Source organism: Ceratotherium simum, chromosome 2, assembly GCF_057802395.1.
Source record: "Ceratotherium simum simum isolate JZ-2026a chromosome 2, ASM5780239v1, whole genome shotgun sequence".
Taxonomy (NCBI): Eukaryota; Metazoa; Chordata; class Mammalia; order Perissodactyla; family Rhinocerotidae; genus Ceratotherium; species Ceratotherium simum.
The window spans coordinates 33397527-33451781 of record NC_141901.1 but is presented as its reverse complement, the minus strand read 5'-3'; the positions used below and the strand labels follow the sequence as shown (position 1 = coordinate 33451781).

The 54255-nt window shown below is 38.2% G+C and overlaps 1 protein-coding gene and 2 long non-coding RNA genes across 3 annotated transcripts; all 3 read left to right on the top strand.

Moving 5' to 3' along the window:
- The first annotated feature begins 3625 nt into the window (after nucleotides 1-3625).
- On the top strand, nucleotides 3626-8275 carry LOC147917808 (uncharacterized). The gene is made up of 3 exons (XR_015554581.1): nucleotides 3626-3787; nucleotides 7209-7294; nucleotides 7867-8275. It is a non-coding gene; the product is annotated as an uncharacterized LOC147917808 (long non-coding RNA).
- A 1017-nt stretch (nucleotides 8276-9292) lies between these two features.
- On the top strand, nucleotides 9293-10056 carry LOC147917807 (uncharacterized). The gene is made up of 2 exons (XR_015554582.1): nucleotides 9293-9385; nucleotides 9542-10056. It is a non-coding gene; the product is annotated as an uncharacterized LOC147917807 (long non-coding RNA).
- A 16774-nt stretch (nucleotides 10057-26830) lies between these two features.
- UHMK1 (U2AF homology motif kinase 1) lies at nucleotides 26831-52445 on the top strand. The gene is made up of 8 exons (XM_004424829.3): nucleotides 26831-27251; nucleotides 28587-28879; nucleotides 29469-29660; nucleotides 32246-32340; nucleotides 37022-37098; nucleotides 37248-37346; nucleotides 40497-40585; nucleotides 45374-52445. Exons 1-8 carry the CDS (start codon nucleotides 26984-26986, stop codon nucleotides 45518-45520), a joined length of 1260 nt encoding a protein of 419 aa, XP_004424886.1. The 5' UTR covers nucleotides 26831-26983; the 3' UTR covers nucleotides 45521-52445.
- Nucleotides 52446-54255: the final 1810 nt, after the last annotated feature.

Genomic DNA, 54255 nt, shown 5'->3' with positions numbered 1-54255 from the left:
AGGGGGATGTTACATATAGTAACCTAGCGGGAGTCAGACAGCACATTGCCTAAACAGCACAGTTAACAATGGGTAAGTTTATCATGCAGATTTAAGTCCTAGCCTTGCATTCTGATAAGTTTCTAGGTAAGGCCATCCCCCTCTTCTTCCTGGTACAGAGAAGAAGATACCTTTACAAATGGAGATTTCTTTTACAAATGTAAATGTCTCTTATAAAGCGTAACCAGAACTAAGACTGGGCTTAGCAAGGACCCTCCCAGATACCTGGATATGTCTATGGTAATGGCTTGTTCTCTGGGCAAGCCTCCCATGCCAAACTCCTTTGGTTAGTTAGTGGGGGTGGGGGCCAAAGTGTCTTTCAGGCAGAGACATATTTTGAGGTGGCCAATTCCAATCCCCCATAGTTACTAGCTGCTTAATCATCAATGGCTGTTTGCCGGTTTCAATATGATTGGACAATAAAGTCCAAGGAATCTACTGATAACTTATTAAAATCAATAAATGAATTTGAAAAGGCACAGGATAGAAAGTCTGTAAAAATTAATTGTATTTGCATATAACAATAACAGAAAATTAAACTTGACAAAATTCATGCTGCCGTTTATGATATGAAAGCATTTCAAACACCTGGGAATACATCTAGGAAAAGATGTGCAAGATGTCCAGAATCAAACTATGAAGCATTATTTGGAGAAATGAAAGAAGACCCAAATGAATGAGTGGATATTCACACAATTTGGAAGAATCAATATTGTAAAGATGTAAATAGCTCCAGATTAGTATAAAAGACAGTGCCAAACAAAATCACGGCAGCTTTTTTTTTAGTGTGGAAAATGACAAACTGAGTCTAAAATGTATATGAAAATGAAAAGAATCACTCCTAGCCAAGACACTCTTGAAGAAGGGGAAAAGGGGAAGAAGTAATGCTACCAGATACAAAAATCTATTAGAAAGCTACTCCAATTAAGACAGCATGACAAAAGCAAAAGAAAGGTCAAATAGACCAATGGAACAGAATAAAAGTTCCAGAAAGACACCCAGTTGTATATAGACACTTCTATATGACAAAGAAGGAATTGCAGAGCTGTGGAGAAATGACAATTTTTCAACAAATGGTGCGAGATCAATTTGCTGTCCCTGTGGGGAAAAAATGAATCTTGCATCCTACCTCACACTACACGCAAAAAATTCCAAGTGTACTGTAGACCCTCATGTGAAATGTAGAACAAAAATCTAAAAGATATTGTATTTACAGAAGAATATCTGTATTCTGTATGACTTTGTGGTAGGGAAAAAACTTTTAAACAGACCCTAAGAGAAATGGTACTAAATTGTACTAAATTAAAATTTAGAAATTCCACTCATAAAAACACCATTAAGAGAGTAGAGACACAAAGCACAGAATAGAAGAGAGTATTTGCAAAACACAGAACAAAAGGCTCTGATCCATAATATATAAAGAATTCATACAAATCAAAAGGAAATGACCGGCAATTCAAGGGAGAAATGAGCAAAAGACTTGAAAAATATCTAACAAATTAACTAATAAACATTTGTAGTCATGTTCAATTTTATTAGTAATCAGGGAAACAAAAATTAAAACTAAAATAAGATATCAATGTACACCCAGAAGGAATAGTTAAAACAAAAAGACTAATAACGCTAGGTGTTACCAGTGGAGCAATGATGTGTGGAACAACGGGGACCACGTATACTGCAGATGGAAGGGTGAATAGGTGCAGCCTCTTTCAAACACGGTCCTTCATTACCTGTTAAGCTTTAAATATAGACATACTCAATGAACCAGTAATATTCTACTCCTAGATATATACCTTAAAGAAATGAGAGCATCTGAGCGCAAACAAACAAATGATCTACTTATAGAAGTATTATTTACAATAGACTCAAGCTGAAAAACAAATGCTCATCGATTATAGAATGTGTTAATAAATTGTGGTTTATGCATACACTAGGATACTACACAGCAATGAAGTTGAAGGAAATAGAGCTGGCCTCCACAATATGGATGACTCTTACAAATTTAACGTTAACCAAAAGAAGCCAGATGGAAAAACACATACGCTATATGATCCGATTTGTATAGAGCTCAGATATAGGCAAAACCAACTTATGGTGTTAGAAGTCAGGATATCTGGTTGCCTTTGGGGAGAGATTGCATGTTGGTATTGGGAGAGGGAAAAGATGGGGCTTCAGGACTGCTGATAATTTTCAGTTTCTTGGCTTGAGTAGTGGTAATAATATTGGATTCACTTTCTGATCTCTGTATCATATGCCTACTTTTCTGTATGTTACGGAAATAAACATAATTAGAAAAATAATTCCACTAAGAAAACTTCACACCTAATGGCTTCCTTGGAGAGTTCTACTTTTTTTTAATTAAAAAAAATTTTTTATTGAGGTATAATTGATGTATAACATAATTTTGCACAAATTTTTTCTTGTAGTGAGAATTTTTCAGATTTAGTCTCTTAGCAACTTTCAAATATACAATACAGTATTATCAACTATAGTTGCTATGCTGTGCATTACATCCCCATGACTTATTTATTTTATAACTGGAAGATTGTGCCTTTTGACCACCCTCACCCATTTTGCCCACCTTCCCACTCCCCCACCTCCGGCGGCCACCAATCTGTTCTCTGTATCTATGAGCTTGATCTTTTTTTTTTAGATTCCACATATAAGTGAGATCATATGATATTTGTCTTTCTCTGTCTGACTTATTTCACTTAGCATAATGTCTTCAAGGTCCATCCATCTTGTTGCACATGGCAAGATTTCATTCTTTTTCTATGGCTGAATAATATGCCCTTTTATATCTACTACATTTTCTTTATCCATTCATCCATTGGTGTACACTTAGGTTTTTTCCATATCTTGGCTATTGAGAATAATGCTGCAATGAACATGGGAATCGTGACACAAAGTAAGTGTTCAATAAATGTTACATATTATTGTTTAATATTGTTATTTTTTAAATTAGTTATAAATTTATGTATCTTGTGCTTAATGTTAAAACTATGAATAAAACATTTAAAATTTTTGTTATAATATAAACCAAGTTGATTGATTTACATATGTGGATCTTGATGTTTTCTTGGTGGGTATTTGGCCCTATGTAGAAAAAAGATTTCCTGTATTTGCTATAGAACCTCAGTAACTAGAGGTTGTCTGGACCTCAGTGGACGACAGCTCTGGATATGACAAGAAGGATGAAACTCCACAATCCTCTCTAAGATTTGCGAGCCTATTGCAGTGCCTGCTTTATCAGTTCTCCAGTGGGAATCTGCATCCTCGTTTAAGAGGTGAGAACTCCATAGGTCTTACACAGTCCATCTGGCCATCTTTGGCTTGAGGTTTTCAATTGAGGTTTAAAGGTAAACTATGGGCCTTCAGGTCTCCACTCATCTCCGAACTGCTAAGCTTTTTCTGACAAAGTTTTGGTCTAGGAAGTGTGCAATAAGAATCTGACATTATATTTTTGATGGTTGACTACTGACAGGTTTTACGCCTCACTCTACTCTTCCCCTTCTGCCCCACACCCGGGCAAGCTGATTAAGCTGATAGGAAAGCCTAGGTACTTCCTCCTTTGTCCCTAGCAAGAAGTTCAAAACACACGAGCCCCTGGCCAGGCGCAGGAACACTCACAGCCGCCGCACTCCTACGCACCACAAAGGCCCCACGCCAGTCTCCCTTGACAGCTCTCTCCACTCATTTTCAGACCAGCTCAAGAGACTGTCCTGCTCTACCCAGAAAGTCTCATCATGTAAGTAATACACCTTTCAGACCCTCTTGGTATGTGCGTGTGGCATCATTAGTCTGACATTTGAACCAAATTTGGGGTGCAGGCCCACCCTGTTTCTACAGAGTAAGTGTAGGTGCTGTGCCTATGCCTGTGCAGGTGTCTCTGAGCCTACGCTCCATCCCTCAACAGCCGCAGATGACCAGCGTCTCAGAGGAAATTGACTCATTCTGTTTTGATGTTCATTCTTGAGTTTTTATTTTTGCTTTCAACAAACTTTAAAGATCACTTAGAGGAAATAGAATTGAATGTGTGTGATGTTATTTATGTGGCCCTCATTTTTCCATGACATGACACAAGCAGGGGAATCCAAGTGAACCTATTATACCTTAAGAATTTTCTATCTGGTAAATTGCTACATTGTTGGGGACCAGGATACTTTTGTAAATACATCACAGTTTTAAAAGTACAGGTCTTTGACCAAACAATACTATTTCTAGGAATGTAACCTAAAGAGAGAGCTGGATAAATTTTAAAAAATGTATATATGAAATATATGTATATATTTTCTCACATTGTTGAGAAAAACTTACAGTATACTTTTATGTAAATTGATATATACGCTTAGAACACTAGGCCATCATAAAAGGATTACGAATATCTGCTTTCAGGGACATAGAAAGATACTCATGGTCTATTTTTGAGTTATAAAAGGTTACAAATCAGCAAATCAGATGATTCCATCTATGCACGTGTGTGTGTGTGTGCAAGCTTGTGTGTAGACGTATATGCACAGAGAAGTCTAGAAAGAATTTTGCCAAAGCATTAACAAGAATCATTTATGAATGGTAAGATTTAAGAAGATTTCTGCTGTCTTCTGCATACCTTCGTATTTTGTTTGATTTTACTGCAATGAGCTTGCATAAAATGTTAAGTCTTCTTCTCTAGAATTCAGAGATCCCAAAGACCTCTGAAGGTCCTTTCTCATTGATTTCTTCAGTTGCTATTACCCTCCTCAATGAGGACGTGCAGCAAGTCAGGGCTCAGGTTCTTCTTAGCTGCACCTTACCACAGCTATAGACACACTCTCCTTTACGAGTCCCTGGCATCTCCTAATATCTACTTCATTTTGACTGTACTGATTCTGAAGGCCGACCCAGCTCCACCTTCTGACACAAAGTCACATTACACAGCATTTTCCACGTTGATGTTTTCTGGAAGCACTATCATGCTGTAAGATGAGAAAACATTTCCTGTCCATGGTTACCACATCTGTTGCTGGTCAGTGCTATATGCTGTTAGGCCAACTCTCTCTGTGACTTCCTTCTTTTATTTCTAACCTTGTCCACGGTATCTTCATTAGGTCTGTGAAAGCATAGAAGTTAGCCTATTGCCATTCTAACACAGCAAAGAAGAAGGGGCAGGGCGGCCCAGTGGCATCGTGGTTAAGTTCGCGTGCTCCACGTCAGTGATGTAGGGTTCACAGGTTCGGTTCCTGGGCACAGACCTACACAGCACTTATCAAGCCAAGCTGTAGCAGGTGTCCCACATATAAACTAGCAGAAGATGTGCACAGATGTTAGCCCAGGGCCAATCTTCCTCAACAAAAAGAGGGGGATTGGCAACAGATGTTAGCTCAGGGCTAATCTTCCTTACCTCCCCCCAAAAATAATAAGGGGCAGCTCATGTGCTGCCCAAGAAGGACAAGATTCCACATATCAGGATCAAATGTTAACCTTAGGTCCCCTGCTTGAGCACTTGATAACACGGTTCCAAGGCGACCACATTGAACATATTTCAGTAGAACTGAGAACATCCGTAAGAGAGGGAACGTAATAGCATATTAACAGTTTGATCTTGGACAAGTTATTTAATAAGAAGCTATAGTTTCTTTCCCCACAAAATAGGGATATGTCATCTACTGCAAATGGCTTTGCAAAGGGTAAATGAGATATTGCATGAAACTTTCCTGGATGTCTCATAGGTACTACAGAATCAATACACCCCAAACAGAACAGGGGTAGGAATGAGGCTGAAGATAATGGCAGGTCCTCATAAGACTTGCTAAGGATCTTGGATTGTGATAATGGCATTGAGATTATGTAAGAAAATGTGTATATATATATATATATATATTTTAAAAAATATATTGAAATAGGATAATGGTATGATATCTAGAATTTTCTTTAAATACTTGATCAAGAAAAAAGATAGAAAAATATGGAAGAAACAAGAGTAGCAAAAACAGTGACAATTATTGAATCTGGGTGGGGGTATCTTGGGAGTTCACGTACCATTATCTCAACTTCAGTGTTTGGTTGAAAATTTCTAAAAACAGTCTTAAGTTAGACTGATTCTCTTGTGTTATCAACCGTTGAGACTGGCTATTGATTTTACAGAAACACTCCTAATTTCTTATGTTTGGGGAAGTAGGAAGGAGGCAGGCAAATTTGCACCATGTGACCTTACTTCCTTCACTAGAGTCCCATGCCCAGGAATTTGGAATTGGGAGAAAAAGAGAAAGAAAAGAAAGACAGAGAGAAATAGAGAATGATGATGAGTCTTTAGATGTGGCTAGCCCTGTAACAGCTGTGTACTGGTGACCATATTCTACCGGTAGAGAGGGGAGACAGAGTTGATCCAGAAAAAGAATAAACCGTACACATAGAGGGCAGACCATAGAGACAGAGTCCTACTTGGTTTCTCCTTAGGTTTCATTTCCTACATCCAGTGATTTCTGAGTCCTGGCTACATTCTTACCCTTGGGCTCTTTATTCTTATAGTAACCCCCTCCCCCTTATCACAAGCTAATTTCCATTGGTTTTTGTTACATGATACCACTGATATATCATGAATACAGCCTATGTAACAAAGTCTGTTGTCAAGTCCTGAGAAGTATTCGGCCAAATGTGAATCACATAGTCAAACGGGTTAGAAGTGTAGACAGCGGACAGTGTGGGGTCAAAGCCAGAAGATGCAAGTTCATCAGTGCCAGTAGTGCTGGGGGATTTGTGTTACTGAGGACTTGTGCTGCACTTGTTTTAAAAGTGGATTGTTGGGGCAGACCAAGTAGAAACTTCCACTTAATTCCTAACACTTGTATGGAGGTAGCAGCACTTGGTGGTATTATTCTTTTCTTTTAATTTTGTAAACTATTCAGGGTATGGGGTAAGAGGAGCATTTAACTTTCAAAAAATAGCCAACCAATCATTTCAAAACCATTTGTTAAAGCATATTAGGTTCTTTAAAGTGGGATCTTCACATTTCTGAACTCTTTATGACTTCAAGGACACAATCAGAGGCAGGTGTCAGGGCCAATCAAAAGAAAACAAATGGGAAGTGATTGGCAAAAATAATGTGTATGGGAATTAACAGAGGTTCATCTTGCTGTTCTTGCTGCAGAACAGGACTTTTGCTGTCTTCCATCTTCCTCTTTTTTCCTTAGGATCTTCAGGGCTAATCCGATCAGTCTTGCCAGCATGCGACCTCCTGCTCAGCTTCTCCTCCTCCTCCTGCTTCTCCAGTATCCAGGTGAGTGGGTCAGAGGCTCCTCCCCTCTAGCTTGACCTTCTGAGTGGCAGAGTGTCCACGTCGGTACTGCCAAGCAAGGCCTTTCACCGAACTTAGGACCTCATGTGCGAGAGATTGGGGGACCAGGTAGACAGAAAAGGTTGAGTGACTCCAGAACATGAGAGAGAAAGACTGATTAGAGAGTAAAGAAGAGAAAGAAAGAGCAGAAGAGAAGGGTCAAGGGTACATAGTATTATGACATTGTGAATGTCAGAGTTACATGGAATCTGAAAATCTTTACTCTTTTTTGGCTGGGAAATATTCGCCTTGAGCTAACATGTGTTGCCAATCTTCTATTCTCTTTTTTGTCCATCCCCAAAGCCCCAGTACCTAGTTGTATATTCTAGTTGTAAGTCCTTCTAGTTCTTCTATGTGAGCAGTTGCCACAGCACAGCAACTGACAAATGGGTGGTGTGGTTCCACGACCGGGAACCGAACCTGGGCCGCCAAAGCGGAGCATACTGCAGTTTAACCAGTAGGCCATCAGGTCTAGCTATGAAAGGCTTTACATTTATCTCCATTGTTTTATAAAGGAAAAGAAGAGGCCTGGAGAAATCAACAGGTTTCCCGAAAACTGCACATCTCAATAAAGACAGGATCAGCACTGTCATCTAGGGATCCTTATTCCACACACCACTGAGACACCAGAACTGCAATGAAATTGAAACCCAAGCTCCAGAGTGGGGAAGCATTCCATAAAACAGGAAGTTATGATTAGTACTAAGGAAAAAGAGGGGTGGGCAGGGCAAGGCTGGGCTCTGACTCCCCCTGTGGTCTCCCTTCTGGTCTTCCAGGGCCAATAGCCCTCAGTAGGAACCCAGCCCTTGGGATGGAGCAGTGACCCCATAGGAAGGAGAGTTTAGGCATTGCCCACTTCCAGCTCCAGCCACCGCACCACTGCTAACACCTGTTTATGTCCAACATTCTTGTGCACCCCAACCTGCGAGAGTTATGACTTGGGAGTGAGGGAGGGTGTCAGAGCTAGTTTTTATAGCCACTTCCTTCTATGTTTATAGACAACACAGTTTCACAAACGAGCTCAACCCCATTGATGGTGGCCGGTGTTCTGGGGGAGTCAGTAACTCTTCCCCTGAAGTTTCCTGCAGGAGAGGAGATTGACTCCATCACCTGGCTTCACAGGGGAACATCTGTCATCTTCATAAATCCAAATGAAGCACTATTCCTGGTGACTGCTCCAAAACGCAAAGATAGACTGAAGGTCACCCAGTCCTACTCCTTGCAGCTCAGCAACCTGACGATGGCAGACGCAGGATCATACAGTGTCCAGATAGTCACGAATACCTCTTCAGTGCTTTTCAGTTACACTCTGAGGATCTTCAGTGAGTAAGGGCATAGAGGTCCAGTTCCCTACGGGTAAGGGTGAATAGGGCCATCCACTAAGCCTGGGGCTGGGGGCGATGACCCTCAGTAAAAGTTGTCACTTAGGTTCACTCTTGTGACCAGTCTAGAACCTCTCATAAGTACATCTTTTTTTTTCCTTTTCTTATTGTTTTTTGTCCTCTTCAGTTAACAGCAGATTCTCGCTGAAGGCTGTGGTTGTGTCTGGCTGAAAACCATCACACAACTTGCTCCTTCCTCCATTCAGCCCCTAAGAGGCTACAAATGGAAGAATTCGGGATCTTTTCTCCAAAGGGGGCTGGATTCCTTTCTATGTTCTCTGCCCTTTATTCTCTCAATCCTTTCCTCCTGGGATGGCCTAAGAAGGCTCGTCATTGCTGTTAATATCTCTTAAACTATTAAAATCATTGCTTCAAGCAGAGCGGCTGCCAAGGCCTCACATTAGCGTGGAGTCCATCACCTCTGAGAATGGGACCTGTCATGCGACCTTGAGGTGTTCTGTGGAGGAAGGAGGAGACAACGTCATATATCAGTGGACACGAGTGGGACCAGGGGCTGTTGTGTCCCAGGAAGGATCCATCCTCAATGACTCCTGAAGCCTTGATGATCTGGATCGGAACTACACCTGCACAGCTATCAACCCTGCTAGCGATAGCATCTCTAGCCACATCCTTGCTCGGGAGCTTTGTGCAGGTAATTGGCCCCTTCTGGCCTCTCCAAGACTCCTGGGAAATGCTTTGACAAGCTTTAGAAGGAGCTGGAGAGTAGACTCCAGCTCTCGGCACTTGCCAACATCCCCGTTCACTCACACACACATGCTCTGCCCTCTCTCTACTTTCTCTCTTTCAGGTTCCAAGGCAGCTGCAGGCACTTATTGCCCAGTGACATGGATTCTGCTGGGGAAGGGGCTTCTTCTCCTCATGGCCCTGGGGGTTCTATGAACTTGGCACATCCAGACACAGATGCTCAGCAAACTCCTTATGTCTAACTCAGGGCCATGAAGGCCACTAGTGCCCCAGGAGAGCCTGGATGAGGCCATTGCTTCTCTGTTGCTCAATTAAATTACAGTACAGACCTCTACGCTTTTCAAGGTGTAGTACTATGGATTGTCAAAGACCAATGGGATAAAATTTCATATCTTCCGTGTGTGAGCCCATGTGTGTGCACACTGCATGAGAATGAGGACAAAAAGAGATAAAATATTTGTATCAATACCATGTTATCTATTCTAAGAAGAAAATTCCCCCTTAATTTAAGGTTTCTGGAATCAAGATGAGTCATAATATTAATGTGTAGGGCTAAAAGGGATAGTGTATTTTTCTCCTGAAATACTGTTATTAAAATAATACTGCTTTCAAAAATCAGTGATGTTGTAGAATTCTTGAAATACCGTAGCTGTAATACAAGGCAGAGTTTCATATAGCTGCCTTAATAGAGGCACATCCACATTCGTGGACCGAAATTTGTAAAGTATGGTGCATTTTAAGTGCACTTTGAAGGATGCTGATGATTAGAGGTGGGAGAACAGGAGTAGTCAGGGCCATTCTAGTCCCTTGGAGTAAAATCATAATCATCAATAAGCTCTTACTATGGGCTAAGTGCTATAATATGTTGCCTTTTTAAATTATGACCACAACTCTATAAAACAAACTCTCTTCTACCCGTGTGACCAATGAAGAAGCTAAACCTAAGAGGGTCTAAGTAACTTGCCCCAAGTCACATCACTGTAAGTGATGAAGTCAGATAAGTTAAGTGACTGACAAAGTTGGATTAGTAAGATAGGTTAGAATACAGTAGCAAATAGACTCCCAAAGTTTCAGTGACATACACAATAGAATTAATTATGTCTTGCTCACATGAGTCCTGGATGGAAGTTCATGACAGCAGGTCAACTCGTTTCCATACGGTCTTTCAGGGACTTCTGCTGACATCGGCCCTTGGCTCAGCACACGACTCCCTATGTCACCCGGAGCATCAATATAGCAGTCGGGGGAAAATGAACATTAAGACCACACATGGGAGATTTCTAGGGCTAAGTCTAGAAGTGGCACACATTATTTTGGACCAAATTTCATCCAAGATAGCTTAGTTATATAGCCAAACCTAAGTGAAAGGGAATTTGATAAGTAGTCTAGCTGTGCTCCCAGAGGAAATAAATTTTGGTGACTACAAATGCATTAAGGCAGATGTTTCTCTCCAGAGGCTTAATGGCAACATTGGAGGGTGCCAAATTAAGCAGTATGTGCAACAGAGTACGATAAGTAGTGTGTTGGAGAAACTGCAGAGCAGTACAAGGTTGCATGATGAGGGCCCTAACCTACTGTAGGGAATTAGGGAAGGTCTTTCAGGGAAACTATCTTTTTTTAATGTCCTTAACAATCTTTTTTATTGTGGTAAAAGACATATATAACATAGAATTTACCATCTTAACCTGTCTTAAGTGTACAGTGGCGCTAAGTGCATTCACATTGTTGTATTACCATCACCTCCATCCATCCACAGAACTCTTTTTACTTTGCAAAACAGAAAGTATGTACCCATTAAACAATAACTCCATTCTCTCCTCCCCCCAGCGCTTGGCAGTTGCCATTCTACTTTCTGTCTCTATAAGTTGGACTACTCTACGTGCCTCATGTAAGTGGAATTATACAGTATTTGTTCTTTTGTGACTGGCTTATTTCATTTAGCATAAAGTCCTCAAGGTTCATCCAAGTTGTAGAATTTCCTTCTTTTTAAGGCTGAATAACGTTCCATTGTGTGTGTGTATTTATGTGCGTGTGTGTACGTATGTATGTATGTATGTATCTATCTATCACATGTTGTTTATCCATTCATCCATCAATGGACATTTGGGTTGGGTTACTTCCACCTTTTTGGCTATTGCAAATAATTCTGCTATGAACATGGGGGTGCAAACCCATGGGGGTATTCTTTTGTTTGAGATAAATGAATAAGACTTCCCCAAGGTAAGCATTGGGAAGCATGGAGGGGAGACGATTCTAGGCTGAGATCATTCTGTGGGCAAGGGACTGCAAGCCTGGACAAATAGAAATGTTGCTGCTGTCAATAAACATGAAATCCAGGAGGTTTCATTTGTTGAAACCCAAGCATTCCCACAGACATTGCATTTGGCTGTGCAGGTTGTGCCCTGCACAGTTCCAGGGAGTGCCACTCAATGTAGTGCACAACCGGCACATCCATACAATATTTTTAAACATTGACCATCCTCTCTTCTGTAAAGCCTCCCTGATGGTCCCTTCAAAAGTGGTCGCTTCTGAAATCCTGCCATTTGCAACAAGGTTGTTGGACCTGAAGGACACTATGCTAAGTGAAATAAGGCAGACACAGAAAGATACGTACTGCATGATCTCACTTATATGTGGAATCTAACATAGTCAAACGCATAGAAGCAGAGAGTAGAATGGTGGTTGCTAGGGGCTGGGGGGAGGGGTAATGAGGAGGTACTGGTCAAAGGGTATGAAGTTTCAGTTATGCAAAGTAAGTCAATTCTAGAGATCTGTATAACATAGGGCGTATGATGAACAATATTGTATTGTATACTTAAAAAGTTGCTAAGAGGGTAGAGCTCACATGCTCTTATCACAAAGGGAGGTGGGAGGAAAATTCTGGAGGTGATGGATAAGTTGATGGCATTGATGTGAAGTCTCTACAGTTTTTTGTATGTTCTTCATAACTCATTAAAGTAGTAAAAAGAGAAAAAGAAAACAGGTAACAACTTCCTCAAAATATCCTAAGTAGGGTGCACCTCACAGAAACACACATCGATTAATACTATCATTGCTGTTATTGTTTTAAAGGACAACTTGTGAAGAAATTATAAAGCACCTAAGCACATTACTTTGTATTTATTCTAGCAGTTGGTTAGTCATTCTATCATAAGCTTTATTAAAACAAATAAAAAACTCACTTCAGTTTGATACTCAAAAAAAAAGCGTTCACTTCTATTCCATGCCACTCTGTACCTATTCCATACCACAACCATTGCATTTTTCTTACTGTTTTCAAATTAATCTCCTTTTGGTCTCTTTCCCTTCCTAAACTTTGAATGCCTTAAGGCCAAATGTATCTCCATATCCCGCAATGCCCAGCTAGCATGGTCTGCACACATAGTAGGTGCTTAGTGAAGCTTGTCATCAGCAACCCCTCTATCTCCTCTCCTTTCCTGGGCTCTCTTGGTGCACCTGCCTCAGGCGGCTCCTTAACCTCCCAGCCCACCACTGTGCTACTCCTCTCCACCCCCCATCCTCGAATTCATGTCCCATAGCTCCCCTGATGAATTAAAGTACTTCAATGTGCATTAACAGCGGGGGATAGGGAACTCTCTCCCAAGTAAAATATGGCATCTCCCAAGTATAACACACTTTTTTCCTGGGTCCTCAGGGACAATTCGGCTGCCTTGTTGGCTAACCCAGGAGTAACTCCAGGTTGCAGGGAAGCCACCTCCGGCTATTGAAATTCAGATGGAATTTCGACATGGGTGTTCAAAAGGGAACAATCGTTTATTTTGAGATAAATATTTTGCCCCTAATTCCATGACCTGGAGAAGCATCCCTAAGATTTCTACAAATTCCCAAGAACTAGCTTTCTCCCGGAAAGCAGAGGAATTAAGAGCTTCTGCAGAAGCTGGCACGTGTGTATCATATGTGTAAAGCACTGCTTTTGTGGCTGCAGCAGGTATGAAGATAAAAGGGCACAGTTGACTGAGCTGTCTCGTGAATGGGATGGGGGCATGGCTGGGATGCAGAGGGTACAGATACAAAATACTACATCTAGTGGGAGATCAGAAAATGCGTCACAAGGGAGGTGACATTGAGATCCTGATCTTGAAAGATGGAAATACTTTGCTTTTTTTCTTTTGGTGAGGAAGATTGGCCCTGAGCTAATCTCTGTGTCCATCTCCCTCCATTTTGTATGTGGGATACTATCACAGCATGGCTTGATGAGTGGTGTAGGTCCGTGCCTAGGATCCAAACTGACGGACCCGGGCCACTGAAGTGGAGCACACTGCACTTAACCACTACACCTGGCTGGCCCCAAGACTTTTCTTTTTTTACAGGAAGTGACAGAGGAGGTCAGAGGAGGATTACGGATCATGAGATGACATTACTGTTATTTATTGAGCATCTCCTATGTTCTATGTCTTTTGTATGTTATCTCAATGAATATCCCCCAAAACAGCACGAGGTAGGCACAGTTACCCCCATTATTCACATTAAGAGCAAGCCATTAATATTAATTTGCCCTGATCTTATTCTCTCTCTGAATGTCACCACTATCCAACTAGTCTCCCAGAATAGAAAACTAGAGATTATTCAAAATTCCTTCTCATTTATCAATACATCAATGACTAATCATGTCCTTTCCACCACCTAAAAAGTCTTGTTTCTATAGCTTCCGACCTGTCTCCAGGGCATAGCTTAAATTACACTCTCATCATCTTTTCTGAATGATTCAATTATCTCTCGGCTAAGCCATACCTCTAGTTTTACCCCTTCCAATTCACCAGCATGATCTTTCTTTAGTTGTTGTTAATCTCTTACTGTGCCTAATTTAAAGTTTATCATAGGTATGTACCTATAGGAAAAAAACATAATATATATAGAGCTCAGTACTATCAGTGGTTTTGGGCATCCACTGGAGGTCTTGGAAGTTATCCCCCATGGATAAGGGGGGACTATTTTACAGCAAGCATCAAGAGCAAAAACAAAAATTATCTCATTTAAAAGTGAAATCCATGTATGTTTATCTCAAATTCAACTCAGAATTAAATATTTGTGAAGCAAAAAAACAAGCACAGATTTCATATAAAAGAAATTATATCATGCATTTTTAGTTTCAAAAATAACATTCATGCAAAAAAAAATTATATATATAATAATTTTGTAACTGCTGCATTTGTATTTGAGAGTGACCATGTCACTCAGTAAGAACATATTTTTTAAGTCTTCTATAAATTTGTATCTTAAACTAGATTTTTATTCATATTGTTTGGGTTAAGATTTTAATAGCTTAACTATTCAATGAGTCTTACTAAAATGTCATGTTGTGAATAACATTAATTAAAATAAATGTACAGCTTTTATTTAAATTAAATCAACCAAGCCTACCTTTAGGAAAATTAAATCTCATTTTGGCTTACATCAGTTATTTAACAAAAACTTGTCTGCCTTATGAATTTTACAAATATATGAAAACAAAAGAAAGATTGATTTCAAAACGTAAGCTAAGCTTTACTACCTATTTTTTCAAGAAAGCTTGGCTAAAATGTAATTTTTAGTTTTAAATAGGACTACTCTTTCCCATGAAATATTCCACATAGTATGCCTTATGAGCATCTTACACAGTAGGAATTTATTGTAAGATTTTTAGGCCTATTTGAATAAGGTAAAAAAGTCAAAGACATGGAAACAAAGGAAAAAAAGTTTTCTCTGTCTACCTAATGACTTGCCTCCAATTTGTGATCCTTTGTGGGGAGGGAGAGCCACACAAAAAGTACACTAATAATTGGGACAAAATAAGTAGATCTGTCACCAAACCAAAGTGAGTCCCCTCCTTGGTGAGCTAATCAAACTATACCAGACATAGGTATCACACAAAGCAGACATTTTATCTACTGCATGCAGCAAATAAAATGGAGGCCATAGCGGATAATTTCACAAAGCTATGGCTCCCCGAACAAGAAGAGCAGTTGCCTTTTATTTGGGGTAAAGAATGAATATGCAAGAAGCAAGTTTTGTCATTCCATGTAGAGGCAGGCATAGGCTGGCAGGAGCGCAGTTCAGATACATGCCTCCACATACATCTCATGTTATGTTAATAGAATGTTAGCTCCTCCCAGGGTAGTGTTTTTAACACTATAACGAAGTCAAGGTTACTTTTATACTTTTCCATTCTTCTGCGCAGGCGTCATAACCGCGGCGTGCTTCGCCCTGGTCTGAACTGGTTCAAGCTGGTGGGTAGCTGGTCCTTTTCCTGAGAAACGACTTTGAGGAACTACTGAATGTTGACTGCATTTGTTAAGGAGTTCTTTAAGCTATCAAGCAACAAGCAACTCTTTATGCCTAAGCAACTCTTTAAGCAACTGGGGGCAGGTAGCTGGTGATAGATCTACAGAAAAACATCATTCTCTGTTAAGGGGTTGACCATTATCATCTACAACTTACTGATAACATAAGCCACAGATTTAACAATTTCTATCTAGGGTTTCCTTGAGACCTGAAAATTATTTCCAGGATTTCTCCAGGGTAAGGAGAAAGGCTGATCTCACAGTCAGTCGGCATCCTCCTCATCTCATGTATTAGTCAGGATCTAGTTAGGGGTCAGACACCTCACTAACAATTTCTCAGGGAAAATGTAATATAAAGAATTATTAAGTAGTAATAGGCAGTTAACTAAAAGAGGTAAAAGAGGATGCTGAGGAACACAGGAATAGTAAAATCGGGAGTAGCTACCACCTCCAGGGTTAAGGGAAAGAATATTCAAGGAGGAAACTAAGACTTTGGAAGAGGGTACCCACCACAGAAGGCTGAGATTCAGATCTTGTTGGAACGTGTGGATGCAGCTCAGCCTGTAGGGCAACAGAGAAGTTTACTGGGGTCCTGGTGAGCCAGAGCTTTTCCTTGGGAAGCTTCTTGCCTGGGTGCTGGAGAAGTTCACTGGAGAGTGAATTCTTAGGCCTCCCTCTTGTCACTGGGAGCTATGCTGTGGGAGGAGAACAAAGCACTTGAGAACCAGGAAGAGAAGCTCCATTCTCTGGCAGTGTCCCTCCAGTGCCCCTTATTAACAAAGACAGCTGGCAATGGAGAAATGTTTACAGGGTCCTACCCAGTGTCCCAAAGCAGTCAAAGAAGGATGCATTTGGATCAGAGAGGCAATAAATTGACAACTGGCACATCTCATCTGTATCTTCATATATCTTGTCAACCAAGACACGGTCTCCTAAGTCTATTGCTTAGGACATTCTATTTCTGTTAACATAGCATGGAGAATATTTCCAAGCATATATCATTGCATAATTACATCTTTATAAACTTTCTAACAAAACACATTGAATGTACTTATTTCCTAACCAAATACATTTCCTATCCTTCTAGTATATTTCTATTTTGATCAATGATAACCATCACTTATTAACTAGTTTGTACTTTTTATAAGCAGCTTAAGTTATAGGCTTTATAAAATTTTCATTTTCAAGCTTTTTAAAGCTATATGATTTTGCAAATGATATAGCTATGATAGCTTAAGAATTTCTTCATCTTTCCTCTCAAGTAATAAGATGATACTTTAATACCTTATGGCTTGAGATTTTCTGTGAAATATGAGAGCTAGGGAGCATTGACTTCCAAAGGAATCAGGTCGAGTCTGCATTGAACATCACTGCTCCACAGGGCACTACTATTCTACAGTCTCACAAAGGTGCTTCTGGTGAAGCCCTACCTGAACTTACCAATTGGAACTCACTTGACACTCCCGTTTTTATATTATATTTGCTTCTTATATCCGATTCATTAGAATATTTCTCTCACGTCCTTTTTGACATCCCTTATCTTTTGTCTAATTTATGTGTAGGTGTATTATACCATTAGTTTCCAATACCACATGTGTAAAATAAACACCTTCCCTTGCAGAAAGTACCTTCCCTTAGGCTTGTGAAATTCTTTACACAGAAGACTAATGAAGGAAATCGTTATGGTCTATAGAAAAACAGAATAAAATTTATAAACAAATATCACGTCTTAACATTTAAGATGTTTTAAAATAAAAATGAAAATTTATAGAAATTTCCTCAATTTTTTAATAGTGTCTGCTTCAGAATCAGCAATTTTTCTGATATTTTTAAATTCACTGAAATCCTTCGTCATTGCCTACTTGGAAATTTTGTCTAGAGCCTTGGCAGTAACAACTACCAGAAGACCACAAAAAATCCCTGCTTTTGGTAAGGGTGTAGAAGGTGGCTGTTGCCACCAAGTAGTAACTAATGATGATTTCATGTCTTGGGAGGAAAATTTTGGACAATGTAGTTTTCTGATACGACCAACTTGGAAGGTTAAAACAGTACTAGTGGCATTAAAAACAAGATGAATTTAAGAGTAATGTCTTATGTTCACTATCACTTGGGGGAGAAAATCAAATCTACTCATTTAATAAAACACACTGGCTAGATTTCAAGGAAAACAATCCAAGATGGGGCTCAAAGAGAAAAGAGAAAAGATTTCCCCCACTGCACTAGTTTAGTTTCCTGCCTACTACGTCATCTGCCACACTGGCTCTCATCCTTATTCACTGGGCCCTGCTGAGGGGCTCCTGGTAAATGCTCACCATCATCTAGAAAACAGAGCAGATGAGGTGGTAGCACCATCTGTAGGTCCCAACCAGAAAGACAGTTTTAGAATTCTTCAGTCTGATTCTCCCAAGGCATTTTTTGGGGTCAACACGGTAAATAATTAAAATACCAGATGACAATAACTAACATCTATTGAGTGCTTATTCTGTGCCAGGCACTATGCTAAACTTCTTAAACACAGTAATTCTTTTAGTCTCCATGGTAATCCAATGATGTTTTACAGTTGAGTAAACGGAGGTTTAGTCAAAAGCAGTCAGTTGCCCAAGATCACACACATGATGACAAAGTGGTGAATCTAGGATTAGAAACCAGAAAGTCCAGCTCCAGAGCCTATGTTCTCAACCACCACCCTGGATGTCTTAATACATCATCTACAAAGAAATGGTGTTACCTGACTATCAATCTGCTGAGGGTCGCTAAATGCTTGGGGGGCAAGACTTCAGATGATGAACACTGAATTTATTAGAGACTCTTTCTTCATGAGAAATTTCATTTGGTAATTTATGGATTTTCCTCTTTAAGAATTTGCTAATCCTACCCTTCTCCCAACTCCACATCCTCTAGCTAGGACAGATTAGTGCTTTTACTTTTCTGACTTCTTAAGGTAGGCTCTGTTAACATGCTGTACGCCATGCCAAGAGTTGAGGGTCAGACCTTGGAATTGCCCTGCCACCACGTGGAGAGAGGGTTGAAAGCTGTAGTAAGAGAGGAGCCAGATTTCTTTTTGGGAAAGGAAAAGGTTCTCCTTGCCCTTCTCAGCCTTATCACATTAAAGGATTTTTAAAAAATAGTTGTTGCTATTCCTCATTAGGATTAGGATGCAGAGTAGGTGGAATACAAATCTATCCTTCTCCACTGCACACCAATTAGATTTCTTTGCCAAAATCCCATCAATACTTTCTAGATTATAATACAGCTCCAGCATAACCAAAAAAACTCAAACTCCTAACTCTCTCTGCATCCATCCCTCTCCAAAAGAATAAATACTATATATAAATCTATTAAAAGATATAGTATTAAAATATATAGTACCCACGTTATACTAGGACATAGTAATTTAGCAAGGATCAGTAACTTAATATCACAGATGAACCCATGAAACTAAAAGTATCTAAGGGAAACTTGCTCAGGCTGTAAGAGCCATAACAACAATTCACAAAGAGAGTCTTAAATTTTCAGAGGAAGAACTGTTAGCATTTGAAATAATCATAATGCAGCTCTTGTGCAAATTAGTAATTAAGGCAGTTAATTTGTGATACTAAGTAAAATGGTGGCCAGTGATGATTTAAAATAATCTGAGTTTATATATCTCTTTTGTAATTTTCATTATTTTAGGATCAGGAATAAAAACACAACACTTTTGAATCTAGAGACAATTCTTAATTACATATAACTGATTGTGCAATTTCTGGATTATCAAGACCTTTGGATTGTCCTTGGTTTTGCTGATCATCCTTTCACTGTTTATTAACACTCCCAGCAGAAGGTGGAGAAGAGAGCAAAGAGGTGGAGAAGTCCCCATCATTCAAGCGTCACTACCTACGAACTCGATTGTCCGTAGAGGTGGATTTTGTATGAGTTAGTTGGTGCTGGGAGAGAAAGAGAGGAAAGAAAGATGTGGAAATGAATGGCCTATTCTGCCTAGTCCCCCTTTCTTCTTCCTTCTCTTCCCCAACCACTTCTACCTCCCCACCTCCCTTCCCATAGTTCAGCCTGCAGTGTCCTTCAATCCTGTATAAAACAGGCTCTCTCCAGGACTGAGGATTAGAAAAACCCAGCTGAAGGCTTCCCTGACCAGGAGAAGGCTATAGTCCTAGGGTTCTGCAGGTGCAGGCATGGGCCTGGCTCCTCCCTTCAGCTGTTACAGATGCTTCTGCTTGATCTGCTAAACAGCAATATAGCAAACTGGTCACGTGGAGCTACAAAGGAAAAAGAATGAGTACGTAAGGGAAAGCAAATATCAAAAAGCAATTCACCTTCCTGCTACATCAGGGGAGACTTCACGCTGCAGCAGCAGTCCTACACTCGAGACTTCCTTGAATAAAGGAAAAGACAGACTGGGGTCCAAGGGGAATTTAGGGCTTCTTTTGGAGCTGAGGCTCCAGGTTGGGACTTCATCTCCCTTGCCACCCAACCCTCCAGCTACACTGTCTGCCACTTCTCTCCTTTGTGAGGAAATTCTCTTCTCAATCAGAGGGGAGTGGGAGGAGATGAAATAAATAAAGCCCCAAATCTTAGGACCCTGACCCATAAGCAGACTGAACCTTTCCTTGGGCTCTTACTGGTTCTCATGCGATGCAGCAGTGGGTCAAGCACTTCTTTTCTTGTAAGGCCGGGGGATTTTGCTCATCTCAACTGCTCTGTTCTTGTCCCTCCTCAAGGCCTATCTCCCCCAATTCCTTTTCTAATCTTATTTCCTTTTTAGGACATAATGCTTTTGATTAAAGTCCACCCTCTGGTTTCTCCATTTTCCCCTTTTGGTCGTCATCTCCTCTCCAGTGACCGGCCTCAGTTGCTGCAGAAAAGTAGACAACTATTAACAAATACTTTTAAAAAGTGCCTAATATGTGGCAGACACTGTTCCAGCCTCTGGAAATGCAGTGATGAACAGACAAAACTCAACCTTGTCCTCATCAAGCTTACAGTTTAGACAGGGGAATCTAGTAACAAGAAAAAAAGAAAACATATACTATGTCAAATAAAAGTGCTATGGAGAAAAGTGAAAGCAAAGTATGGAGTAACAGGGAATGTTTGGAAAGTAGGGAATTGCTAATTTACATTAGGGTGGTCAGGAAAGGCCTCACCAATTCAGTGACGTTTGGGTGGAAACTCGAAAGAAATGAAAAGTGAGCCACGTAGATATCTGAGGAAAGACTGTTCTAGGCAGAGGAATCGGCAAGTTCCCTTCCTGGGGAAAGCCGATGCTTGATGTGTTTGAGGGACAATCAAGAGGCCAGTGTATTGGGACCAGAGTGGACAAGGGGGAAAGGGGGAGGAGATGGGGTCAGAGAGGCTGAGGAGTCTAAATCATGTAAAGATTTCTGGTCCATTTTCAGATTTTTTGCTTTAACTGAATGAGACGAAAGCCATTAGAGGGTTTGGGGCAAAGCCATGACCTGATGTGACTTCTGCTTAACAAGATCACTCTGGCTACAGTGTTGAGAGTAGAATGTAGGTAAAAAAGAGGGGAAGCAAGGAGATCAGTTAGGAGGTTATTTCAATAATCTAGGCAAGAGGTGACAGAGCCTTGGACCAGACTAGTCCTGGGAGACGGCAAAAAAAAAAAAAAAAAAGTGGTTGGAATCTGAGTATACTTTGAAGATGGCAGAAAGAGAAGAGTCAAGGATGACTTCAGGGTTTTTCTGACTGAGCATCTGGGAGGACACAGTTTCCATTAACTGAGGAAAGCTGTGGCTAAAACAAGTTGGGGAGAAAGATTAGGAGGGTAGTTATATAATATATATATATATAAGTTTGAGATAGTAATAAAATGCTGATTTGACATTCCCCAGTCAAAATTTCTAGGACAAATAGTTCCTGGTGCCAGTTGACAAGAGTGACATTGAGACATACTCCCACTCCTAGCCTTTTCCCCAATACTGTATCCAGTGCAGAGCTGCCTGCTAAATATTATCTAAGAGCCGATCTCAAATCAAGCTTCAAGATAGATATATGCCATTCAATTTAAACCCACCCTACTCTCCAACTCACTTCTCACTGAAGTTATTCTCTTCCAACACCCCCTTCTTCTCTCTCTCCTCTTCCAATGATGATATCACACCACCTTAATAGAGGCTTGGGTCATCAGCATTTTTTGGTTCATCAGACCAGTCTCCCCACACTCATTATCTCACAACTCTCTCCAATCTCAAATGATGAGCTTTTTCTTATGGTCTAAGCATAATCCTTCACCTGTACTTTTTTCCCCCGTGATTCTTATCTGTCTCCCACACTAGACTATGAGTTCTTTGCCCAGGAATTTCTGGTAGTTCTTTATAAATATTTATTGAAATAATGAATAAATGGATGAATGGTTTCAAGCTACCAGGCTTTTCTACCTTTCTGGATTTGGGCCCCACAATTCTCTCTCTAGAATATTCAGTCTCTCTTGGTCTAAAAGTCAAGACCACACTGATTTTCATTAGTGGCTTGAGCAATAAGTCTTTCTACTATTTAGACTCACTAATACTATTAAGCACCTACTTTTCATACAAGAGCTAGCTGGAGACTTACATGATCTTCTATTTGTGACTTCTCCACTTTTGCTGCCTTCATCTCTATAGGCAAATAACAATACCATATTTTATAGCTTTCCAACTCTTCTCATGCATATTACCTTGTTGTATCCTGACAGAAATGAGAGCTGGAAAAGGCATAACCAACCACAGGCATATCTGAGTTGCTTTCTTTTCTTTTCCATCCCTCATTTTATTCCTTTGGGCTTTTGATCCCAAAGTAGTTTGAAGAAAAAGTGTTCTCTGTTAAGTTTTGCCATACTTCTTTTTGGAAGATAACTACAAAGGGTAATATAGGGTTGTAGATAGGAAACAATGATTTTACAATTTTTATAAAGAGCTTTTGTTTATCAAAGGGGTCTCACGATGTATCAGCTTACAAAGTGCTCTAAAAAGTTAGTTTTCATCTTTTCCCAAACTGTGTCTCCCTTTTGATCACAGATTAGTCTTTTCCTCCCCAAGTCGCTCTGCCCCTCCTGGGGCTCTGACGGTGCGGCTCCAGCATCAATGAACCTGGCTAGCTCTCTTGTGCCATGTGGCCAAGGAGAGTGATTCTGGGATTAGACCCAGTGAGTAAGTCAGTTGTCCCTCTCAGCCACCCCTTTACAACCCAGAGAAAAAAATCCTCCCTATCCCTGTTTTATTCTGAGTTTGGAGACTATTTCTGCAGTGCTTTATGACTTCCCTCTAGGCCCTCAGTGACTGTAATTTCTCCATTGTAACAACAGAGGGAACCAACGCACTCTCTAAACTAAACTCTAAACTCCTCCCAGATCTCTTGAGTCACCAGTAGCCTCCAGTCGATTAAGATATCAAATTCAAACATCTGGAGCTGATGCAATTCCCTGTCATGGCTGGCCCACAGTGACTTTCCAAAAAGGGCCTGCAAGATGAATCTCCTGCCCCACATTATCCTCTTCCATCTGAAGGCCAGTAAACTTGGACAGGGAGAGGAAATGTGATTCAGGTCCCTCAGATATCACAAGGGACAGAATAGCTGGAGGAAATATTTAGAAGTGGTGTCAAGGAATACAATTAGTCATTTGTAGCATCTCTGCAGTCCACTGAGGAGAAATCATGACGAGAAGGTTCTATTTTGTTCTAATGGGCTCTCTAAGTCCAAGCACAGAATTACAGAAATAAGTGAAAGGAGCAAATCTTGCTGAGAACCTACTATATGTTAGGTACTTCATGAGATAATCATGAAATAATTTACATTTATTTAATTACGACAAAAGCATATATTCCATCCCATCTTAAAATTAGCCAAAGAAACTAGGGCCAAGAGAGTTTTGGTTAATTTACTTAGGGTCATATAGACAGTAAGTTGTAGATTGAAATCAGGTCTGACTCTGAAGACAGAGTTTGGTCTCTAGACCTACAGAGAAAGTGCCAAAGTACCTGGCTCAAGCTCTTTCTAAAGCTGCTTTTGATGCTGAAGGGGATGTGGGAATTGAAAAGATGGGCAATGTTGTGACAGACTACAGATTGGTCCACCTACCTGAGGGTGTAGAAGAAAGTAACCAGAACAAAGTCTCTTGAAACAGATATTTCCAATGCCAGGAAAAAACAGATTCTATTATAGGCATCCTCAGGTGGCCAAAGTTTATGATAACCGCTGTGTCTTACACAGTCAGAGCTGCTATAATAAATTATCATAGACTGGGTAGCTTAGACAATAAACATTTATTTCTCACGATTCTGGGGGCTAGCAGCCCAAGACCAGGGTACCAGCATGGTCGGGTTTTTAGTGAAGGCTCTCTTCCTAGGTTATAGACAGCTGTCTTCTCATCGTATCTTCATATGGTGGAGAGCAGAGAAAGGAAGCAAGCTTTCTTGCATTTCTTCTTATAAGGGCATTAATCCCATCATAAGAGTTCCACCCTCATGATATAATTATCTCCCAAAGTCCCCATCTCCAAATACTATCACATTCAGAATTAGGGTTTCAACACATGAAATTGTGGGGGAACACAGTCATTCAATTCATAGCACATTGCAAAGAGACACCATTCAGGAGAGAAGAAAGAATGGGTAAGAGAGGAGCGGTAGATTCCTTCCAGTTAGAGACTGGAATTTCAAGTGAATCTCTGGTATTTATTTCCTGGTCTGTACCAGCCATGTGGAAAGGAGAGAATCTAAGGAGAAAGACAACAGGAGTGAAGGAAACTAAAAGGAAAAAGGAAATGTATCAGGTGATCACGCAAGACAATTTACAGAAGAGAAAATAAAAATATCTAATAAAAGTATGAAAAGGGTATACTAATAACAACAAAAAATAAAAACTATATCAAAATACCATTTTTTGATTATAAAATTAAAGAGAAAAATTTTTAGTAATAATGCTTCATATTGATATGGGTATGGTAAGTCATGCACTCTTCGTTAGAGCATAAATGTACAAAACTGGTCTACAAAGTAATTTTGTAATAATGTTAAGTTTTGTGACATTAATTATTTATTCCTTTCTAGTCTCTAGTTTTTTATTGCTACATAAATTACTCTAAAAATTACTTAGCAACTTAAAGCAACAATGAACATATATTATCGCATATAATTTTTGTAGGACTAAATTTAGAAGTGGCTTAGATGGGTGTTCTAGCTTAGGGGCTCTCTCATAAATTTGCAGCCAAGATTTCAGCCAGAGCTGCAGTCATATGAAGGCTTGACTGGGATTGGAAAATCTGCTTCCAAGATGGCTCACTCACATGGCTGTTGGCAGGAGCTTCAGTTCCTCACCATGTAGAATTCTCCATGGGAGAAGTCTTGATGGTCTTCATGACAAGGCAGCTAGCTTTCCCTAAAACAAGTGATCAAAGGTATAGCAATGCAGAAGCTGCAATGTCTTTTATGACATAGGAAGTCATACACCACCATTTCCACAATATCCTATTGGTTACACAGGTCAGCCCTATTCAGTGTGAGAGGGGACTAAAAGAGAATGTGAATACTAGGAGACAAAGATCATTGGGGGCCATTTTGGAGATTGGCTACCACAGAGTCATTACCTTCATGCTTGAAAGATTTGGATCGTCAAGAGTTCAACAATTAAAATATGGGACAGTCCTTCTTTAAAGAGATTCCAAGGCATATCTGTTTTGGATTATTCTTGGTGCCACATTCAAATGTGGCTCAATGATATAATTTAGTTCCTTTACCTTGTTTGTTAACAAGGGAGCAATGAGAAGGCATCATAGTATAAGAGAAGTTGGAAATGCAGAAAGAAATAAAGCTTTAGTGGGGAATATTTCCACACTAATAATGTCTGCTTCTAGCATTCAGGAAAAGGGCTTACATGTAACCAAGATATGGACTGCAACCATGGGTATTTTTCACAAGGAGGACCTAGTCAACTTCTAAAAGTTCAGCATTTACTTTCTGTCTCTGATTGCAATACATACTATTACAACAAGATAGACTGGAATGAAATGCTTCTTTTCACGCACACTTTTCTAACATGTGAGTTGCTCAGAGTTTCTCTAAGAAGTCCTAGCAATTTACCTGCACCTCCTTTAGAGCATTTTTACTTTTACACCTTGGCTCATAATGATACGCATGTCTAATTCATTCTATCAACTCCAAGTTCCTTAAAATCAGAGTTCATTTCTATTTTGTCTCTTCCCTCTACTCAGCACCTAAGCTTCCTCCCCACGCCCCAGTTTCCCGACTTTGCCCTCCTTTTATACAAGCAGATAAATGGCTGTGCTTATTGCCTGTAGAGGAGCCTGTGAGTTTTATTTGATTTTAGTATTCCAAAAACCCAGGCTCTCAAGGGATTGGTATGGACTTCAGACATAGAGAAAATGCTTGTTATAAATAGCAGGAGAGTGCACAGAGCTCTCCCTACTCCAGACCCTGATAGTGCCATGCAGACAGATATAAGGCACATCTCAGTGGCACCCAGACAAGATGACAACCGATGAAACTGAAAAGCAGATGGCCTCTCAACCTCTCCACTTTGCATTACATTGGCCACCCCACTTACCTGGAAACGTGGACAAAACATGAGAAAAAGGAGATGGGGGCAAATTGTCTGAGATGAAGTTTCTACCACCCCATCTGAAGGGAGCTTAAACCAGAAAAAGGTGAATTACAGAAAAGTAAGGGAGGCTACATTTATTACACACACTAGCTTGGGGATTGAGATTCCTATTGGCTACATATGTTGCTCAGTAAACGTTTGTTGAATGAGTAAAAGAATTGAATGAATACACGAAAAACAAAAATTTGTAAAAGATCCACGTTTGCCCAGCGTGGATGCTTTTGATGAGGCAGCCATAGGCAAGGTGGACTAAGAGGAGCACAAGCGCCAGGGCATCCAGAATGCTGCCTCCTAGTAACCATGGGCTTGGAGGCGGTGGTAAACCCTTTCCTTTAGTAACCGGGGTATTTCCCTCTCACCCTCAGTTCTCTTCTCTAAACCGAATCATCGAGTCAACTCTAGACCCCGCCCCTTCTGGGCCGCCTCCTTCAGCCGGTAGGATTGGCGCTTCCTCCACTTCCGGCTTCTGGGCGCCGGGGGCGTACCGTTTCCGGTGTCATGGCGGCCTGAGGTCCGGGCAGTCGGTGAGGCGGCTGCAGGCCCCTCGCTGCGGAGCCGCTGGTCCGGCGGGCGGGGATGTGACCGCGGGCCCTGCCGGCCTGTCCCGGGCGTCGCGTCAGGTCCTGTGCCAGTGCCCTCAGTCCACAGCGATGGCGGGATCCGGCTGCGCGTGGGGCGCGGAACCACCGCGGTTTCTGGAAGCCTTCGGGCGGCTGTGGCAGGTACAGAGCCGCCTGGGGAGCGGCTCCTCGGCCTCGGTGTACCGGGTGCGCTGCTGCGGCACACCCGGCTCGCCCCCCGGCGCCCTCAAGCAGTTCTTACCGCCGGGGACCACCGGGGCTGCTGCCTCGGCCGCCGAGTATGGTTTCCGCAAAGAGAGGGCGGCGCTGGAGCAGTTGCAGGGTCACAGGAACATCGGTAATTGCTGCTGTCGCTTCCCTTCTCGCCCAGGTCCCAGTCCCAGCGTGCACTCCCTCTCAGCCTGGCGTTCGGTCTTCCGTCCTTTAGCGGGAGAGGTGGCTCTGGCCCTCTCATTATCACCGATCCAGGCGCCCTTCTCATCCCTCTTTCCCCCTTGCACTGTCTGCAGTACGGTGGAGTTGGTGGTCTGCTTTGCCCATGTCACATAGTAGATGCTCAGTAAGTTCTGTGTTGCTTCAGGTCTCATCGGAGAATGCTGCATCTATTAGCATAGAGAAGTATCTTCTCTAGTGAAAGGAGACATATCTTTGCTAGATTGTCATGTCTTGTATGGAAATTTTTGAATCCTTGCATACCAGTGAAAAATGGGAAATATTTCTAGGGCTTGTGACATCAGTAACTCATATAGATTATTATCTGATGCATGCTTAGTATGGATTTGGGAGAAATGACTCAGTATTACCTAGAAGTCCTTAGGAAGTGTGAAAATTAGGAGCACTTGATACTTTTACCCTGTGGGACTCTGTTTCATGATTCAGGTATTCAGAATGTAAGTTGTGTAATGATTACTGATGGTTGGTCTATGAAAACAGTGTTCATTGTCATTACACCAACAGAGAGCTTATAATTAGTTATAGCTTTGACTAATAAAGAAATGTCTTACTTCCTGGCAAGCATAATCCATGTTTAATTTGAAGTGTGAGCTTTTTTATATTACCATTTGGGAGAAGAATTTCTTAACACTAGTGTTGCTTCTTTTTTTTTTTTTTTTTTTAAGCTTGCTAAATAGTGTATATAACCCTAGTATTTAAGAGGGAAATTTTTTGCAGGTTTTGCAGGCCTAAGGACTTGTTGAATCTCTGCAAGATTGGGTTAAAATGTCATCTTGAAAGTATTAATCTGTTCTTTTAATATTTAGATTATAGAGTGCTATTTTGGATCAAGAACCAATCTTCAGTTTTGTTCTTGCACGTTGTGACATTCATCTTAAGAGTACTTAATATTTGGATTTTTACTTTTGATCATTTTTGCTTGGCACCCTAAGTGCCGATTCACTCACCATTGAGTGCTTGGTGAAACACAGTTTGAATTGTTGTGCCCTATTTAATAACTTTGAATAGTAATCAGCTGAAGGTTGTCTCATTTTATTAAAATAACCCAATTGCCCAGAAATCTTATTCATGGGAAGAAGAAATCACAGGAGAAGCTTACTTGCTCATCAAAGTTATCCTTATCTAGACTATCCCAAATTTGTACTGCAGAGTTATCTACTTAAGTAGTAACTTACTCTGAGACTGATTTTCAAGTAGTATAATTCGTTTCTTTTTCTAGTGACTTTATATGGAGTCTTTACAATCCACTTCTCTCCGAATGTGCCATCACGCTGTCTGTTGCTTGAACTCCTGGATGTCAGTGTTTCGGAATTGCTTTTATATTCCAGTCACCAGGGTTGTTCCATGTGGATGATACAGCATTGCGCCAGAGATGTTCTGGAGGCCCTTGCTTTTCTTCATCATGAGGGTTATGTCCATGCAGACCTCAAACCACGTAACATATTGTGGAGTGCAGAGAATGAATGTTTTAAACTCATTGACTTTGGACTTAGCTTCAAAGAAGGCAATCAGGTAAGAAGTACTTTAATAATAGGGGCGCTTCGTTAGAGACCTCAGAGACATTTCTATCTGAAATACTGAAATGCCTGGAGATGAAGCAGAATTTCATTGCCACTATGTAAAAACCTTTGGGTCAGGTAGGGGGAGCTAGTGAAGTACAAGAGGGCTTTGGAATTATTAAGAGTACTTCACCTACGTAAAATGCTCTTTTATTCTTGAGCATTTAGTTAATTGCTGAGTTATTGTTATTGGTGTCTTCAGTGTTGGAACTCTATCTCGTGGCAGAACACATGTCACAGTTCTGGCAAACCCTCCGTTCTCCTTGGTTTGTCAGCTCTTTGCAGAGTGTCCTTGTTTATTAGTAGGGTCTAGCAGGCAAGAGACTATCTAAAGAAACAAGCAGCTGTGTGGAAAGTGCACAGCTTGTCTGTGAAAACTGCCCAGTTAATGAACCAAAGAACGGTGGTAGCCAAGGACTAAAAATTTTTTGGCCTTCAGTTTGGCAGTGGTTTACTGCACTTTTAGAGAACAAATACACTGTAGAGATGGAAGGAAAGTGAGCAGTTTTTTGTCAGTTGTAATGTTTACTTATCTTCTTTAGGATGTAAAGTATATTCAAACAGACGGGTATCGGGCCCCAGAAGCAGAACTGCAGAATTGCTTGGCCCAGGCTGGCCTGCAGAGTGATACAGAATGTACCTCAGCTGTTGATCTGTGGAGCCTAGGAATCATTTTACTGGAAATGTTCTCAGGAATGAAACTGAAACATACAGTCAGATCTCAGGAATGGAAGGTAAACTGCACCAGTGCTTTGCTTTTGGTTCCTTAATTCTAATTTAAGAGGACTCAATTTATAATGATTTTCATTGAGGACTCTGATTGCTTCATCTCCATACTCTTCTTTCTGCATTTTTGGGACCTTAAATGCCACTACTCACTCCCATAGCTACAAATGTGTTAGTGAGCATCGCAAGCTCACTGTTCCTAGCCTGGAGCCTGGTATGTAGTAAGTGCTTGATAAAATGTTTGAATGAATGCATTTTCCCAAAGAAGCAAAAGTGACTGCTTTTGTTTAGTAATTTAATTATATTACCTTCTGAAATATTACTAATACAACAGTACATTATAAGTTGAATGATAATTTTTACATCATGCTTTACAGTTAATGTTTTATAGTTAAAAAAGCATTTTAATGCATAATCTTAGTGAATTCTCTTAACAATTCTATGAGGATCGTTAGAGTGGATATTGGTTATTCTTTTACAAATGAAAAACTGGAGGCATAGATATGTAAAGCCACTTGTTCCAGATCATACAACTGGATATTTCAGACCTGGCCCCCAAATTCTTTTTCTCCTACTCAAAGGTTAGTGTTCTGTCCACAGTTCTACATTGCTTCAAATTTATTTATGTTCCATATGTGAACCGTCCTGGTAAAGTGACTGTGACTTATGACATTGTTTCTGTGGGAACATGAGTTCTAAATTGCAACTCGCTGACATAGGAATGAACTTTTTATGTGTTTGTAAGTTAAGAATTAACTACATTTGTTTTCACATGTATTGTGGGGCTTCAATGTTATGATGATATCAGTAGCCTTTAGGTTGGAGGTTTGAGAAATAATGCAATGTTTAGGAATTATTATTGGTTTTTATATTAAACAACAATTTTTTTTTTTTTTTTGAGGAAGATTAGCACTGAGCTGACATCCATCACCAATCCCCCTCTTTTTGCTGAGGAAGATTGGCCCTGGGCTAACAACCGTGCCCATCTTCCTCTACTTTATATGGGACGCCGCCACAGCATGGCTTGACAAGCGGAGTGTCGGTCCGTGCCTGGGATTGAAACTTGTGAACCCCGGGCCACCAAAGTGGAGCGTGCGAACCCAACCCCTATGCCACTGGGCCGGCCCCACAACAAGTTTTTTTTTAAGCATCTAATATATAGTTAGTGTATGGCTGTGTACCATATAGAGTTTTATTTCTTTTAAACCCCTAGTCATCTATTTCTGGAAGTATTCCTGGAAGGAATGCTTTAATAGCCTCGTGGCTATACCTAATTCTTACTTTTGGCAAAAAAAACGCTGTCATGCAGGTAAAACCAGTATCGTTTTTTGTCATTGGTATCCCAGACAGTCAAGAGGTTAAGTATTCTTTCTCTAGTGCTAATCTAAATACAGATCTGTTACTTGCATTAGCTTTGACTATCTTTGAGCCCTTTGGACTGTTTCTGCTTGGGCCAGAGCCGATCAGAACTAGGTCACATTCAGCCATTTTGTGTGAAATTGGAGGCATGACAATCTGATTGTCAAACTACTGGGGTTCATATCTTGTCTCCACCTCTCACTAAGTTATTTATTTAGGTTTACTAAACTATGGTTTACCGTGTGTAAAATGAGGATAATAATAGCATATATCTTATAAGAGTATTGAGGTTAAAAAAGAAATGATACCTAGTTCTTAGCATAGTGTGTGGCCCCTAGTAAGCATTCAGTAAATTTTAGTGATAATGGTGGTATCAGGTCTCTTTAGTCATGTACGTACACACTTCCAAATTCTGAAATAGCATAGTATTCAGGGAGAAAAATGTTACGTTGCATAGGATTTAGAGTATGAATAATGTGACAAATGCAGTTTTTAAATACTGCCTTACTTTCTCTTTGATAGTTCATTTTATTTCTATCTGAAAACCAATTGAAGACTCATCACTAAGAGACACTCTGACTCAACTATCACCCATTCATTTTCTCACTTTGCATTAAACTACACTTTTGTGTAGTTGCTTTGGTATTTGTTTCTTTCTTTTTTTTTTTTTTTTGTGAGGAAGATCAGCCCTGAGCTAACATCTGTGCTAATCCTCCTCTTTTTGCTGAGGAAGACCGGCTCTGAGCTAACATCTGTTGCCAGACCTCCTCCTTTTTTTTTTTTTCTTCCCCAAAGCCCCAGTAGATAGTTGTACGTCATAGTTGCACATCCTTCTAGTTGCTGCACGTGGGATGCGGCCCCAGCATGGCCAGAGAAGTGGTGCGTCGGTGCGTGCCCGGGATCCGAACCTGGGCCGCCAGTAGAGGAGTGCGCGCACTCAACCGCTAAGCCACGGGGCCGGCCCAGTATTTGTTTCTTTATTCATTCATCTCGTAAATGTTCATAGAGTGCCAGGTACTGTGTGTGCTAGGTGCTGAGAATAGAGAAAAAATGTTCCTCCTCTCTAGAAGCTTATAATTATGTACATAATCTCCTCCATTAAGAGTGTAAGCTCTAAGAAGAGTGTTTTCTGTTGCATTTTACTTACCAAATGGTACAGCTCTGTGTGCCTGGGGACTCAGTAAATACTGACCGAATTGAATAACCAAAGGAAGACTTTTCTCCCTTTTTTTAGGCAAACAGTTCTGCTATTATTGATCACATATTTGCCAGTAAAGCAGTGGTGAATGCCGCAATTCCAGCCTATCACCTAAGAGACCTTATCAAAAGGTACATTAATGTACTTTAAACTTGCTTTGCGTGTATTTACTATATAAAGCAATTTTTTTAATTGAATGGATTTATATTATTATTTCTGGTTTGCTTGATCATGTACAGGTTTTGCTCCCTTATAAATAAAGAATCTTACTTTAGATATTCTATACAGGCAAGCTTCCTATAAGAAACATAAGTGGTCAAGTCATTTTGCTAAATTTATTTTCAAAGGAATGTTCTTTTGTTCACGGTGAGTTCCAGGTGTTAGGCTCTTCCTGGCAGCTGTTTTATTCACTGGAAGATAAATGATGGGACACTGTGCCTTTGGCTTCTCGTGGCTCTGGCAGTTCTATAGACTTGATGGAAAATAGGTTTTTAAAGAGAGTGTTTATTAACTAAAGACTAAGTTTGCTTTTGGACTACCAAAAAAAATGTTTCAAATAAGGTAGTTATGTATTATACTTTAAATAATTACCATTGAAAATTCTGGAGATAGACATAGTGTTTCTGATTTTTTAGTAGATTCAAACACAATAAATATTTAAAAATGAGAAATAATGTGTATTATCAGATAGTTAACTTTTCACATTTCTAGCATTATGGGCCAGAAATGAATAAAATAATTCATTTTATAAAATGCAAAAGGGTGGATCTCTTGATCAAGTCAGAGTATTGTTTCTTTGGAATATTGACCCTGTAAACCTTCCAATTAGTTTTCTTTACTTTTTATTTTGAAATAATTAAAGATTTGCAGAAAGTTGCAAAAATGTCACAGAGAGGTCTGTGTATCCTTCACCCAGTTTCCCCTGATGGTAACATCTTACATAACTGCGGTACAATATCAAAACCAGGAAATTGACATTACAGTCCACAGAACTTAGTCAGATCTCACCAATTTTACTTGCACTTATTTGTGTGTGTGTGTGTTTTACAAATTAGTTTTAAATAGCTGTTAGTATCTGATTGGTATTAGATACTACATGTTGAGTTTTACATTGAAAAGATAGCGTAAAATTACGTAACGGATTCTAGCTTGGAAGTCAAATCATCTAAGTTCTAGTATTGACTTTGTTATTTGGGCTTTTTTTTTTTTTTCTTGGTTATATACAACTAACTGATACTAAATTTGGAAACTGCAAAAAATTATGATGAGGAAAATAAAAATTATAAACTGACTTTCCTAGTGTTAGCACTTTGGTGCTATTTCTTTTCAGTAACTTTCTGCATATTTTGTTGTGTATGCAGGCAAAACTATTTGAACCTTTGTTTTTATTGTAAAATAAAACAGATACTGAAGACAAATGTGTAGCTTAATGAATCGTTAGGAATACCCTTGTATCCATCGTTCAAGTCACGCAATAGAACTTTGCCAGCTACCCCAGAAGGGGTCTGTGTACTCCATCCCAGTCTCAAGCCCCTTCTTCCTCCCTAAAAGTAACCACTACCCTGACTTTTATGGTAATTCCATGTTTTCATGATAGTTTTGGTACCTAAAGTGTACATCCTTAAACACTATGGTTTAGTGTTGCTCTTCTTAAAAAAAATTCCTTTTAAGTCTGTTTTACTCTAAAAGGTCCCTTTCCATCTCCTACCTGGCTTTTCCCTTGTTTATTTGTTGAACAAGTTGGGTTCTTGGCTTGGTAATGTTTCCACAGTCTGAATTTTGCTGATTGTGTTATTGTGGTGTAGTTTAACATATTTCTGTTCATTTCCTGTAAATTAGTAGTTGTTTCTAGAGGTTTGTTTGTTTTTCTGTAGACTGTAGATGATATTATGTTCTTTTATAAGGAGGCACATAGTGTAGCCATCTCTATTTTATGTATTAGCAACGGTTAATACTCAGTGTCTAGATCCATTACTTTGTTAGGGTTGTAGAATGATGATGTTTTTATTCTGTCATTTGTTCTTCATTTAGTTAACCAAAGATGAAGTGGATGCTTGGTTTTCTCTTTATTTACTAGTTTTCATAATGAGTTGGTTCCTGTCATCCTCCAAAGGGGATCACCCCCTTTTTGAAAGTTTAAAGGATCATTATTAACTAATGGACTGAAGTATATTTGATACATTTCAATCCATTCAGTTTTTATCCTAATTCAAGCTGAAATTGTCCCATCTTTGATGCATGTGAGCTTCTGCAAGTTGATTTTGGTGACCTTACTATCTTTGATAGCTTCCTTGCTATCCGGTGTGACAAGATGCTCCCAGTGCGTCTTATACATTTCCTGCCCCAGACCTGGAAGTAGCCATTTCTCCAAGAAGCTTGGTTTCTTTTAGAAGGAAATGGTATTTTAAAACCACATTCTGGGTATTGGGCATACTCATTGCTGCTGAGGTGGTCATTGTTTCTAAGTCCTTTTAAGTGGACAGAGTTCATACTAATATTTCCAATTCAAATTTAAGACCACAGAGTTTTTACTTATCTTCTTCTATTTTACATCTCTGTCTCTGTCTCCTTTCTTCTATGTCAAGAATTCTGGTTCTTAAGTACAAAAGGAATTCCAGAATTAGAATATTTCATAATTACTCATTTGCTTTATTCCACATTACATGAAAACAGTCTCAGAATAATAGTACTCTAGTAAGGTTACTGAAGGCAGTTATTTTTGCATATGCTTTTCCCATTCTTCCCCCATTTGAAAAATAGTTGTGTATCATCAGATTATATAACCGTTATATACTATATACTCTGTGTTTTAACACTATCATTTAATCTTAGTTCTCTGTGTAACTATGTATCTAATTTCACCACTGGTCCTTGTGTTGATATCTCTCTAATCATTTATTTTGCTGAAGTTTGTTCTCTAGGACAGCATAGGATTAATATTCTCTTGAGTTCTGGCATGTTAATAATAGTTAAACTGTGGTTATTGTACTTGAAAGTCTGTTTATCTGGATATAAAATTCCTTGGTATACATTCTTTTATTGAATGTCTTAAATATATTACTCCACTTTCTTCTAGCTTATAGTGTTGCTGTTGAAAAGTCTGATGACACTCTTAATTGTCTTTATATTAAAAGTCACTTGGTCCTTTTGTCTAGAGGCCCAAATGATTTCATCTTTTTCTTAAAAGTCTAGTAATTTTACCGGAATATATTTAGGTGTTGATTGCTCTGGGTCGATAATCTCAGGAAAATACGTAGTTTCAGATCTTTTTGTTTGTTTTAGAAAAGTGTGCTTAAATTACAGTTTTTAGTATTTATTCTGTTCCCTTGCTTTGGTTTTCTCCTTCAGGCACTCCTATTCTACATACATTGGATTTTCTCTGACTATATTCAGTATTATCATTTTCTCTTGAATCTTTTTTTATCTCTTTCATTATTTCTTATTGATTTTTAAAAACTTTCTTCCTTTCTGCCTTCTGTTTATCTTTGACATTATCTCTTGTGTTTATTCATTCTTGTATCTCTTCTAGCTTAATCTTATTTTATGAAATGATTTTTTTTCTTTTCTTTCTACTTCTTTCCTGAGTTCTATTACCTAATTTTTGAGATTTTCTAATTTTGGTTTATGTTGCTCTTTCATATCCTGTATTTCTTAAAAATGTCTTTAGCTCATTTTGAAACAGTAGGTTATAATGTTCGTCTGTGTTGTGGTCATGTCTTTCTGGCATGCATTCATTGTCTGAGGGATGTTATTTTGCATTTCTCTTTTTTTGTATGATAACTTTGTTATAATACTTTTTATATTTTTATAAAATATAAAACTCATTTTTATATGAAATTCATGTTCCTAAACTTATAGAAGAAGGTGTAGTTCAGATAACTTTTCTTATTATACAGGGCTCTTGCTTCTGTTGTTTTTGTGTAATGTTTAAAAAAAAAGGTGTTTTTTCCCTAGGATCTCTTGCCTCTTCCCCTCCTTTACTTTTTTCCAGGTGTCTCCCCCTCTCTCTCTATTTTTATTTACCCCATCCTACTCAATTTGGATTCAAGTCCCAAGGTTTCTTTTTTCTGCAGGACTTTGCCCTGGAAGGGAGTTTCAGCTGGTTAGTTTTGAGATGTCACAGTGTCTAGTTTACTCCAATCCCTTCAGATCTTACAGAGGATCTCTTGCTTTCACTTGGAATTAAAATGTATAACCCCTTATAGTTTCAGCTGCTTTTCTCAAATTGGCTTACTGTGCTTCCCAGTGAATACCTGTTGGCTATTTTGGGTTATTCTTTCCTCTGGTTCATCAGATCAACTGTTGCTTTTCTCTGCTTCCTTCCACGTAGATGCTAATATGGTGCAAGGCTTACTACTATTGATGGTTTGTCCTCAGCCTCTGGTATTTGGCGTTTATTGGGGTACCTAGTTTTGTTGTAAATGTTGTCCATAGGTTTTTGATTTTGCTGTCAAGTCTTTTTGACAAGACTCAAAAATCATCTCACCACTTTTTTTTTTAAATTGGATTACCTTAAATCTATGTCTACCTTTTTTTCACTTAATGTTATAGAGTGTGGATCACTTTCCCATGTTGTATTTATTAAACAGAAATATTTTATATTAAAATGTATTATGTCATAGGTATGTATCATGATTTATTGAACCATTTACTCATAAATAGCATTTATATTTTTTGTAGGTAAATGATTCAGCAAGTCATGCTAATATAATTAATACTGTGATGAACATTTAAACATTTTTATTTTCTCTAGTGGTTGCATTTTCAAAAGATTTGATAAGAATTGTAAATATACCTGTTTTTGTGTTTTAGCATGCTTCATGATGATCCAAGCAGAAGAATTCCTGCTGAAATGGCATTGTGCAGCCCGTTCTTTAGCATTCCTTTTGGTAAGTTGTATACATCTCTATTTTTTATTGGTCATTTAACAGTCAAATAAGACATTAGAACTAATTTCTATTCCCAAGTTCCTTTGCCTGACGTTCCTCAATTTATTTTGGGAATTTACATTTAACCATGTTATAATGAACTTTAACAGCCCCTCATATTGAAGATCTGGTGATGCTTCCAACTCCAGTGCTAAGACTGCTGAATGTTCTGGATGATGATTATCTTGAGAATGAAGAGGAATATGAAGGTCAGTGCTTCCTAAATTATATTTTAATGTGTCTTTATTAACTAAGTCTGGAATTGACATATCAATTCATAAGATTGTCATATTTTCCTAATTTATATAATGAGGATATTGAACTATATGATCTCTAAAATACTCTCACTTTTTGATTCCTGCTGTAGATTGAATGTGTCCCCTCAATATTCATATGGCAAAGCCCTAATCCCTAATGTGATAATATTTGGAGTTGGAGACTTTAGGAGGTAATAGGGTTAGATTAGGTCACAAGGATGGGGCCCTCCTAATGGTATTAATGCCCTTATAAAAAGAAGAAGAGATAAGAGAGCTCTCTTCCTTCACCATGTGAGAACAGCAAGAAAGCAGCTGTCCACACCAGACACTGAATCTTCCTACATCTTAGTGTTTGAATTCTGGCCTTCAGACTTGTGAGAAATAAATATCTGTTGTTTAATCCACTCAGTCTGTGGCATTTTGTTATAACAGTTCAGGCAGGCTAAGACAATTCCTAAGGTCCTTTCGAGTCTTTTACATCTCATAAGCCTTTACCAAATTAATAAAGAAGATTAATTTTCCCAGCAACTTCTTTCTGTCTCTCTACTCTAGTCCTGCCCTGTACTTCCACTTCTTTTTAGCTCTCTTTTTTGCTTTTCACAACTCATTCATTCAAGACATATTTACTGAGTACTGGCTATGTGCTTGACACTGTGGTATTATTTCCTGTCTTAAGCGTAGTAGGGGAGACAGTTATATAAACAAGTAATTACAGTTTTGATAAATCTAAAGGTAGGGTAATATGCAGAGAGGAGGGGTACTTAACCCAGTCTCAGTGATCCATGAGGGCATCTGATCTCCCTTAGTAAGTGGAGTTGCTTGGCTAAAAGTTGAGGGTTTGGGGAGGAAGTAGCACAAAGACATAGAGATGAGAGAAAGTGTGGCATGTTCAGAGAACAGCAACTTGTTTGGTATAGTTGTATCTTAGGACATTTATTGGGGAGCAGTCAGTATTTAAGTACTCAATAAATATTTATTCTTTGTTGAATTCAATAAAGAACCATTAAAAATTGAAAATAGAGTGATATAGTCAGACTTGTGTTTTAGTAGGAGCATTCTGGAAACAGTGGTGAATGGATTAGAGCAGGACCAAACTTAAAAATATCAATTGCTTAATATTAAACATTTTCTTTGTGGAAAATTAAACCATTACAGATAAGGCTAATTTAACCACACTGTGTCTTGTAAGGGTAAATCATTTTATGTCCCTGAAGTTTATATAGTTACCTGACAAATGAAACATAATTTCTTTGAATATGTGACAGTTGTAAGAGTCTCCAGCCTCGACTTTTCAGGACGCCTATTTATCTGTAAAGGATAGTCTTGCTCTCAGCATTGTTTGCATCAGGTCATTATGGTACAGTGGTTCTTAATAATCTCTTGGTATCAAATTCAAAAGACTACTTATGTCTTTTAAGCCTGTCAGTGTACTGTCTTCATCATCTAGTTCTGTCTCCTCCTAATAATTTTTATCTCTATAAAACTCAAGCTTGGGCTTTCTTGACTAAACATTAGGGAGACTATACCTATTCTTTTTCTTTGTATCTTGCTATGTAACACTTTTTTTCTATTTCTAAATACACTGAGTATTTAAATGTTTAAATGTTGCTATTAAATCTTAGTGTTTAAGAAGAGTCTTATGTGAACTAAAATGCAACAGACAATATAGTATTATTAAATACCTTTGTTCTGATTAGCAAGGACATCATCAAATAACCCTTAATAGTTTTTTGGGTAAATTTGCTTAGCTAGAAATCACATGTGTTGGAACAGCTGTCTTGTCATGTTTGAGGGTAGGGGAAGAAGTTAGATTCAAGTCTTCCACTTTAGACCAAAATAAATTCCAAATCAAGTAAAGGTTAAAGTATTAAAAAAACAAAGAAGTAAGGGAGGGAATAAAAGAGGGAAGGAAGAAAAACAAAGAAGGAAGAAAAAAGGGTAGGTGGAAAGGAGAGAATAAAGGAAAAAATTTTTTAACTTAAAAAATCATTGGAGATTTTTAAAAAAGTATTCCTGGAGTGGGGAAGGCCTTTTAAATATGCACAAAACTTGGAGCAGTAAAATAATAATTCAACAAATTTTACCTTGACAAAAATCACCATAAGAAAGATAAAAGACAAATGACAGTCTACGAAAAAATATTTACAGCTCTTATCACAGACAGAGCTCCTATAAATCAACCCAGTAGATAATGGGTAAGGGATATAAATAGTTTATAGGAAAGGATATACAAGTGTATTTCACACATATATTTCTTTCTCATTTATTGAAATGCTAATTAAAACCATATTATGATGTCTTTGTTACCTTTCACATTGACAGTGAAGAAAATATTTAATAGCCTTCTTGTGGATAGGGTACAGGAAAACACATTCTTATACATCATTGGAGAGAGTTTAAATTGGTAAACCTTTATGAAAAGCAAATTGGTAATACTAACAATTACAAATTCTTATCAATTTTGACCTAGCAATTCCATTTCTAAAGAGTCAATTTAGAAATACACAAGTGATGAGATATGTACAAGTTTGTTACAAGTTATCTATAATGGCAAAAAGTTTGTAAATGGTTTAGTTATTCAGCAATAGGGAACATATTAGAGAATTTATTGGCCATTCGTAGAGTGAAATACTACAAAGCCTTAAAAAGAAATGAGAAAATTTCATGTGGTGATATTGAAAGATCTTAAAGCTGTAATGTTAATAAAGAAAAGCAAGATTGGAATTTTTTACTTAAAAAAAGCATATGTGATCATATTTGCTGGTATATGCTTATGATATTTATGAAAGGATACCAAAGAAACTGATAATGTTTGTTGCCTTCAGGGAGGGGAATGGAATGGCTCTTGGGAAAGTGGAAAGAATACTGTTTTTTGGATTTTGAATCATTTGAATGTATTAACTGTTCAAAATATTAAATTTAAAATATAAAAGGAAAATTACTAAATGCATTGAATTTATATTATTCTTAAGCTTAATTTTAGAAGGCATAGAAAATGACCTCATTACTTAGATCTGAATTCTTTGATGATTTAAAATTTTAAAATAATGAATGCTTATTAATCACATCACAGTGGTTACTGTTATATGTTTTAATAACCAGATGTTGTAGAAGATGTAAAAGAGGAGTGTCAAAAATATGGACCAGTGGTGTCTCTGCTTGTTCCAAAGGAAAATCCTGGCAGAGGACAAGTAAGTGAATGTTTTCATAATTCCAGAATGATTCAGAGGTTATTAAAATCCTGTACAGAATGTTTTAGTTCTATAGAAAGATGTACACAAAATATTGCTAGGGATTATGAATTTTGCATTACGGATGTTTTTCTTATATTTTTCACTTTTTTCCAAAAGTTCTATTATAGGCATGCATTTTTTTATCAGATAAAATTTGTTTTCAAAAAGGTATTAATCTACTTTTGGGGCTGGCCCAGTGGTGTAGTGGTTAAGTTTGTGTGCTCTGCTTCGGTGGCCCGGGCTTCACAGGTTCAGATCCGAGGCATGGACCCATCAAGCCATGCTGTGGCGGCATCCCACATACAAAAATAGAGGAAGATGGGCGCAGATGTTAGCTCAGGGCTAATCGTCCTCAGCAAAAAGAGGAAGATTGGCGATGGAGGTCAGCTCAGGGCTGATCTTCCTCGCACACACAAAAAAAGTGTTAATCTACTTATAAGCCATTGTAAACGGTGACACCAACTGAATTATATGCTAATTTAGGTCAGGGTCAGCTACAGAAATATTTTGGCCCAATTTTGTTCTAATTAAGTAGAATTAGAAAACCATTTAGGTTAGGTTCTGACTGTAATAGAATTATCAGTGATAATTTAAAGAAGGAAAGTGCACTGGACTGAGAAGCCTGAAATCTGAGTTCCAGTCTCAGCATGACTAGCTTGTGGTCACCCTTAGTTTTTTCATCTGTAAGACATATGGGTTAAAACTGTGATCATAGAGTTTTCTTTAGAAATTCTGCAATTCTAAATTAAATTATATGGCAAAGAATATAAGAGAAATCTTTCTTTTATCTGTGGTATTTTTATTTCTTAGGAAACAGAATATTGTTTTACTCTGTCTCAGGGTTTCTCAGCCTCAACATAATTGACATTTGAACTGGATAATTCTTTGTTTAGCAGCATCCCTGGTCTCTAACTCACTAGATGCCTTTCCTCCACCCTCCTCCTCAGTTGTGACAAGCGAAAATGTCTCTAGACACTGCCAAATATCCCCTGGTGGGGAAATCACCTCTGATTGTGGATTATTATTTTATCTTATGGTTCAATATTATGAAAATTCTTGGCAACTGAAAAAAAAAAGAAATTTCGCTCTTGTCTCAGTAAAAAGTTATTGCAAGTCTAGTAATAATGGCATTTACCTCATTCACTGTCAGGAGCGTACTAAATGCATCATTGCTGGGGGGTGTGTGTGTGTGTGTGTGTGTGAGTGTGAGTGTGAGGAAGATTGACCCTGAACTAACATCTGTTGCCAGTCCTCCTCATTTTGCTGAGGAAGATTGTCTCTGAGCTAACATCTGTGTCCATCTTCCTCTATTTTGTATGTGAGATGCCACCACAGCAAGGCTTGATGAGTGGTGCTTCTGTCCGCGCCTGGGATTCAAACGTGCAAACCCCAGGCTGCTGAAGCAGAGCATGGGAACTTAACCACTACACCACCAGGCTGGCCCTCACTGCTGTTTATTTATTCAACCCATATTTATTGAGTGTCTCTTATGTTCTAGGCACTGGGATACAACAGTGATCATAACAGACAAACGAATATATAGGGATAAGTACTATGGAGAAAAAGAAACTGAAGAAGAGTATTGTGGTGGGATGGATTACAGTTTTAAACAGGGAGGTAGGGAAGTACATATTGAGGTTACATTTGAGTCAAAATTTTAAGGAGGTAAGGAAGAGAATTCCAGGAAAAGAGAACAGCAAGTTCCAAGGCCTTGAGTATGCCTGGCAGGTTTGAGGGGGTCACTGCGCTTATAGCAGAGCAGAAAGATGGAGAAGAGTAGTACCAAAGAGGTAAGGGAGTGTAGGGGGCAGATCAAGTAGAGTGAGCCTTGTAGGCCATTGAGACAACATTGGCTTTTACTCTGAATGAGAAGGGAAGGTATTGGAAAATTTTGAATTAAGGACTAACATGATCTGACTCAGTATTAACTTCAGTGGTCAAAATGAAATGGGAAACACAGAAGAGAAAAACAGGTGGAATATTTTTGAGGGAGAGGTATCCAGCTTTAAGATGATACGAAAAAAGTAAGTCTTCATTAAGAAGAAATTTGCTATGTTAAGCTTCCACTGACATTTAAAGGAGAGTGAAAGCAATTTTTCATGAACTCTTGGAATCACAGATTTAACTTCTTTAGATTATTGAAAAAGTCTGTTACCTAGTTGGCAAAGCTAGTCTTCATTTGAATTTGTCAGTTCAAATTAACATATTATGGGGGCCGGGCCCATGGCTTAGCAGTTAAGTGTGCGCACTCTGCTACTGGCGGCCCGGGTTCCGATCCCAGGCGCGCACCGATGCACCGCTTATCAGGCCATGCTGAGGTGGCGTCCCACATACAGCAACTAGAAGGATGTGCAACTATGACATACAACTATCTACTGGGGCTTTGGGGAGAGAAAGGAGGAGGATTGACAATAGATGTTAGCTCAGGGCTGGTCTTCCTCAGCAAAAAGAGGAGGATTGGCATGGATGTTAGCTCAGGGCTGATCTTCCTAACAAAAAAAAAAATTAACATATTATGGTTTTTTAAGGAATATTATAGAAACACTGGAAAATAAATTATGGAATGCATCTTATAATTACAAAAAGTAGTCAAGATTAAAACGATATAGCTTTAATATAATTTAATTTCACAATAAATTGTAAAAACAAGATGCTTTTCCTCTTTATTTAGTTTGGAATGATATAATGTATAAAATTATAGGTTATCTGTGAAGCAAGGAGTATGATAGAAAGGATGGTATTCTTTCTGTAAGTGCATGTCTACTCATTTATTGAACTTCGGTGTATGGATTTGGGAGTAATTAAGACTCAGGTTAAAAAAATCAGGAAGAGCTTCATATCTTCATTGGACATCATCTAACTTTCCCTTTGTATTTAATGAAAGAGTATATATTGCTAGAAACTAGCTGGTCTTACAGCTAACACACTTATTTTTTGTAAAAAAATTTTTATAAAATATTAAGTACTTCTAAGATGAATAAAATGAGCATTAACTGATGAGATTATATATTTCATGATCTAGTTTGGTAATATAGGTCTTACTTCATATAACAACTACCTTATTATATGAAGTACACTTTCTCTGAAAGAAATCACATAAAATTTTATCAATAGTGTTTTTCCCATGCAGTTAGATTTAAAATAAACAGCCTGACTGCACTGCTTTGGCCATTTGGAAGTGCTTTTATTTCCAGTTAATGACACAGTTTAGGGATGGGTTTTAAGAGTAGCTGAAAAGCACCACTTACCTTTACATATGTAAAAAAGGCAATTTTTAGCACTGAATGATCTCTACTTTGTCTTTAAGAGTAATGCATGGCTTGAAAATAGTCATGGAATAAAAGAGGCAAAATGAGTTCCACCTCTCCATTTTACAATATATATGAATTCAGGAAATCCCATCACAGGTCGAAATACCCTAGGTCTACCATCATGTATCATCCTTAACAGAAATATTTGCATAAGGCAGGGAGTGACCAGTCATAGGCAGGGCATGGTGCTTTGTTTACCAGTGAAAGAAGATTCCATTAAAAAAAAGTACTATAGGGCTGGCCCCGTGGCTTAGCGGTTGAGTGCGCACGCTCCACTGCTGGCGGCCCGGGTTCGGACCCCGGGCGTGCACCGACGCACTGCTTCTCCAGCCATGCTGAGGCTGCATCCCACATACAGCAACTAGAAGGATGTGTACCTATGACATACAACTATCTACTGGGGCTTTGGGGTGGGGCGGGGGGGAAGTAAATAAATAAAATTATAAAAAAAAAAAAAAGTACTATATATGGAGTTCCCTCTTCTTTTGATGCCCTGGAGGTTTTTATACCCTGGTGTAATAACTGCTTTGTCAAGTGAGAGAAGGGCTCCTATGAAAGGCTAAATGAGAAAGGATAACCTGCCTGAACTTCCAGAGAGATCCAATTTTAGGAAAAGGTACAAATGAAAGTTGAGTATCTGGAAATTGATTTCCTTAAAACTAACTATTCTTGCTTCCCCTTTGAAAATCTCTGAGTGTCCTAGGATGCTCATACCCCAGGTTGAAGACCGTTGACATAACAAGTGAGGCGTACAACTGAGGAAGGAGGGGTGGTCCTTTCCTTGGTTCACAAATTTATGGGTAACTGAGGATGTCATTTCACCACCCTGTAACTTTTGCTTTAGGTCATCAAAAAGAACTAATAAATTATTATGCTATTTCCTCTGCCTGTCTCAGATAGGAATTCAGATGCTCTGGAAAAAGAAATTACCTAGTTTTAAACTTCTTCCTTACTATAGTTATGGCTTCTACAAATTTTGTCATAAGTATAATTTCCAGTGGCTTTTGACCAGTATTTTTTCCTCCTTCCACTTCTGAAAGTGTAGATTATCTTTGAGGCACTGTTGAAATGCAGTTGCTGTCTGGGCTGTTTGGCCCTGTCTTTAGCAAGTGTGTAGTGCTATTCAACACTCCTGTAAGGTTGTACATTTTTCACCAACTTGTCTTTGATAGATTTTTCAGAATTGAACTGAGTTTTAAGGAAGTATTCTAAACCTTGCTGCTCAAAAATGTGGTCCATGGACCAGCAGCTTTGGCATCATCTGGGAGTTTGTTTAGACATATGGAGACTCAGGCCCCACTTTAGACCTACTGAAGCAGAATCTGCATTGTAACAAGGTCCCCAAGTGGTATTTATACATTAAAGTTGGAGAAGCGGTGTTCTAAAACAATCTTGATGGAAATGAAGTTACTTTGTTTTCTCTGTCCTTTTACAGGTCTTTGTTGAGTATGCAAATGCTGGTGATTCCAAAGCTGCTCAGAAATTACTGACTGGAAGGATGTTTGATGGGAAGTTTGTTGTGGCTACATTCTACCCGCTGAGTGCCTACAAGAGGGGATATCTGTATCAAACTTTGCTTTAATCAATAACCTGAGGACTATTTCCTGTTTCTCCTCTTCCATTTCCTGGGTTATCGTATTCTACATCTGAATGCAGAAGTACCCCCTAACCATTTTAAGGGAATACTTTGTACATTTATTTAATCCTACTAATGTGCAGCCATTGCTCAAGCAATGACTGCACTGCAGACATTTGGCACTGAGTAGGACAAGACCTCTCAGCTATATATTGAGGGGTTTTAGAGCATCCATGTGGGCAAATTTTTGTGCAGTAGGGCAAGTGCTGCTCTTCAGTATGTAACCTAAAAAGATACTAACTATTTCATGTGATCATGAAGCAAGGATGAATAATATATCATAGTCAATATTATTAACAAATTTGTTAGAGTTGGTGACATCATTTACAGATTATTCCTTTATATCATCAGGTGGTTCTTCCTTATTGTTAATATCCATAGCTGGCACTGGATGCTCTCAGTAATGTTATGTAATTGTCAAGCAGCAATTACCTACTGTGTTCTTAACACTGAGTTATGAATTTTTTTAAAGGAGTACTGTAGTACTGAATATTCCTTTAAAGAAACTGCAGTGAGCCTCTCTACTTTTTTTTAATTAAGGCTTTTAAAATAGAAAGCTGATGCTTGATCTTGCACAATTTTTATGTCTCGTATGTATGTTCGAGTGAGTGTGCAGGTGTGAAAGATGAGAGAAAATTTGAGTCAGTGTACTTTATAGTGTGAATCTTGTGAGCTAATACAGTCTATACCCATCTCTTCCCTACTTGTTTCATATCTAAGATTTAGAGTATAAGTTTTTTGAGAGTTGGTTTGTCTGATAGAATGTAAATGAGAAAATAGTTCATTCCTGAGAGGCTCAGAACAGATGAGTCTAGATTGGGTTACATTGAAACTCTCTTAAACGGACTGGATGAAAGAAAAAGTTTTGCTACATGTAAATTGCCCATCCTTCAGTCTACTTTAGACTCTATTAGCTCATCTTTTTTGTACTGAATCTCCTATGATCATTGTAAGATTTCTCAAGATGTAGTTCTGCCTACTATGATGGAAAATTGAAGTGGGTCAAAAAGAAAGAATTAGATGTTCAGTGAAGGGAAAAGAAGAAAACAATAGCCAAAGAGGCTGGATAATCAAGGATTCTTTTTTTCTTCATCTCTCATCTCCCTCCCTCTCCTTCCCCGCTTCCCCTATTCTCTGCCTGTATCCTTAGCTGAAGAGAAGCTAGAGGAACAGCATCCCAGGTGGTCTGGTTTTTGACTGCAAGGAAGTTAAGAAAAGTGTAGCTATAATAAGGTAGAAGTAGAAAGGAAGAAAAACTCAAAGCATTCTTATAAAGATTCATAGCAATCTAATGTGTCCCTGAGTAGAAGATACTAGTATGTATGAGTTCACCAACACAAATTGATTATATGGTTTTAGGAATTATAATTATGAATTCCTCCCACTTTATAGTAGATTGTGTTTAAAGGTTTAAAACTTAGGAAACCTTTATAAAGCACTGATTATACAAAAAAAAGACAAATTATATACAAGTTCTGAATCTTTTCTTGTTTCTTTACCTAAATGAAATTTTTATTTATTTTTTTTTCCCTAAGGAAAAAGCCTTTTATAGCTTTCCGTGCTGGAAGCCTCCTCATATCGTCTTTCCTTCTGTGTGCCATGGAGGTTATTAAGAGCGCAGCTAAGAATTTATATTTTAGAGGATGAATTATTTTACTCTTTTCAAAAAATTACTATTTGACATTTTAGTTATTTACAGTTGTCAAATTATTCAGGACTCTCCCTTAATATTCATTATGAAGCCAAATTTGGTATAATGGGGCTGATTTATGAATTGCCAAAAGGCCTTGTGGCAGGTCCCCAAGGGAAAATTATATAGTAAGCTTCTAATGTGTGCCCTTAGAAGGAAAAACTGTTATTTTTCATTTTGGCTCTTTCAAGGTTGGTTAGCTGATTTGTTTCCAAATAAAAATTCAAGAATGTATAACCAGTATTGTGGAGACCTAAGCTTTCCTAAAACATGAATATTTGTATGGGTAGCAGCTTCCATAGTGATTAAAAACACCAGGTCCTTCCACACATACTGATGAACACAGCATACAAATGAATTCTTTTTAAGGGCAAGTATTTTAGGTTAGTGCATGTACCTTTCTCATTCCCCCTCCCGCCACCACCAAAAAGAAAAATCTTTAGAAATAAACTGCAGGTAGGCTTCTAATCTTAGTAATGCAGTATGCTGCTAACATCTTGATGCTGAATTTCACAGCATTTTTTGATCATCGTCTTATTGCTAATATATTCATTCATCTACGTAGTGTTTAACACTGTAGAATTTTATTATAGAAGATGCTAACTAGATTTTAACGGAGCTGCGGGAATAATTGATGAGCCTAAGTAACCAAGCATTGAATTAAATATTTTATAGTAAAGCCACAGAATTGAAAAAAGATGCCTCCCATGATTTAAATTGTTATTTTATAGCTCTTAGCCCATTACTACCAAAGATGACATTTGCAGATTCTCCCCCCTCTGATATTATAAGAGGTTTAATCTTAATGTCTTTCTTACACCTGAACCAAATATTATCAAAAAATGCAATTTTCCTGATTCTTTTAGGGTGAAATATATACACAGATATTTTGATTCCTTGAAATTATTAAAAGCCTAGAAATTTCTTTTTGAAGGGTAAAGAGGTGAGAGTTCATGTCACTTAACCCCTACCCTTTTAGGGAAATTTTATCTCAGGTAGTTTTTCTTTCCCTAAATTAATATCTGTGCTTCCTTTATCTCTTACCTTCCCAATTTCTTCTTTATTGTTCCATGGTATTGTCATACTACGTTTTTGTTCCAAAAAAGGCATATAAATTAATTCTTCTATAGGAAATCTTTGGTTCTTTGGAAACATATGTGGAGGAGGTGGCTAGCTAGCCACTTTCAAAACTTTAATGCTTTATTTAGAGGAGAATAACAAGTGGAGTTGGCCACCTCAGTAAAAGAGAGAACTAGCTAAAATAGCTATTGGCCGCACTTTAAAGGAATAATTTAAAAATATCCTCTTGCAATAAGAGATTGCATTTATTACCAGTGGATGTCTTCCTTGTTTTGTGGCCGTCAATATAGCAACTCAAGAGAAATTCCCTCTCTGCTATGCCTTGAGCCAAAACTATGGCTGCTTTTAGAACAAAACCATAAATACAGTTTTACTCATCCTTCTCTTTTTTTTTCATTGAGACAAGTATTGCCTTCTTTTTAGTACTCCAGCTGCTAAAGAGTGCTGAGATATGTTAAATTAACCTTTTAAAAAAAATCCCTTTGCCTTCTTAGAATCATGTTACTTATACTTAGATTTTAACCTTTGAGCAAGTTTGTTATAAGCAATGCTGCCAGAAACAGTGCTGCCATGTAGAGGAAGTTGAAGAGAAGCCATGGGCATAAGGTTTGTTTCTCTCTAACTACACTAGGCTTTCACACTGGTTAGGGCATCAGTGACCTTTCTGGAATACATTACAGTCAGAATTAAAGTACTCAGATGCTGTTTCATGGCTTGTTTGCATTTATTCATCAAATACAGGTAACTAACATTTTGGCATCATCTTCTTCTTAGGTCTTACATTCTGACTTGATTCAATTAGGCCTATCTTACATAATTTCTACTATCAGTTATACTTGGCAGCATGACATTTTATTTTTTGTAATTTAGTGAAAATCAGCATCATAGTTACTGATGTTAATTATAATAACATAGTTACTGGGTGGGGGAGTTGGGGGGACATTCAGTAAACATGTGTTTTACCTAGACTTTTATGCAAGGGTACATACCAGGTGGCTTTATTCAGATTAGAGTACAGATGGAATCGTATCATGACTTTTAGTCTGGTGGATGTGTAGATAGTCAAAGATTTAAGCAAGTGCCTTGTGTTTCCTGGAAAATATTAAAACTCATTTGGGTGAACGCTTCCCAGATGATGATAATTTATTGCACCTCTGCCTTTTCCTTGGAATAACTTTTGGATTGAGTCACATAGTATAAAAGTCCAAAATTTCTTTGGTTTACCTTTTTTGTATGTGCAAATCTATTCATATTTTATTTCTTTCAGTGAATCTAATTTTTCATTGGATCTGGTTCCATTTTTAATATTAGGTTCCTTCTTCAATATCTCTCTGATATGATTTATTTATTTCTTATCAAGTGTGGTCACATCCAGACCAGCTGTTGGTCACAATTAGCTCAAAAGAGTTTCCATTTCTTCTTAAGGTGCTCAATAAATCACCTTTACTTTGAGATGGTAGTCTTTTCAAGTTAGTATTACTTTCTAGCTTTCTCGATGAACATAAAAATGTTGAATCTCTATAATACAGAACTCATCTGAGCCTTTTGGATATATTTGGATGCTACATTTTCTTAGTGATAGAAGAACATGAATATTTTAGTTTGTAAAGTGCCCAGAATTTTAAAGATTTTGGTTTTTTTGTTTTAGGTTAGCTGCTTCTCTGCCTGATTCCGCAGGCTGTATCATGTTTGTAATCTTAGCCACTTCCCCCTGCCCAAATATTTTTCACTATTTTTAAAACTGTATGATGACCAATAGATTCACACAGTGGCATGCAATTGACAAGTACTATGGATATTTAAGAAGAAGGTAAACAATTTTAACTATTTTTGCTGCAATTTTATAGGAAAAATGGGCTGTAAAAGAAGTATCTATAAACCAGAGAGCATTTAGGAAATTTTATATTTTATAGGTAGTCATTAAGGTGATCTTCAAGATATAAGATATATAGTTTATACAACCTTTGTTCTCGTGATATGAAATTTTTGTTCATTTTCCTGCAGCTCAGCACTTTTGTTGTTCCTTATACTGCTTATGAGGATTAATGTTTTGAATTTGCTTTACTTTTGCTTTTCAGTTGTCATAATCATGGCAGTTATGTTTGTGGTACCATCAATGCTGGAATTCATAGAAAACTTATCAAATGATTGTCTGAGTGTTATTTCCCATTAAATAGAGTAGCTGTCACAATATCCTAAAGAAAACTGATGGCTTTTCTGAAGGCCATTTATGTTTTATGATCTAGGTTCATAGTATTTTAATTTAAAGGCAAAGAGAAGCATTGTCTTATTTGCCTTACATGACCATTAATCCTGTTGTGCAGAAAAGAGTTTATTTTGTTATACTACTTTGTATAATTAAAATAAGTCACATTCTGAAAAAGAAAACAAAACCCAAACTGAAATTGTTAATTTGTTTGTTTCTTTTTGGGAAACCTTTATGTAAACATCAGAGCTATTTATCATAAACTCTTGATTGTCAGCAAGAGAATTATTTGTAGTCACTTTTTTATCCCAGGTTGGAAATGCCTGCCCCTTCTAGGTTGTCTCCCCTTAATAGTATTCATGATGTCAGGACAATGAGTGTGTAAAAGCACATGTAGTGAGATGTTCTAAATCAGGCATCTAAAATCATACATATGTGGACTGAAAATCTCTTCAGTTGTTTGAATTACCTATAGCTGTATTATTTTATTAGCATGGGTTGTCAGAAGTCTGCCAAATTTAAGAGTAAAGAAGAGAAAGATAAGTAATAAAAACAGATGAGAGGAAGAAAATGGCTTGGTATTAGTAATCTTCCATATAGTTTATGACCTAAAAATAATATTTATTTTTAAAAATCCAGGTTTGGTACCTATAGCATAGAAACATTGCCTTTCCTACACATTCCTCATTATTGTCTCCTCAGAAAATTATGAAATCAGATTAAATATCCGTATTCAGTTTAGTCTAATTTTTAAAAAATAAATATTTGAACTCCAGCTTTTGTTTATTTGGAATACATCAACACTCATGCAAATCAAGGATCAGAAAGAAACTGGAGATTAGCCATCTCCGTATTTCCCTTTGCACAGTGGGTCTAGTGGGTGGCATGAGTATGCACTAGCTGCAAAGTTATAGCACCTTATGGAAGTAAATAGTGTTTATTTATTATAATAAAAAAAAACGTTAAGCTGGACCTCTAGAATATTTACTTTGCAGAGTATAAAGTTCTCGTATCTTTTCCAGCAGGATCTATTCCTTCATTCTTAATTCTTTTTTGAAAAAAATCTTAAATAATTTAACATTCCTTTATATCCTCTTAACAGTATCAAATCTGGGGTACAAGGGATTTTATTCCCAAAAAGGGCTCCATCTTTATTATCTTTTGGTCGCTCTTAGAAATCCAGTTATGATCAATAGATTTTAACAGTTTATGACTTCCTCTGTCAGCACTGGAGTGGTTGGTTGTGAATATTAAAACCTACTAATATTTTCCCTCAGTAACATGTAATTGCTATGTTTTTGATAAGAAGGTATGGTTAGAAAAAGTGTGAAAGATCACTTAAACCAAAGCCAGTTATAAGGAGTATTCTCTCCTGTTGGTTTACCTTCACCTCAGAACTACAAGAATATTACAGTACATAGTGAATAGCTGTCTATAACATTTCTACCAGTTGTTTTGATAGCATATTGGTCTTGGCGTTTCTTGGCACTATGGTTCTCTGTTCTTGGTGATGTCTTATTGTAACTTTTTTTTTTAATAACTAAGTGAGACTATAAATGTAGATGTGTATCAGTACCAAGAAATTCTTTTCTCAAATCCCTAAATTTCTGATTTCTTTTCAAGTCTTTTAAACTTATTTTTTCTTGCTGAATAGCAAAGAAGTTTTATTTTCCACTTTCCTATATACCTAAAAACTATGGACACTGTGTTTCAATTGACTGTATTGCGTATAGTTTTTTGCTGAAAACTTTTTCTGTAAACACAATTGCCTTGTTCAGTTTTGTTGTAAACTGACTTTCCGTAAGATGCACTGTTGATATGCTTTCTTATGTGTGTTTGATAAGAGTGATTAAATAAAGCTTAAAAATAAAGGAATTGCTTTTTTATTTCAACTATTTCTGTATTTAGTGTGAATATTCAAGGTTAGATAACAGGTAAGTATACTTATTTTATGGTGTAATTTTTACTAAAAGTTTCTATTGAAAAATCTCCATGTAGTTTCAACCATCCATTTCTAAAGATTATGAGTTTTCATTTTTGGAAATAGTATAGTACATCAAACTGACGATGCTGAAATGTAACTTTTTATTTTGGAATGAATGTTCTTGATACTGTAGAAACAGCCTTGTCTAATGAAAAGAACCAGAATTCATGGTTGGAAGATTCATGTTCTAATCTTGGCTCTTTTATCAAGTTGGATAACTTTAATCAAGTGATTTAATTTTGGACAATAGTGTTTTTATGCTGTAAGAACGAAATGAGATAGTAGGTTCAATAATAATGATAAACACCATCAATTATGGAGTATCTCCTAGATGCTAAAACTATTTTAGATAGTTTATGTCATGTTTCACGTTCCCTTTTACTTATGGAAACTGAGCCCCAAGTAGGTGAAATAAACTTGCCCAACATTTCATAAGACTTAGAGGTGGTAGTCATATACTGGTCTGTCTGGGAGTGGATGTTTTTTTAGGAAGCCTATGACTGATTTGGATGATGAATTCAAGGGAAAGATCATGTTGGAAGGGACACCCTAAGAAATTGTTTTAAGAGCTCAGACTAGAGAAAATAATTTTTTTTTTTTTTTTGAGGAAGATGAGCCCTGAGCTAACATCCACACCAATCCTCCTCTTTGCTGAGGAAGACCGGCTCTGAGCTAACATCTATTGCCAATCCTCCTCCTTTTTTCCCCCCACAGCCCCAGCAGATAGTTGTATGTCATAGTTGCACATCCTTCTAGTTGCTGTATGTGGGACGTGGCCTCAGCGTGGCTGGCAAAGCGGTGCGTCGGTGCGCGCCCAGGATCCGAACCTGGGCCGCCAGTAGCAGAGCACACGCACTTAACCGCTAAGCCACGGGGCCGGCCCTGAAAATAAATGTTTAAATCAGCAATTCTCACACTTCAGAATATAACAATCATCTGAGAGAGCTTGTCAAAATACAGATTGCTGGACCCTACCCTTAGAGTTTATGACAGTAGTTCTTGTGGGGTCTGAGAATTTGCATTTTTAACAGGTTCCCAGGTGCTGCTGCTGGTCTGGAGACCACACTTTGAGAAGCACTGGTCTAAACAAAGGGCATTGGTGGTAGGATTAAAAAGCAGAAGTAGGCCAGATTCAAGAGCCACCTGTGAGTCATTTTCAATCTCTCCTCCCTGATAGTTGCAATAATAATAGTAAATAATTGAGCACTTGTTTTGTGCCAGGCACTGTGCTAAATGCTTTTTGTGCATTATTGGTTTTTTTCCCCCACACTTGATCCTCACAACAAACCTATGAGGAAGGTACTAGTATTCACTCCATTTTATGGTGGGGGAAATAGACATGTAGATTATCTTACTTCCTAGGGTTGGTCTTAACACCACTATGCTAGATTGCCTTCCAATCAACCCAATAATTCCTCTCAGATCTGTCTTCCTTTTTTCATTTCCTCTGATACTATGTTTAGCCCTTCATCTCCCCTCCTTATTATAGCTTCTTACAGGATCCCCATCTCTAGTTTCATATCCTCCAGACTCTCCTTCATAGTGCTGACAGTTTTCATTCTTAAAAATATTTGATCACGCTACTCCCTGCTTTAAAATTCTTCACTTTATTTCTCTCTCTTCTGCCCATTGCCCTCAAAATAATATCTAATCCCCTTAGATTGACATGTAAGGCTTTTCACAGTCTGGCTCCACCTATAAATCCTACTTCATCTTCTGTC

Coding starts and splice junctions, on each gene's coding strand:
- UHMK1 (XM_004424829.3), top strand. CDS start 26,984: ATGGCGGGATCCGGCTGCGCGTGGGGCGCGGAACCACCGCGGTTTCTG. Junction 27,252..28,586: donor GCAGGGTCACAGGAACATCG/GTAATTGCTGCT, acceptor TTCTTTTTCTAG/TGACTTTATATGGAGTCTTT. Junction 32,341..37,021: donor CTAAGAGACCTTATCAAAAG/GTACATTAATGT, acceptor TTTGTGTTTTAG/CATGCTTCATGATGATCCAA.